The following is a 72,089-nucleotide window of genomic DNA, read 5'->3' on the forward strand; positions in this document are numbered from 1 at the left end:
TATCATTATTCATATTATTTTGCCATTTGCAGCTACCAGATTTGCTCCCTCACATATAACAGCCTTAGACGCAGAGTTCCTGTGCCTCCAGTTTTGTTGCATACTGATGGAGGGGAGGATGTCCAATTTGAGAAACCACTGGGCAAGCTGGCTGCAAAATTCCCCCCAGAATGAAGGCGATGATTGAAGTCTGCAAAAGCTCCTTTGACTCACCATATTGTCTGTGATTAAGTTTCCTTCTGTAGCCTGTCTCCGTCATTCGCAAGGCATCTCATGCTGAGAACTTGGCAGGTCCTGCTGGCCAAGGGTTAACGGAGACAAGAGCTGGTTTCAAGCTGAAATATGCTGTCTTTTTCGAGCTGGGGTTGAGTTTTCAACAGATGTCTCATTCTCCTCTCCCTCTACGCCAAGGAGGTTAATTGAAGGAAAGCGACTGTACACCAGACCCAAGAGTCCCCTATTGAGATCCTTGGCACATATAAATCAGACTTAAATTTCTCCCTTTCCCTCCAAATGAATAACAAGGCCTCAAGCTCTGCTGTTCCTTAAAGCTGGCACAATTTGCAGGTAGAAATTTCACAGCTGATGACAAGGATGCCATAATTTAATTAACTCCCTGTTTGCTGAAGGGAATGGTGTCCTGGTTTTTCAATCACAAGCGTCATTGATTTCACCCTGCTGCTGGCTGTGGGAGGTTTGGATCAGCACGAGGACCAGAGAGTGGACTGAAGAAAGCCTGTGATAGATGTCCGTTGCTCAGTCTAAGCAGAACTCCTTCTCTCATAATGCTACAAACTCTGGGCTACCCAGCAAAGCTGACGGTTGGAAGACTCAGGACAGAGAAAAGTAAGTGCTCACACTAGTGTTTTTGGATGCGGGTGGCGCTGTGGGTTAAACCACAGAGCCTAGGACTTGCTGATCAGAAGGTCGGCGGTTCGAATCCCTGTGACGGGGTGAGCTCCCGTTGCTCGGTCCCTGCTCCTGCCAACCTAGTAGTTCGAAAGCATGTCAAAGTGCAAGTAGATAAATAGGTACCGCTCCAGCGGGAAGATAAACGGCGTTTCTGTGCGCTGCTCTGGTTCGCCAGAAGCGGCTTAGTCATGCTGGCCACATGACCCGGAAGCTGTACGCCGGCTCCCTCGGCCAATAAAGCGAGATGAGCGCCGAAACCCCAGAGTCGGCCACGACTGGACCTAATGGTCAGGGATCCCTTTATCTTTACCTACACACTAGTGTTTAAAGCCCTGACCGACTTCGTCCCCAAATATCTGAAAGGCAGTTTCCATCCCTACAGACCATCCCAGGTATGATGATCAGGAGAGGGGCCCCTCTGTAGGGATGTGCATAGATGCTAAGAGAGGAGATATTTATTAGATATTATCCATCCTTCCTCACGTTTGTGAGTTCACCAGAGTACATCCCTTTGCAGCCTAAAAGGAAGTTAGATAGGCTTGTTATAGCCTTTTAGTTTAAGTATTCCAGGATGCTTTAAGGCAGACTGGGTTTTACCCCCCTTAAAACAATAATCACACAAACAGTCTTGTAAAAGGTAAAAATAACATTTACTCATGCAGAGTGTTCTGTTTTAGAGTAACAGAAACAGCAGCTTTGTTCAGGCAGGCTTAAAATGGTAATTCGGTTACAAAGAAAGGCTTAAGTCTACTTTAGGATGGAGTCTGAGCTTAGCAGATCGTTCTCACGTTTCTAGCTTGTTGAGGAGATGAAGAGGTAAGAGGCAAAAGAGGATGTGCCCAGGCAGGTAAGGAGAATATATATATGGCCAGTGCTTTTCTTTCTGGGGTTATGTAGGGGTATGCATACCCCTAAACATTTTGTGAATATAACGGAAGAAGAAACTAAAAATGTTAACATTTTTAGTTCCTTCTCTAGCGCGGTGAATCGTCAGTTCCATTGCCACCCCTAATGGTGGCCTCATTTTCTGTCATGATGTTTCCTGAGTTTCAAATGGAAGCGAGCTTTTGCTGTGTGAAGTAGGAGTTGGAATCTAGCACGGTTATTGGTCAGTTTTGTTGCTACCACCTCTGATGGCGGCTTCCTTTCCTTTCCCGGTTGTTCCTGAGTCTCAGACGAAAGCGAGTGTTCAATGTGTGAAGCAGTGTGGAATGTGGATGTGTGGAATTGGGAAGATGTTAGTGCACACAACCTCATGCCAGTGTGGAAGTTACTGTGAGCTGTCAGCTTTGTAATAGGAGGTAATGCATGTTCTTTGTACTTTTGTCCATTTACTGTATTTATTTTCCCTGATTTGAACTATAAAATGCTGTTTTTCTTAAGTCAAAATGAGAGTGCCCCTAAACATTTTTTTTTTTTGAAAAAAGCACTGTACAGTCATACCTCGGGTTGAAGTAGCTTCATGTTAAGTATTTTCAGGAGTGCGTTACTTCCGGGTTTCGCCACTCACGCATGCGCAGATGCTCAAAATGACATCACGCGCATGCGCGGAAACAGCGAAACGTGACCTACACATGCGCAGACACGCAGTCGCATGTTATGTTCTACTCAGGATGCAAACAGGGCTCCGGAATGGATCCTGTTCGCATCCAGAGGTACCACTGTATGTAGTAATGCCCTCCCCTTGTCAGGGCACAGTGGGAGTGTCTCTCAGAGTTCTCTCTAGCAAACTTACAGCAGCAGCTGCTCCTATCATATGCCTATCTAACAAACCTCCACATCCCTCAGAAGTTCAGGATGGTGGTGGCGGCAGCCCTGTGGCAGCCCCTAAGTCTTGAAATGCCTTCTGCACCTGGGTATGTCTGGCTTTCCCTCTATACTGCTTTTGGCAAATGCTGAGGATGCACCCCTTTACCCCAGCCTTTGACACCTGAGATGCATGTGTTCCCGTGACTGTAATTTCTTCTAACTACTTTTAATTCTGAATTTAATTTTTTTTTTGGTAACCCACCCCAGGGCCTGCTGGTGATGGGCAGGAAACGAAAGTTTTTGTGGTTTTCGTTGTTAATAATAGTATCGATACATGACATAGCTAAATAATGGAATTGGCTCCCACTAGAAGCAATGATGACCACTGATTTGAATGGCTTCAAGAGAGGATAAATTCCTGATGGCTAGGTTCTCCCTCTACTGTGGAAGGTGGAATCCCTCTGAATTAAAAGGTAAAGGACCCCTGTGCGGTTAAGTCCAGTCAAAGGCGACTATGGGGTGGGGCGCTGATCTTGCTTTCAGGCCAAGGGAGCCGGCGTATGTCCACAGACAGCTTTCCAGATCATGTGGCCAGCATGACTAAACCACTTCTGGTGCAACGGGACACCGTGATGGAAGCCGGAATGCAAGGTAATGCCGATTACCTTCCTGCCACAGCGGTACCTATTTATCTACTTGCACTAGTGTGCTTTCGAACTGCTAGGTTGTCAGGAGCTGGGGCAGAGCAATGGGAGCTCACCCCACGGTGGGGATTCGAACCGCCAACATTCTGATCAGCAAGCCCAAGAGGCTCAGTTGTTTAGACCACAGCGCCACCCATGTCCCAATCCTCTGAATACCAGCTGCTAGGAGTCACAAATGGTGCTCTATTCCTGCTTATGGGCTTTTCCATGGGGCATCTGGCTGGCCATTCTGAAAGCAGGATGCTGGACTAGGTTGGCCTGATCCAGCAGCGCTCCTCTTCTGTTCTTATAGTCTTATAGTTTTAGTGGTAATTCACTTAAGGCTTCAGTCCTATGTGCTCTTCTTTTTGAGTAAACATCCATAGAATTGCCCTTTAAAGTGTGGTGCCAGAAATATAGTTATCTCTATCTGTAAATTCTAATTCACTGAAGAGCAAATAATGATCACCAAGGGGGGCTGGTTAATATCAATATCCATAATGCTTAACAAACAAACAATATTCAGACCTGTGCACCCAACTCTAACTAGGGCCAGCCTGTCCTTGGATTTGACTTCTTTGTCCCCTTCACTATTTTAGTATCAAGGAGAGAAACTGAATTAAGCAAGAATGAATTGGATTTAGCATAACCTGCCAACCTGACCTAAATGCAGAGCCGTACATGTTCTCGCACTAAATTAAGGCAAATCAAATTAAGGCAAATTAAATGATAGCTAATTGGATGCAATGTTCTCAAAGGGTTGCTAATGGAAATTTGAATAAAGAATCCAATATTCAGGTTGTTAAAACTTCTGAATTGTGCCTGTTTCAGCCTTTTTACTCTAAGCTCTCCTAAGTGATGGGAATGCAAAACTCCTGCCTGTTTTATGGTTGAATGCATAGATGCTTTGTGTAGGAATTCAGTAGGACTGGGCATGGCGAAATCAAGACTGGCCCCACTACACCACGGGGGGGGGGGGGGGAGTTTATCGTGCCCACACCAGACATGTGGCACCTTCACTAAAGTGGCACCCAGTACTATTTCCGCAATCTTTAAAAAAATGGATTCCAGTTTCTGTCTTCAGCTTTAGTAGCGCCAAAGGAGAAATTCAGCTTGTTGTTCCAGAGAGTAGAGAGGCTGGCTCCCCCTCCTCCACAAATGAAAGCAGACAGATTGTAAAAACTTGCAGTGCGTATACTGCTTACCCTCTTGAGAGTTCTTCATCCAGAAGCTGGTGATGTCATCCCAGAAGAAGGAAAAGAGGGAGAGAAAACGAGCTCATGAAACCAGATCTCAAGTTACACTCGCATGTGCAAAGTGTTCTGGGAGTTTTATTTGGCATGGGTTGCATTGGTTGTTTTGGCCTTAATATTTCGGTCAGGAAAGGCATTCTGAATGGCTCTCTTTGCAGTGTGGTCCTGTCGTTACAATTCAACTTCTGTTCATCTGGACTGTTGCTCCGAAGCTGTTTCCAAGGCTGACGTGCCACTTCATCCAATACTTTATCTGGGATAGGATTTCACAACATCGCATCCTCAGCATCACAGATTATTTGAGCAAGGAAATTTAAACCAGGAGGGTGTTGTTGTTGTTTTGGTGGTGGGACATTGCAACTCCAAATGTTGTTGGAGTCCAACTTCTATCAGCCCCAGCCAGCAAAGGCAACGATTGGGGATGGCTGTTGGTTGTAGGCTAATAGCATCTGGTACGGCACAGATTTCCTCTCCCCTTTTTCGTTGTTGTTAAGATGAACATCACTTGCGCATCTTTCTTTCATGATAAGCTAATAGTCCCCTCTTCAATTAGCAGTGGCATCTCCAAAAGACATGCAAAGGTATGTAATGGCCCTTGGACCTCTGCCCCCCCCTCCATGTCAATGGACAGAAGGTCCCTCCTTATCACCACCACCACCACCACCATTTGTTGCATTTAATTCATTGCTTTTTACAAAAAAACTTTCAAAGCAACTTAAAGGTAAAGGGACCCCTGACCATTAGGTCCAGTTGTGGCCGACTCTGGGATTGCGGCACTCATCTCGCTTTACTGGCCGAGGGAGCTGGCTTACAGCTTCCGGGTCATGTGGCCAGCATGACTAAGCCGCTTCTGGCGAACCAGAGCAGCGCACAGAAACGCCGTTTACTTTCCTGCCAGAGCGGTACCTATTTATCTACTTGCACTTTGACGTGCTTTCGAACTGTTAGGTTGGCAGGAGCAGGGACGGAGCAACGGGAGCTCACCCTGTCGCGGGGATTCGAACCGCCGACCTTCTGATCGGCAAGTCCTAGGCTCTGTGGTTTAACCCACAGCGCCACCCGCGTCCCACTCAAAGCAACTTACAAAGGTTCAAAGTACAAAACAACTTCTCAATCATTTAAATCAAAATATATAATATGGATTCAACTCCACCCCACTAGAAGATGGATGTAATGAATTTGTGGTTGGGAATGAGCAGATGGAAGCAGATTTATAACCACTCCCACCATCCCCAGGCAAAAGCCTGTTTAGGGCCCCTCTCAGGTGTGAGATGGAAGAGAAGTATTGGGTGGTGCAGCACCCGGTTTGGGGTCTAGGTTCAGCTGCCTCTCGAAATATCACCTCAGCATGAGGTTCCCAATGTGGGGGTCTTAGTTGATATTTGAATGCTAGGGGTCATTTTGGCTCAAGATGGCTGACCAAAATAACTTCGGCATGACTTCACCCGACTTGCTGGTATAATGGGACCAAACTCACAAATTACACTGTCCATGTTAAAAAGCACAATATTTTTTGGTTTCTAAAAAATCCCAGGCACTCCTCACAAGTATACTATAAAACACAAAACACTATGACAATTGAATGATTGAAATGACTGGTTATTCCCATGGGTCCAAATGTGGGGTGCACCCCCCATAGGGGGGCAATTTGATTTTTAATGGGGGCAATTTGAGAATGAGTTATTAACAGTGAATGGCCTTTTAGGCTTCCTTCACATGAATAGGAATTCACTTTTTGAATAATAAAATTATATGTCACGGGGGCAGGGGGGTGGGATCAGGGTTTTAGAGATGCTTAGCATGGCTTAGCATGGCCAAAAAAGGTTGGGAACCACTGGGTTATTCAAAAATAGTTACATGAATAGCTGCATATGTCTGACTGCATAAAAATGATATTCAAGAGATGCCTGAAAGTCAAATGTGAGGATGCCTGCTGGAAGAGTGTTTCACAGCAAGGGAGCACTAAATCCCCATGGGAGCTGGGCTTGTTTAGCCTGGAAAAGAGACGACTGAGAGGAGATATGATAGCCAAATATCTTAAGGTCTGTCACATGGAAGAGGGAACAAACTTTTTAGAACAAATGTTTCAAAATGGGAGGTTTCCAAAGAATATTTGAAATATAAATATAGTAGTTTAAATTTGGTTGCAGCATTTGAGGAACATCAGTAATAGTTGCAAGGCAGATATAAGAATTAAGATATATGAAGAAAAAAATTAATAATAAAAGTGTGTGCTGGCAATAAATTATATGAAATCGAAATATGGAATAGACGGGAAGTTGGGTCTTTAGTGTTAAGACCAATTTGTGTCTTATTGTTTGTTAAGAAAATTCAGTATGTATTGTTATTCCTGTGTGTAATTTGGTATTTGTGTTTTCTGTTTTCTTGCTGTATCAATAAAAAAAAAAAATGAAGAGGGAACAAACTTGTTTTCTTCTGCTGTGGAGGGTAGGACTCAAACCAATGGCTTCAAGTTGCAAGAAAGTAGATTCTGACTGAACATACGAAAAAACTTTCTGACAGTAAGGGCTGTTTGACAGTGGAATGGTCTCCCTCTGGAGGTTGTGGACTCTCCTTCCTTGGAGGTTTTTAAGGAGAAGTTGGGTGACCATCTGTCATGGATGCTTTAGCTGAGATCCTTGCACTGCAGGGGGTTGGACTAGACGATCCTTGGTGTCCCTTCCAACTCTATGATCTGGTTGAGGCCAGTCACACTGCTGCAGCATTGGGGGCTGTTATGTACTGAGTTGAATAGGATCCAAAAGGCAGCAGTCTGATTGGTCCTAGAACAATAGGATTCAGAATGCAGCAGTCTGATTGGTCCTAGAACAATGCAGCAGTATGATTGGTTGGCAGGAACCACCCAATCCTGCTCCAGATAGAAGTGAATCCACAACCTGATTGGCTTACAGTAGAATTCCAGAATTAGCCAATCATGTGCAGCCCATTGTGTAAATAATGTATATAAAGCAGATACTGTGAGGGGACATTATTCATTCCTCCTCACCACTATGAGCTGAATAAAGAGCATGAAATCACTTTGCGACTCTGAGTATATTTCACTGGCGACGAAGGTGGGATCCCGCTGAGCTGACTGCCACACACAGCACCGCAGCACCGCCAACTGCCGCACCGCTGCCTCGCACCGTGTATCCAGGCTTCAGCTCCGGGGCACAAGGAACTCAGAATGGCAGCCAACAGCAGCTTCTCGCCATTCAACCCAGCATCTGGAGACTGGGAAGCGTACGCCTCCCGTTTCACCTTCCTCCTAGAAGCCAAAGGGGTCACCGACGAAGAAGACGCCAAGAAGAGGGCGATATTCTTCAGCGTCTGCGGAGAGGAGACGTTTGAAATCGCCCGGGCTCTCCTTGCGCCTGAAGACGTCGCTACTGTTCCATACAAAACAATAATGGAACAGCTGAAGGGGCACTTTTCGCCGCAGCCCTCAGTGGTGGCTCGTCGAAATGCCTTCTACGCAAAGCGGCAAGCCCCTGGGGAAACCATAACTGGGTTTGTGACCTCTCTCCGCCAAGCCGCCCGGTTCTGCAACTTCTCAGAGCTGGAGAACATGCTTCGTGACCGCCTCGTCGGTGGCCTGAAGGATGAGAAGCTGCAACGACGCCTCTACGCTAAGAAGGACCTAACGTTCCAGGTCGCTCTGGAGGAGGCCCTGGCAACAGAAGCTGCCGAGAGGTCGACCCAAGAGGCACGGCCGAGCCTGCCATCCCAACCGAGGGTCCACCATGAAGACCTCACCGACGACTCAGGATCCGACAGGGAGGAGGTGCACCGAGTACAGCAGCGCACTCAAGCAGCGCACAGACCACAGCTGCCTCGACGAGAAGGAGGGAACTGCGCAAGCTGCGGGGAGAGTCACGAGAGGAGGACCTGCCGTTTCCGCAACGCAGAGTGCAGGCAGTGCAGAAAATCGGGACACATCGCCCGGGTGTGTCGGGCTCGGCCCACCCGACACCAGGCATCAGATGACCAATCCAAGAGCCCCAGGTCCCGGGGCCCAACGCACCAAGGCAACTCGACGGAGCTCACGGACTTCCAGGTATACCAGTTGCCCCACCCCAACGTAGAGAAAATTTATGTAGAGGTACAGATAGAGGGGGCCCCATGCCGCATGGAGCTTGACACGGGTTCAACTCTATCCATAATCTCGGCAAGGACCTTAAGGAAACTGTGTCCCACTGGGGGTCCCAAACTCAGGCCGGCCCCATTCACCCTCCGGGACTTCCAGAAACGTAAGGTCCCCACAATGGGGGTGGGGACCTTCAGGGTGCAATACCGAGGGCGGACGCGGCAACTGGACTTGCTTGTGGTCAAGGGCCCCTACATTAGCTTACTGGGATTGGCATGGTTTGGACCACTGGGGCTAGCTGTCACCGGGGTGAACCACACTAGCTTACAAGTGGACGTGGACGCCATATGCAAGGAATTTCCAGGGGTTTTCGATGGGAAATTGGGACAGTATACGGGCCCCCCCATTGCGCTACAGCTTGACCCCGCAGTACGACCGGTCAGGCTCAAGGCCCGCCGGGTCCCGTTCGCCTTGAAACCCCGTATAGACGAGGAATTGGACCGACTCGTAGAGCAAGGAGTGCTGGAGCCGGTGCCTAATGCTCCCTGGGAAACCCCAATCGTCACACCCGTCAAGCCTAATGGTTCGGTCCGCATCTGCGCAGACTACAAATGTACCATAAACAAGGCCCTCACGGCCCACGCATACCCAGTGCCAGTGGTCAGCCATGTCCTTGCCACCCTGGCTGGGTCGAAAATTTTTGGCAAGCTGGACTTGGCCCAAGCATATCAACAGCTGCCAGTAGATGAGGCCACAGCAGAGGCACAGACGATTGTGACGCACAGAGGAGCGTTCAGGGTAAAGCGGCTGCAATTCGGTGTCAGCGTGGCACCAGGCATATTCCAGAATATAATGGACTCTCTCCTTAAAGGGATTCCTGGCGTCACCCCCTTCTTCGATGATGTGTTGATTGCCGGCCCCACACCAGAGGAGTTTGAGGACCGCCTCCGCACCGTTCTGCACCGTTTCCAGACGGCGGGTCTCAAGGTGAAGCGGGAAAAATGTCTACTAGGAGTGCCTCAGGTGGACTTTCTGGGATTTATGGTGGACGCAGAAGGGGTCCACCCGACTGGGGACAAGGTACGGGCCATTTGTGATGCCCCAGCGCCCAAGAGCAAGACTGAACTTCAGGCCTTCTTGGGGCTATTGAACTTTTACCATTCCTTCCTTCCCCACAAGGCGGCGGTAGCGGAGCCCCTACACAGACTCCTGGACAAGCGGGCCCCTTGGGTGTGGGGCCAGCGCCAGGAGGCCGCATTCCAGGCAGTCAAGGACTTGCTTGTCTCAAACTCGGTCTTGGCACACTTCGACGAGAGGCTGCCGGTGGTGCTAGCATGCGACGCCTCACCCTATGGCATTGGAGCTGTCCTGGGGCACCAACTCCCGGATGGAAGAGAGGTACCGGTGGCGTACTTTTCCCAGACACTCAACACAACCGAGCGGAACTACTCGCAAATCGACAAGGAGGGTCTGGCAATCGTAAAGGGAGTAAAAAAATTCCATGATTTCTTGTACGGGCGGCCCTTCACCGTGGTGACTGACCACAAGCCGTTGCTTGGCTTGTTTGCCCCCGAAAAGCAGACCCCCCAAGTGCTGTCTCCTCGCGTCCTCAGGTGGTCAATTTTCCTTGCCAGCTACCAGTATGCACTGATTCACCGACCTGGGAAGGCGATGGGCCATGCGGACGCCCTCAGCAGGCTACCACTACCGGAAACAGGCCCTGACCCAGCACCTGCACAAGAGGTTATGAGCCTGGAGCTGCTTCCCGACCGCCCCATTCAGGCACAAGAAGTTGCACACCATTCCAAGAAAGATAGGGTCATCTCCCGGGTCCTGGACTGGGTGTGGAGGGGATGGCCCAGCAGCAGCCCCGGGCCAGAATTCGCCGGCTACACAACCCGCAAACATGAACTGTCGGCCCACAAGGGGTGCCTGTTATGGGGAAGCAGAGTCGTTGTTCCCCAGCCCCTCCGCAAAAGGGTCCTCACAGCCCTACACGAGACACATCCAGGGGTAGTAAGAATGAAGGCCCTTGCCAGGAGTTATGTGTGGTGGCCGGGGATCGATGGAGAGATAGAGGCCTGGGTCAAACACTGCCAGGCCTGCCAAGAATCCCGCCCAGATCCCCCAAGGGCCCCAGTCCAGTCCTGGGAGTCCGCCCGAGCACCATGGTCACGCCTGCATGTGGATTTCGCTGGCCCCTTTCAGGGGAAAACATTCTTCATAGTGGTGGACTCCTACACCAAATGGCTGGAAGTCGCACTGGTACCGTCCACTTCCACGTCCGCAGCCATCCGGGTACTACGCAGGCTGTTTGCAACCCACGGGCTCCCTGACACTCTCGTCTCAGACAACGGGACTGCATTTACGTCAGGAGAATTCCAAACCTTCACAGCGCAGAACGCCATCCGCCACATCCGTTCGGCGCCGTTCCACCCTGCCACCAATGGCCAAGCAGAACGCATGGTGCGGACCACCAAGGACACCCTTCGCCGCATGACGCAAGGGGACTGGGAGTACCGCCTTGCCACATTCCTTCTAGCACAGCACAGCACCCCCAGCTCAACGACTGGCTGGAGCCCCGCTGAACTACTAATGGGTCGGCGCCTTGCAATCAGATTGGACCGCCTTCACCCCGATAGAGCTCAGGATGAGATAGTGGTGGGGGAAGGCAGGAACCCCCGGACCTTCGTGGCCCAGGACCCAGTGTACGCAAAGAATTTTGGGGCAGGCCCAGCATGGGTACCCGCCACAATCACCAGGGTCACTGGCCCCGTGTCGTACGAGGTGCTAACGGATGGGGGGCAATGCTGGCGCCGCCACTGCGACCAGATACGGCGACGATTCCCGGGAGAAAACCAGGAGGAGGACAGGTCAGAGGAGTCCCAAGGGAACAGCGGGGCAGTGAGGCCCATAGAGCAGGAGGGGCCAGCAGGAGAGGCAGAATCAGTAAATACAGAGAGGACCCGTGAGGCCGAAAGGACACCGGAACCAGAACCACGACTGAGCGAGCCGGTTGCACCAGACCAAACAGCCGCATCACAGCCAGCATCCTTGGAACACGAGCCAGAACCCGGAGCCCGGACCAGGGAACACCCCAGGCCACAACGCACACGTAGGCCGCCGGCATACCTTGAGGACTATGAATGCGACCTCCCGGGCAGGACTGGAACTTAGAGGGGAGGGGTGTTATGTACTGAGTTGAATAGGATCCAAAAGGCAGCAGTCTGATTGGTCCTAGAACAATAGGATTCAGAATGCAGCAGTCTGATTGGTCCTAGAACAATGCAGCAGTATGATTGGTTGGCAGGAACCACCCAATCCTGCTCCAGATAGAAGTGAATCCACAACCTGATTGGCTTACAGTAGAATTCCAGAATTAGCCAATCATGTGCAGCCCATTGTGTAAATAATGTATATAAAGCAGATACTGTGAGGGGACATTATTCATTCCTCCTCACCACTATGAGCTGAATAAAGAGCATGAAATCACTTTGCGACTCTGAGTATATTTCAGGGGCACAAGCGAAATTAGAATCAAGTAACTTATCATCATCCACTCCCACAAGCCCCTCATCAAACACAGATTCCAGATTCTCTTGGAGAATATTACTTCCATAGCTACCCTTGTGTTTGCAGTAGGCTGTGTGATTATAGTGAGGGGGGAATCCTTCTCAGGGTGCTTCCATAGGTCATAAAGTTGCTGAGAGATTAGCCTCCCTCTGTATATTGCCACACACCCACCCCACCCAGTTCCTCTCTGCCCCCTCTATTATAAAATTAATGGGCGTTCAGTTAAACTAAAACAAAGAATGTGTCCCTCAGGCAAATGTTTTTTAAAAAGAGAGAGGAGAGAGAGAGAGGAAGGGAAGGAGGTGGGGGAAAGAAAAGGATTTCCTTTAGTCTGCTGAATGCAAAGCCATGTTCATATCCAAAGGCAACAATGTGTATTTAGCAATGCTATAAGTGTCCTAGAAAATGAATTATATATGTTTCTCAGAATATCCTTCCAGGGCTTCCAACTACTTAGGATTTCTACTTTCTGTTTGCAGAACATACTCGCCACAGCACATGCGCAGAACACGAATGGGCATGCAAGCCTGTGTACATTTAACTAGCAGCAAGCTCCGTTGTGTTAAGTGGGGTATACTCCTAGGAAGGTCAGCGGTTCAAATCCCCTCGACGGAGTGAGCTCCCGTTGCTCTGTCCCAGCTCCTGGCAACCTAGCAGTTCGAAAGCACGCCAGTGCAAGTAGATAAATAGGTACTGCTGCAGTGGGAAGATAAATGGCGTTTCTGTGCGCTCTGCCTTCTGTCACAGTGTCCCGTTGCGCCAGAAGCGGTTTAGTCCTGCTGGCCACGTCACCCGGAAAGCTGTCTGTGGACAAATGGCCTGAAAGTGAGATGAGCGCCACACCCCATAGTCGCCTTTGACTGGACTTAACCGTCCAGGGGTCCTTTACCTTTTACCTTTTTACCTATGGAGAATGATAACTGCTACCAACCAAGACTGCCATTTCTGTTGCAGGTGCCATTGGAATTAGCCAAGATGCTTGATGTGAAGATCAGAGTTCATAGATGAAACCTCCATGTTCACAGCTGTCAGGGAGGACTGCTCCTTTTGTATTGTTTCTCAGGTCAGTAGAGATTGTGGTGTCTAGGATTTTTTGGTTTTATTTAGACATAGATACAACCTGAGCATAGGATGGGGGGCAAATAAAATGGATGGGAAGGTAAATATAGTTTTTAAAAGATGAAAGTCTGTGGGAAAGGCATGGAATATTCCCATGGGACCAGCCCCATCACATGCAAGACCCTCTCTATGGCTACTCCCCTGCAGTCCACAGAAACCATAGGCTCCCCTAGCTCCTGAATTAACCATTTGATGCAGCATGTCACAAAAAGTCTGGAGCACAGTATGTGAATAAGCCATTCCCTAAACTCCAATTGGACATCCAGACACTCCTGGGGTGATTATAATGAAGTGTAATAATTAGCTCCAAAACACAATGTTATATTGGACGAGGTCTGGGTTGAGCAGGCTAACTGGTTTAAAAGTAAGTATGTGTATGTGTGTTTTGGGAAGGAATGATAAATATCTTAAGCCAAAGCAAATGATACATCATAATCCATTCACTCTTACTGACTTGACTCCCCACCTTCATTCAAATGCTCTTTTTTATTTCTAAACTAATTTTTGACCTCATCACAAACAACTCTGTGTGTGATTTTATTTCCAGAGCTGAAGGACCAAATGGTGGTTTTTTTGAAGGATAAATAGCTCCCCATTAATTGACAGAGATGTGAAAAGCTGGAAATTTCATAATAGCTACAAAGGCAGCTCTAGGGGGAAGTAGTGGGGGGTGGGGAGGCTCAGAGGCGGTAATTATACCGTAGAGGATCAGAGGCACAGCTGCATATTATGCACTGAAAGCTCTTTCCCCCACCCACTACTGGGATACAAGTATTGGAGTCCCTGTATGTGTCTTTCCTCCTAAATAATGTGGGTGTTTTATAGCAGGGATGGGGAACCTTAGGCTCAGGAGCCAAATTCTCTTTCTGGCCATTGGGGCCACTTCCCCAGGCTGCACCCTACACCAACCTTACCCTTCTCCCTCCTTGAGTGTTTTTGCCCGATTCCACATATCCCTGAGCTCTTGGCTGCCAGGATGGATGACAGAGAAGGGTTTGCGATTGTGCTGTACAAAGGTAACATCTGCAGCTGTTTCTCTACCAACCTTTGCCTCTGGCCCCACCCACCACTGGCTTGTGGCCCCTGGAAGACTGCCCAGAAGAGAACACTGTCCTCAAGACTGGAAAAGGTTCTCCATCCTTGCTTTCGAAGAGATGAGAAACAGCCCGTTGGGAAATGTGCTGGTGCTGCCTCTCCTCCCTGGGAAGGAAGACAACTTGCGTGGGTGATGTTGGCAAAACCCTCAGCATCTCCAGCTATTTGCTTTGTGTGATAATGACTCACTTGTCACAGAGTTCCAATCTGTTCGCCCTTCCCTCCATTTCCAGTGTGCAAAATAGGAGTTTCCTCCATCCGTTATATTGCACTCACTCGCTTCTCCTCCCCACCTCTTCTTGAAAGGAGCGCTCTTGGCAGGAAGAGTTCTGGCAAGGAATGACACTGTGAAACATTCCAGGAGGGAGCAGCTCCATTGGAGCTCTGCCAGCACAGTGCAGTGTTTAGACTGAGTACTGGACAAGGACCCAGGAGACCAGGGTTCAAATCTCCATTTGGCCAAGATGCTCACTGGCTTTGGGCCAGTCACCAGCACTCAGACTAACCTATCTCAGAGGGCTGTTGTGAGATAATATAGAGAGGAGGAGAGCCATGGATGCCACCTTGAGCTCTTTGGAGGAAAGGTAGGATAGAAATCTCGCAATACAAATGGGAGGAATTTCCTAAATCTGCCCTTCCTTTAACAGCAGTTATTTTTTGCTCTCTGTATTCTCTGTGGGTAGGACAAGCAATTCTCCTTTTAACCATGATCTTCCTTTAGATATTTAAAGATCACCAGCCTATCCTTCACATTAACCTTTATCATACCATCAATGCACTTGCTGCTCTACGAAATGCAAGAGCACTTTTACAATCAGAAATTGGACACAACAAATACAGAGATGGAACATGGCTAGAGGGGTAAATCGCGGGTGTGAGTTCAGCCTCTTAAATTCAGGATTGTAGCGGGTCCTTCAAGCCCTTATGGCCGCAATGAAACTTAAACTTCAAGGCTGGAAGGAAAAACACATCCATTTCTCAATGGTCTGAAGATCTTACTGCCCTTTCTACATTGGAATGTGTATCTTACAATCATCAATCTTGTTTGGACATCAGTTTGGGCATTCAGACCTCTTTATATGTGGATCGATGGACCTCTTTATATTAGGATTGATGGAACATTCTTATTGTCTTATGGTTAACACATGAGGACATTCTTTTCTCTCTCTCCACCTTCTGTTGTATTTTTGCTGTACTGTGTGTGTGTGTGTGTGTGTGTGTGTGTGTAGCTATAGCTATAGCTATAGCTATAGCTATAGCTATAGTTCTGATTTCCTAAGATTAAATATACTGAACATATGGTTGGGGTGCAATTTGCTAGTTCATAATGGCCAGATTGATTCCAAGGAGAGCTTGCTTCCTTGACTTGGAATTTTGAAACAGAGACCGTGATGAGACTGTGTACTGATTTTGCACCTGCGTGGACTGCTTTCAGTGCATGAGACACTTAAAGCTAGCAGGTGTTGATGGTGTATGCTCAGAAGCTGATCACTCCAACTCTGGATGAAACTGTGGTTGACTGGCTTTTTAGTAGGGGAAGAATGATACATGTTACCTTATGTTTCTTGGGAGAAGAATGAAATAATTCATAATAAATATACTAGTTGATTGGTAGATTGCCAGTATTAGGGATGCTGCCCCTTGTGGTTGATTAGGAGAAAGGGGTGTGGCTCAGTGTTAGAGCAATTGGCTTTGTATGCAGCAGGTCACAGGTTCAATCCATTGGATGCCTTGAGCACCTGGTACGCGAATTCCTCAGTGTTGGCCTGGTAAGAGGAAGGGCTGTAACTCTGTGGTGGAGCACCTGTTTTGTATGTATAACACCCCAGATTCAGCTCCCAGAATCTCCAGGTATGGCTAGGAATGAAGTCTAGGGACGCATCTACACTCATGGTTTTTAACATTAAGGAAGGGTTAACAAATGGTTTTAATAACCATATGGACACATGTTGTTCTAGTTTTAACATTCATAATGTGTTATTGAAATATGACACCAGAGGGCACCAGCGACCAGGGATATAGCCGTTTTGATAAAAAAACAAAGGTAAGGAATGTTTTATTTTACAAGTATGCCCTGTGACATTTTGGAACGATGTATTTTATATTGTTCTAATAACGTTAAACAGGTCAGTGTAGATCCAGCCTAGGAATGCTAGAGGGCTGCTACTAGTCAATGCAGACAATTCCGAACTAAATGAACCAATGTTCTGCCCTATTATAAGACATCTTTCTGTGTTAAGAATACTTCGCTTTCCAAGTTGGATTTAACAAGCATAAATCTGCCGTGTTAAATCAACAGAATTTAAGCAAGGCTTTAACGCTTGTGATTTCTGCAGAAGGAATCCTGCTGTTCCATCATCCCATTCATTGACCCATTTTTCTTTCTTTTCTTTTCTTTCTCCTCCTCCCTCCATTTCTCTCTTTTTTTATGGTAAAAGAAAAATGTCTCCAACATGTTGTATTTTCTAAAAACACTTCTGCGGAGAGACAGATTATTTTGCATTTCTGAGAAAAAGCCAGACACAAAGCGACATTGACATGCAGGAAATGCAACGGCAAAGAAAGTGGTTTCCTTGGCAACTGCATCCAGACTAGAGGTCCTGTGCTAGGCACCACTATCCTGTCTACACCCAGCTTCTAAGGAGGTTTGACAGTGAATGCTGAAGCTGTATCTAACACGGGAACATCTAAGTGGGAAATGATACATTTCCATAAGAGGTATTTCTTAGGTCATTGGGGAGATGAGATCTTCTTTTTGTCCCACCACTCTCAGAAGTCTGGTTGGTAGCTAGGTGGGAAGTGGTCTTCCTGCAATGACACCCAAACTTTAGCAGTACCTTTCCTGGGAAATCCACCTGGCCCTCTCCTTTGATGCCATTTCAATACCAAGTAAAAACTATTTTATTTAAATGGGCTCAGTTGGTTGATTTCGGAGGTAGAATAATAGAATCATATGGATGGAAGAGACCTGAAGGGTCATCTAGTCCAATCCCTTGCAATGCAGAAATCACATCTAAAGAATTCCTGAGAGATGGCCATCCAACATCTCTTTAAAAGCCTCCAGTGAAGGAGAGACCACCACCTTCTGGAAATTGCTTTTTGTGTGTCAGGAGCGAGCCAGCAATAAATCATACAGAGTAAGTGAAGTTAACTCTCTCTTAGAAGAAACAAGGTCTGCTCAGGAGTGCCAGGCCTAATGAGCACAGCAACTCTTCTCAGTAGGTCTTGCTCTTATGAGAGAGTTGTGGAGACTGAGGGTCTTCCCACAGCCTCCCTTTCCTCCGTCCTTGGGCCCTCCCCATGCAATTTGAGACTATGCTAGTGCACCTGTCTTTGCTCCTCCCTCCTCATGCCTCTCCTGGTTCTGGGAGACAAGAAGAGAGGAGAACTTGTCACACCCTGGCTTCTTCACCAGCCTGACTCATCTCTTCCTCTTGGCCTCCCTCGTCTCCTGATTCTGCCTCCGCTTCTGCTTCTAGACTTCTCTCTGCCATAGACTCCCCCTGCTCACTAAACCCTGTTACTTCTTCAGCTTCTGGTACCTCCTCCCAGACTACTCCCTGTGATCCCTCATCATTGTCCCATCATCAGTCCCCAGGCCCGAGCCTTCTTCCCTTGGGGTGTTCCCCAGCTGGTGCCTCCCACCATTCCTTTGCTTTCAATCAGTCCATGACATTGTGTGTGCAGTCCATGTGGATGAAGATCACGGTCATCATGCTTCTTTAGGCCCTATGGAACTTGATGGAATCATCTGCTAAGCAAGCATAAACAATGTGGTGCCCAGGGGACCTTCTAGTATATCCTTTTGTGCCCACAGGAGGTCTCAGTGAATATCCCTTCAAAAATCTACAATACTCAAGAGGCTGCTCTTTACAGTAAAATCATGTTTGCATTGGTTCAACCTCTTCTACAGTGGTACCTCGGGTTACATACACTTCAGGTTACAGACTCCGCTAACCCAGAAATAGTACCTCGGGTTAAGAACTTTGCTTCAGGATGAGAATAGAAATCATGCGGCAGCAGCAGGAGGCCCTATTAGCTAAAGTGGTGCTTCAGGTTAAGAACAGTTTCAGGTTAAGAACGGACCTCCGGAACGAATTAAGTATGTAACCAGAGGTACCACTGTACACTGAAACTGTTATGCCATCTGTCAGGGAACTGACATCGGAGCTAGAGGCGGAGGGAAGGCTCTCAAATGATGCTGGAGAAGGGCCCAGCAGGGAGAGAGGCAGCTCAGCAGATGGGGAAGCAAATCAGCGCAACACCAGGGATAAAGGGGGGCAGATGGGGGAATTGGCGAGAGGGCTCCAGGACTCTTCACTGGACACCAGCGGGGAGAGCACGGGTCCTCCGCTACCCACGCCCTCCCTGCGCAGAAGGCTTCCGCGCAGGGAGAGTAAGAGGAGACTTGGCATCAAACAACTTTTATGTTGGAAAAGGTTTAAGAAACGCCCACTGAAGGATTCTGCTAGCGACTGAGGCAGCCACGGAGTGAAGGGCTGTCCAGACAGAAAGGTTTAACAAGGCAACATAGCCAGGAGAGGCGGCAACTTACGCACGAGCAACCCATACTCATTACACCATCCAACCAACAACACCTATATTGTTACTTCCAACCACAGCACTTTTCTCAACATTCCACAAGTGCACACTGCCCCCCTCCAATGTTGGTGGCCCCTTAACGTGATTCAGAAAATCCATTAAGCCCAAGGCCTGTAGTTGTGCAAAACTCCTTTCATGATACTCTCAAAGTACTGGAAGTTAGGGACACTCAGTTAAGGTGAATGTTGGAAAATTCAGGACACACTGATGAAGTGGATTGATGGTCACCAACCTAGAGGATAGGACAAATTCATGGGGGATAAAGTTATCAATGGCTGCTAGCCACAATGGCTATAGCTTTCCTCCATTGTTGGCGGTAGTGTGTCTCTGAATACCAGTTTCTGGGAATCGCAAGTGAGAAGACCGCTGTTGCATTCAGGTCCTGCTTGCAGGCTTTCTGTAAATATCTGTTTGGCCACTGTGAGAACAGGAATCTGGACTAGATGGGCCTTTGGCCTGATTCAGCAAAGTTCTTTTTATGTATTATGGGTTTTATGATTGAGACCTTAGGATCAGAACCTAGGAAGTCACACTTCACAAAATATTAGCAAGGGATCTAAAAAGGAGGAGCAAAAAAGTGAGGCAAAAAGGGCAGTCACTTACCAGGGACAGAAAATAGTTTTAAAAAATGACTACCCCTGTTAAATAGGACTATTGGAGTGTGTTGTGACTCTTGTCCCAAATAGAATAGCGTATTTTAACATTACTCCCTCAGCTCCTCTTGCCTTGCCCCAATGTAAATGAGACTGTGATCTCCCACTGTTTACTTGCTTTGGGATGGTAAGTAACAAGGACACCGCAGAGAACAATGAGCAGGGTTTTTTTTTGTTTTTTGTTTTTGTTTTAGCATTAACAGTTAATGAAAATAAATGCCAGCCTGTGCCGGGCTAATTTCTAAATACAAAGCAAGGGCCTGTACGATACTAATGAGCAATTATGCCTTTTCCCTTTTCTTCTTCAGTTTCCACTGCAAAGATTTATGGTCAATATCCTGATAAATGCCATCTGGTGCTGCCTGATTTGTGCAATGGCGGGGCGGCGGCAATGGCTTCTGCAGCATGGTTACTTGCACTAATAAGTCAGTACTGCAGATTTCAGCGGAAACTCAATTTTCCTATAACAAGGCATAATGAGAAGCATATTAGAGTATCAACAATGAGGAGCACAAGATCCACAGGAGAGCTGGGAGGAATCCAACGAAGGCTGATCACAGGCGCATTTCGGGATGACCACCATGCTGTTTACTAGAAATTGGGAGCATAGACTGATGGGAAAAGAGATGGGGATCTGATCACAACATCATACATGCATATATGTATATGTATATGTATATGTATATGTATATGTATATATATATATGTATATATGGCACACTTCCCTTTCCTAGTCCCTTTCAGATCTTTTGGACTACAACTGCCATCCTCCCTGTCCATTGATCATGTTGACTGGGGCTGCTGGGAACTGGATTCCAGTAAGACCTGGAGGATACCATGTTAGGGAAGACTGATGTATAACATAGGTTGGCAAACTAAGGCTCGGGGGGGTAGGATCCGGCCCAATCACCTTCTCAATCCGGCCTGCAGATGGTCTGGGAATCAGTGTTTTTTTGCGTGAGTAGAATGTGTCCTTTTATTTAAAATGCATCTCTGGGTTATTTGTGGGGCATAGGAATTCGTTCTTTCTTCTTCTTCTTCAAAATACAGTGGTACCTCTGGTTACGTACTTAATTTGTTCCGGAGGTCCATTCTTAACCTGAAACTGTTCTTAACCTGAAGCACCACTTTAGCTAATGGGGCCTCCCGCTGCTGCTGTGCCGCCGGCGCCGGATTTCTGTTCTCATCCTGAAGCAAAGTTCTTAACCTGAGGTTATTTCTGGGTTAGCAGAGTCTGTAACCTGAAGCGTATGTAACCTGAAGTGTATGTAACCCGAGGTACCACTGTACAGTGGTACCTCAGGTTAAGAACTTAATTCGTTATGGAGATACGTTCGTAACCTGAAACTGTTCTTAACCTGAGGTACCACTTTAGCTAATGGGGTCTCTCGCCGCTAATTATTTCAGATGCTTGAATTACCAAATTGAAATGTGCATTTGCACAACCAATATTGATTTGGGGGTGTGATACTTATGGAACGGGAAGCCTCTTTGCACAGATTTCAAAGAGTCTCTTTCTAAACGGGAACATTTGGCTGGAACAGATAACTAGTTGACATACATCTCAGCTCTCATTAGTAAGAGATTGGCTGTAACCTTCCACCTGCATTCTCACCTTTGGATGTATCACACTTCAGTTCCTCCTGCTTCAAACTCTGCTAATCCTTCTTGCGGATCAGATACACGGTAATCTTCTTTTGCAAGCCAAAATCACAATAGGCCTCAAGGACACTGTAATCTTGCTCTATCAGGCATGATCTTTGAGAACATCCTGTGCTCTTTGACTTGTTTGCTTCTCCCTCCTCTTTCCCCATCAACAGAGTCACAGTTTGCTGTGAAATTTGCTTGCACCTTTGTTCTTTTTTCAATACTTTGTGGTGTGCTCTGGTTCACCAACAAGCATGTTGCCTTACGCCTGTAAGAAGACCACCGCGGTTTAAGGAGGAAAATGACAAGCTGGGATGTGTGTGGAGAAGGGCTGGAAACCAAGTCTCATGAGAAATGGTGGAAGGAGTTGGGTATGTTTAGCCTGGGGAAGAGATGACCGAGAGATGTTATGATAGCCATCTTCAAAGACCTGAAGGGCTGTCACATGGAAGGTGGTGCAAGCCTGTTTTCTGCTGCTCCAGAGAGTAGAAACCAAACCAATAGATTCAGATTGACTGCTCCCTTATTGTAGAATTGCCTCCCAGGAGAGGTTAGACTGGCGCTCTCTTTGCTGTCCCTCTGCTGGCAGGCGGAGACCTTCCTATTCAGACAGGTCTTTGACAACTGAGTTGCAGACAATGCTGATCACTGGGCTACGATCAGGGCAAACTGTCTTTTAATTGCTGCTTTTAAACATGTTTGATGTAATTTAATTATTGTGTTTAACTGGTTTGTTTTCATTTGTTTGTATTTTATAATTTAGGTTTTTGAAATGTTGTAAGCCACCTTGAATACTAACTTGGAAGAAAGGTGGGTAAAAAATAAGTAAGTAAGTAGTAAGTAAGTAAATGCTACTCAAGTGCACAGCTTCTGCTGCTGTTTCAACAACCTAACTCTGAATCATACTTCTTGTCTGCTGGACAGCTCCTTTGCCTCACTACCAGGCAGTACCAGAGTTGGTAGCAACTAGACAACACCATTTGGCAATGGGGAAGCTGGGAAAACATAAAACCCAAGTCAGCATCCTACCCTAACATTCTGGCGTGTGTTAGAAAAAGCAGCTACGCATCCCTTCCTGATCAAATATTTCCTTTCTAATTCAATCTCTGGCTTCCACTGTCCACCTGTAAAGACTAATTTGCTCTACTGTGGTGTACTTGGGTGAAGGGGGGAGGGAATCTTTAACTCAGCTGCAGAGTTGCCTGCTTTCCATCACATGCTACTTAACTATTCACTTGGTGTGACCTTTGTTGTTGGCAAATGCAATACCAGTGGTGCAAGGAATTAATTGAGAGCATTCCAGAGGAGCTGTAGGCCATGCAGCAAATGAAAGTGGTAATTAACAAATGCTTTCCTGAGAGGCGCGATCAGGGGGTTGATAAAGGAACCTAGATTTGTTCCTACCTTGCATCTCTCTGATGAGTGAAAAAGGGAATCACTGCTGATGCTCTGCTTCTTCAGCAGTTGAAAAACAAACAAAGCCAAGGATTGTATTCATAAGAACCTTAGATGAGCTCTGCTGGAACAGGCCAATGGTCCATCTAGCCCAGCATCCTATTAACACAGTAGCCCAACAGATGCCTATGGTAAGCCCCCAAGCAGAAAAGGGGTGCAACTAAACTCTCCCCACCTGTGATTCTGAGAAACTGATACCCAGAAATATACTGTGGATGTAGAACAGAGCCTTCATGGGCAACAACTTAGTCTCAAACTAAGTTCTACTTGGAACACACCCACTGCTTTTAATGGACAGAATGTATTTGTGGAAGAGGGGGTTATGGGTTTGTTTTGCTCTTGTTTTTACTATGTACTATGTATTTTGTTTTTTATTTTGTGTTTTTATGCTGTGAACTGCCCTGGGATACTCAGATGAAGGGTGGCATACAAAATAATTAAAATTTAGTCATTTCCATTCATTAGTTTTCACATGCTGGGGCGGATCTACACTTGTCACTTATAGCGTTAAAAATGCGTTATTAAAATGCATTTTTTAATGCATTTTAATGCTCTGCAGAGCAGTGAACCGCTGGCAATGGAAAACTGCCATTAAGCATTATAGAATATATTTTTTTAAAAAAACAAAAACAAAAAACGTTTAGGAGGTCAATGTCGATCCAGCCTTGCTGAACACATAGGAAAGGACATTGTGAGGATGTTGGAGTTTGAGCAGGTTTTTTGGGTTTGAATTTTCACTAGGCTATAGAGACTCGCTTTAGTTACCTTGGATAACACATACCCTAGTGACATGGGAAGCTGTCTTATACTGAGTCAAGCTATTGGCCCATTTGGCTGGGTATTGTCTACACTGACTTGCAGTCAGTGAAGGGTTTCAGTCAGAGTCTCTCCCAGCCCTATCTGAAGATGCCATGGGTAGAGCCTTGGGCATTTTGCATGCAAATCAGATGTTTTGACGTGGAGCTACAATCCTTGCCCCATCTTATTTTATGCTCTCAGCTTATCTTTCCTCCCCAGGGAAGGAGAATTTCATTTGGTTCTCACCTAATTTGCACCTCCCAGACTAACACATAGATTGGAACACAGAACCTTTGGTTGCCACTGTCAATTTTGGCAATGCCATACCAAAAACAGTTAGGGAAATGCACATTTTAGGGGCTATGTGTAAAATGATGCATATAATGTGTACTTTAGGGGAAGTGTACATACTTTAAATTAGATTATTTATGTGTTTGTGTAGTTCTGATTCCCCCCTCCCCCCAAGCCCTGCACAAAATGCAACAGAACAGATATGGAAATTGACTAATCCAACCATCCCTATTCCTTACTGGGTTGTTGAGAGAATAGAATGGTGCTGTATCACTGAGCTATATGGTGCCTGATGTACTACATAATAAGCAATATTCAGAAGGAAGAACTTTGTGTCAGGAGCTGCCCTGATCTTTCTTGCCTGGATGTTGTCACCTGCTCCTCTTCTAGATCTGATCTGGAGAAGGAAGAGAGCTTCCAGGGAGGGGCTGCTCTTTATCCAAGGCAAAAAAGCCAAAGCCATCATTGGCACTGACTGTAACTTGAAGAGGTTGTGTGCTTGAGCTTGCTTTTCCCTCCTCCCTCCTCCGTCCTCCTCCTTTTTTCTTTTTGTGCCATGACCCCTTTAGACTGTGTGCCTGATGGAAATGACTGATTTTTGAAGGCTGCTCTGACATAATTTTTGTGCAAAAGGACAGGGTAGGTATACTGCTAATAAAAAAAAAAATATTGTAATAGAGATGGAAGAGGGCAAGATGTCTGTCTCAACTTGACAGTGCCTCTTGAATATCTTCAAATTACAAAAACTCATCTACCCAGTGCTTTTCTTCTTTAAAAATGTTTAATTTTTCTACTCATATTGAAATACTGCCCCTCAATGAGGCCAAACCTAAATTCACAAAATATTTAGGAGTATGTGTACCCCTGTGTCCCCCCCCCCAGAAAAAAGCACTGCCTCTACCTCTTTGAAAAGCCACTGTCTTGATCACTGAAACACCTTTAAAACCTGTCAATTGTGTAGTGCTTTTTTTTTTTTAACTGCTCTGAGGACCATAAACAGCTTCCTAAAGCAAGGGGGAGAGTGTTATTAATTACATTGCCTAATGAACTCATTTGGCTCTCTTCCCGGCTTCCAGAAGAACACTCATACCAGCGCTTGGGATACTGTTGTTTCCTTGTAATTATGTTTATATGGAAAGTTAATTTTTGTTTTCATAAATTGATTTGAGGCTTCTGGAAGCTATTTTGGAGATAATTAACTTTGCCCACACAGACCTGCAGGAGAAGGGTTGTTTGTTCAGCTTATGAGGTACGAAGGAAAGATTAGAGGAGGGTTTGTGTCAGCAGGGAAGGGGGTGTTGTGTTTGAGGGTGGGGGCAGGAGAAGAATAAAGTATGGATGCAATTGGGGCCCCCAAAACACAAGTGGGAAACATCAGGACTGTGGACCAAGGGCATCCCACCAAACATCTCTATCCCGCCCTTAGGTAGGGTTGGTAAAATCTGTCAATTTTGGGTTTCCTTTTCCCCTATGGCATTTCAGTTCTCCACATTCCCACTTTGATTTGTGATTTATTTTTTTAAGGACTCGTGGAAATTCACCAGCATTTTAGTGCAAATTTCTCCTGCTATACACATTTTTGCATGCAATTTTGCTTAACATACACTTTTTATTTTGCAAAGCTGTTGCTGGAAACCACAGGAAGGAAGAATGTTCTTGTGTTTGGGTCCTGCTTAAAAGTTTCCTTCAGCCATTTGCTTTGTCACTGAGAGAACAGGATGCCAGATTAGATAGTCCACTGTCTGTATCCAGCAGGGCTCCTCTTGTATTCTGATGGTCCCAATCACCCCTATTTTCACCATTTGTATGCAGTTTGCCACACTGTGTGCTCTTTTTTTGGGGGGGGGGGGAGTACACAATACTTGACTGGAGAACTGCAATGCAAAATTCGGAGAACTGCAAATTTCAAAGGACGGATGCATTTCAGTTAGTGCATCGTTACAAAAAGTGTGAATTAGGTTGGATCACTTTTGAATGCAAACTGAATTGAATTTCTCTTCCAACCACAAGACTCTGCTTGGGCCATATTCCCTTCCTCCCCATCACTGACCCAAGGGTTTTTGCCTGGCTGGAATGTGTCCTTGAACTTTGATCATGCCTTTCAATTGCCCGGTTGGAAAGGTAGATGGGTGTGTGTGTGTGTGTGTGTGTGTGTGTGTAGAAATTAGCATACTTCGCAAAAGTAAATTTTGCCTTCATTGGAAAGAAGAGAATGTGGCCTATGTACTGGAAAAGGTTCCCCATCTCTGCCTTCGCCGAATCCTGTCAGCTATATAGCATTGCAACAACATCCCATTCATTGAAAGCTGCCTGGCTAGGTATGATAGGGTCACCCACACAATAGTGACAAAGCAGCAGCTACTGGGGAGGGGGGACAGCATAGAAGCACCACACCCATAGGGTGAAATAATGGTGAAGCAAAGTGAATCTTGATGCAAATGAGGTGTCCAGAGTAAAAAGAAAAGTCTGCCTCATGTAAGTGGCTCATTTCTTCTCCAAAATCAGACCCAGCAAATATTCGGTGTAGCTCTAATTTCAGCACAAATACATGAATTTATAGGTGGGGGGAGGTGGAGAGATTTGCACAAAAAACGTCCAGTGCACCAGAATGGGGTCTGACCCAAGTAACCCTCCTGAAGTCCATATCTGCAGGACTGGGTCCCATTAAGTCATCAATCACAAGTCTCTTAAGGAACCTTGAAGACCTACCCTTGGCTTTAGCGGCCAACTCTTTCCTCCCAATCAATCTGTTAATGAGCAAATTCATTATGCATGGAGATCCATTAGGGAAATGCAGAATAACCTTGGGATGCTGACCACCACTGCTGCCTGGATCTAGCCGGTGAGCAGGACAGCGCTCGAGCAGCTCCTGACTCTACAGATATTTGGCCAGCAGCCCATAATCTGTTCAGGAGCTCAAGCATGACCTCTTTGAAATGCAGGGGGAAGACCTGTGGGAATTCAGGTCATGTTTAATAAAGCTAATGATGGCCCAGCTGAATAAAGCAGCTCTTACCAGTGAGCACCCAGTGTTGGCTCTTAAAGGAGCCACAGCACCAATGGTACCAGTGTTGTGTAATGCCTTCTCTGCTGAAATAAGCAAGGCCCTATCAATACTGGCATTCTGCGGGCTCTGTTTAGGCCAGCACTCCCCTGAACTTGACCTTCCTGATCTCATTTTTTTCCACTCAATCTTTCAACTCCTTTAACTCTTTAAATCAAGTTTGTGTTATTGCAAATGTTAGTTAAAGATATTTGTAGTGCTTTTGATGGAATTGCTCTAGTGCATATTTTAATTATGTATCAATTTTATAATTGGTTTTATACTTGGAAACCACTTAGAAGCCATTTATACATGTATATGGCATATAGGCCAGACAGAGAATGCATTTGGCCTCTGCGCCTGAGGTTCCACATCCCATATGGATGAAATAAACTACTCCCCCCAGGGGAGTTACTTGGTACTGCAAAACCATGCCAGTAAAACCACCTCAGGTCCGAAGTTGAATACAGTATTACCCAGTTTTGAGTGCAATGCTTTTTAATAGATTCAGTTCATACCTTCAGCTACCAGTTATAAGTGGTGTTTAATCACAGACAAAAACCTGCTAAGGGACCCAGAATCATAAAGGTAAAAGGTAAAGGACCTCTGGACAGTTAAGTTCAGTCAAAGGTGACTATGCGGTGTGGCACTCATCTCACTTTCAGGCCGATGGAGCTGACGTTTGTCTGCAGACAGCTTTACGGACCACGTGGCCAGCATGACTAAACCGCTTCTGGTGCAATAGAACATCGTGACGGAAACCAGAGCGAATGGAAATGCCGTTTACCTTCCCACCACAGCAGTACCTATTTATCTAATTACACTGGCATGCTTTCGAACTGATAGGTTGGCAGGAGGTGGGACAGTGCAATGGGAGCTCACCCCACCATGCGGATTTGAACCGCCGACCTTCCGATCGGCAAGCCCAAGAGGCTTAGTAGTTTAGACCACAGTGCCACCCGCTCCCTCCACTTATACCATACCTATACCATGACTCTCAGGGTCAGGAGACCATCTCTGTTAGATTCTCTTGTCCAGTCATTTCCAACTGAATGCAAATTATACTTCGGCAGGCCTGCCTATAAATGCTGAAAGAGGATCAGAAATTACAAGAATGGACATTCCAGGATTTGTCCCTTTTCTAGCCCTCATTTATACTTATTTGCCACAAGAGCATTAACAAAATGGAGTGGGTATCCTTTCGTTAGAATTGTGCATGGAGACCAAAACTACACATCTTGTAAGCAGTCCGCGTACATGCTCATCAATTTTAGAGTTGTCGATTTGCATTTTTACACTCCGTGTCTCCTGGGCGAATTCCCAGGTTTACCATTTCATGAGTTACATCGAGTGCTTCAGTCGAGAAGTGGGGGCAGGGGGAAAGGAATTTTGCATATCAAAGGCGAGCATGCTGGAACAACAGCCCCGGATGAGATCAGAAACAGAACTTCCAGGAGACACTTGTAGTGTTTCATCTGCAATTCATGTCGCTAGAAAGAGGCAGCGTGTGTTATTCAGAGTGAGACTGCTTATTTCAAAGGCTGATCTTTCTTTACCCCCTCTTTAAAAGAGAAAAAAGTCTGGCCTTCATTCAAACATGAATGCAGAGTGACTTGCTCCATACAAATGTGTTCACTTTGGGGTGGGGGGTGGCTAGATTAATTCAGTGACTGAAGGATCCAGCTGCCACTGTTGGGCTCAGGTGCAAACCCTCTTGGCCCATGAGATAGGGAGAGGGAGTGGGAGTAGGTGAGCAGGCAAAGTTCTTATGCTTAGATGACTTTGTGGCATGAAGGGCCCTTGATAAGGGTCATAATCATTGGGAGGGATGGGGGAGAAATTTGCTTTGGTTTGTATTTTAATGCAAATATACCCAATCTTCAATTCCTGAACCAATATAAGAACCAAATTTTCAATTTTTCAAAATTTTCACTTCTTCAGATTTGGCTATGCAGAATTCTCCAACTAAATAAAGTCTATAAAAATGTGCCCATTTGCTGAAAATGTGAATACAGGACCAGCAGAAGTATGAAGCTGGAGGAGCAAAAACAGGTGTGTTGGCGTAGTCTCAGATTGCTTGAGAAGGCCCTAGGGGAGGAGGGGACTTAGGAAGCTGTGGGGAGGCAGGGATTTTTAGTCTCATCAACTGATCCATGGGGTAAGACCTACTGGGGATGAGTTCCTGCGCTCATTAAGCCTGATATTCTGCCAAGTCTGTGCAGATCCTGTTCTTAATAATAAAGGGTTAACTCCAGCATGCACAGTGTGATTTACTGCTGGTTCACTCTTGTCACATGCTCATGGTTGACGGGAACTCTAGTTCAGCAACATGTGGAGGATCACAGGTTCCCCAGCACTGCCTTAGTTAGAACTCATTGAGAATGCTTCTCCACAGTGCTCTTCGACAGGTGCATCAGCAGAGAAAGCAACTTCCCTGAAGATAGGAAGTATAACAATTCAATACAGTGATATGGAATCTGTGGCCCTCTAGAATTTGTTGGTCTATGACTTCCATCATCCCTGAGCATTGGCCAAGCTAGATGGAATGATTGGGAATAGGATCCCAACAGCATCCTGAGGGCCACAGATTCCCCATCTCTATTCTTGGCCATGCTAGACACTGAACAACTACAATTTGGGATTAAACTACAACAGGAAAGAATGTCTGAAAAAGTTGACAGTAGAGATGGAGAGCCTGTGGTCCCTCCAAAGGTTCTTGGGACTCCAACTCCCATCAGTCCCAGACAGCATGGGCAATGGTTGTGGGTGGTGGGAGCTGAAATGCAGCAACATCTGGAGATCTACAGGTTTCCCATCCCTGGTCTAAGAGATGGGGATCAGATAATGGTGAACATTGCCATAGGATATTTTTTTAAGGGCCACGTTCTTCCTACAGTGTTTCCCCTGCACAAGTGCTTCTATTTCCCCCACCAAAACAAAAGGCATTGCTCTCCCTGAAAAACACTGACACGCTGCACCAACCTTATTGACAGATCTGATACAACTCAAGCCATCTCTTCCAGTGGGTAGGTATGAGAATGATCCATCCCTTTTGAGCATTGATTTTTCTGTCCTTGTATTTCTGGAATTTATGGAACCCGATGCATGAAAGGGCAAATTCGATTTCAGGCCCTTGAAAGACTAAAGTGGGTAGTATTTTACATCCCTTCCACCCACCTTCCACCATAAAGAATAAGAATAATAATAATAAAGAAGATGCTGGGACTTGAAAAAACAATAGGAATAGCAAAGGAACAGCCCGCATTCGCTTTGCAAGACATTTGATAGCTAGACAGACTTTGGGGTTTCTCTCCCATATTGCTATAAAATAGTTGCATTGGTGCCTTAGGGAACATCCCCAAATATCTGAGCACAGATCAAGAGATGGTACGAGTCCTCCTAATCCAGAGAACATAGGAAGAGCCCTGCTGAATCAGGGCAATGGTCTATCTAGTTCATGATCCTGCTCTCACAGTGGCTGATCTGATGCTTATGGGAAGCCAGAAGGCAAGACCTGACTGCAGTTGCAGTCTCCTCCAACACTGGAGGCAGAAAATCACCATTATGACCAGTAGCAATTGATAGCTTTGGGGATTTGTGCCATCCTCTTTTAAAGCCATCAAAATGTGTGATAGGTAAAGGACCCCTGACTCTGGGGTTGCGGCACTCATCTTGCTTTATTGGCCGAGGGAGCCAGCGTACAGCTTCCGGGTCATGTGGCCAGCATGACTAAGCCGCTTCTGGCGAACCAGAGCAGCGCACGGAAACGCCGTTTACCTTCCCGCCTGAGAGGTACCTATTTATCTACTTGCACTTTGACGTGCTTTCGAACTGCTAGGTTGGCAGGAGCAGGGACTGAGCAACGGGAGCTCACCCCATCATGGGGATTCGAACCACCAACCAGCAAGTCCTAGGCTCTGTGGTTTAACCCACAGCGCCACCCGCCTCCCTTTAAAATGTGTGATACTATAATTTGACTATGCTTCATTGGATGCCCCTAAATTCTAGTGTTATAAGAGGGGGGTTCAGGCACAGTGCTATGGGTGCACAAGGGGCTTGTTCTCCAAGCCTTAACCTATTGTCAGTGGCCTGACATTCCATTCCAGGTCTTGGCCCTGCCCCGCATGCATAACTAAAATGAATTTATTATTTCAGGATTGTAGGAAATGGCCTAGCTCTGCAATATTTATTCTGACTGCTATGAACTCTCCAGGGTTTCAGACATAGGTCTTTCACATCACCGGCTACCTGATTCTTTTAACTGGCGATACAGGTAAAACTCTACCCCTGACACTTTCCCTGTTGAGAACGTTTATAACTCCCCTCCACTTTGCCGTACGTCTGGAATTTCCTAGACACAGCCGGTATTCAGATCAAGTAAACAGCGTCACGGCGGAAAATGCGGAAATGTCTGGGAAAATCCGGACTCCATCCAGATTTCATTAAAAGTAGTTCAAAAACTCATTTCTCTCCCCCCCCCCAAAAGCTCAGAAATCTTTGTGTCCGGGTTTTCCCTTTTTTTTAAAGAATATGGCAACCCTACCCAAGTCTCCACAGATGACAAAACCACCCCAGAAACACTTATGGATAAAGACACCCTACAAAAGCCCAGCCCCAAACAAAAACCCACTCAACCATACAATAAAATATAAATATAATCAGATAATAAGGGTAAGCTTCATGGCTTGGTGGGGGTTTGAAGATAGGTCTCCCTGGTCAAAGTTCATAGTCTAGGCCAGCTTTCTCCAGCAAGATATTTTGGACTGCAACTCCCCTCCAAGTCTCTTTATCTGGCCCTTGGAAGTGACCTCAGGCCACGCTTCTTCCCCAGGCCACACCCTTCACTGGCCATATCCCCCCCCCCGGAATGTGCCTGGAATGTGTCCTTGGACTAAATTATTTCCTCTTACTTGCTTGCATGGAAAGATGTAAATGTGGAAACCTCTGGCTTTTGTGTGGCTGGACTGTAGCCTACTGTACAAAGATAAAAGTCACATCTGTTGCCGCACCCACTGTGGCCCCTGGAAGGTTATGCATGACATTCCCCACCTCTGAAACAGAGCCTTGGATTTGGCTAAAGTGGGGTGTGAGTGTGGGCCTGCCCTACTAGGCATACTTGTGAAATGATAGAGTGAATTTCCTCCTTACATTTCTCCTACCCTGTGGTTCCTGTTATCCTGTAGGTGACAAATGGTGGCATTTCATTTCAGCAACATGCTATGTCTTGGGTTCCTGAACCTCACCTTGTTTTATTGTCTTCAGGATGGCTTCCGGTGCATGCACAACAAATTTATCCTGTGCGCCATTTCGAATCACGCCCAGGAGGAGAAACATGTCACAAATACTGATTGCACACAAATGACTCCAGACTGCAGTTTGAAACCCTGGTGTTTCAAGCAGCTCTGCAACTTGTTCTGATCAATTAGTCACCATGCCAGGCAACAACAAGCAATCCCCAGGCACCTTCCCTGTCTATCTTTGGGCCAAGAGGGACTGCACAGCCAACCCGCTATTCTTTTTTTTTTTATATAATAATTTTTATTAAGTTTTCCATTTTAACAATCCAATCATATCACATTAATTATTCCAAATTATACCAATACATATCATTGTTGGTTTCTGCTTTCCTTCACTGTGCAGCGAAAGGGCTTGTCACGAGACAGGTGTTTACATTCCACAGTCTGTACTGTTGGAGTTTCTCACGGGAAAGGGAGGCTGGATGTGACGTACACTGGTTTCCTGTTTTTCACTGAGTGATTCTCTCCGAGCTGTCGAGGAGAGAGGATGCATTTTCTGCTCCGGCAGAGGCAAGATGTCTTTCTGTAATATACCAGCTTTGAACTGTAAATAAAGCAATATAGAGTATGCAGCACGTACTCCTCATCCTTCCGCTGGGCACGAGACTCTGCTTTAAATCAACACGTGGTTATGGGCTCCAGAAGTCGAATCGGAGTGCCGGCAAAGGATCGGAATGCAGAGGGACAGATCGGAACGGAATCTGCTCTGCGCGTAAAAGTGATTGATGAGGTATGTGCTACTGCTCCGGGCAGCCTGCCAGCTTCTAGTTAATGGCTTTATGGCTGGACTTTGAACTTTCAAAGCCGTTTTGCCGGGAATAGGCAAAAGGCTCCCAGGCACAAGTTACTATGCTGGGGAAATCGAAAGTAACTTTTAAGTGCGCTTTTGGAATAAAGCAGCTGCAGCAGTGACGCAGCAAGATTTAAAGCAGCATATATGACGCTGAAGGCTAATGCCAGAGTCATGATGGCCCTTCAGGATGCTTGTGGGATTCCTAAGCTCAACAAGAAAAATTACGCGGACTGGGTTCTGTATGCAGAGGCAATTCTGCGGAAAGAGGGTTTGTTTGAGGTGATTACAGAAACCCCCCCAGTTCCAGTTACAGATGTATGGGAAGCTAAGGATTCCAAAGCAAGGGGAACTCTTACATTGATAGTATCCCCAGAAGAGCTCTGTCTATTGCGTGATAAGACCTCAGCCAGAGAAATTTGGGACGCTTTGAGAGAAGCTCACTTAAGGACAGAAGCTGGATCCACTATGTTTTACTTTAACAAGCTGCATAATATGGCTCTTGCTGAAGGTGGAGATGTGCGTTTACATCTGATGGAGATGCAAAATCTGAGACATGAGCTGCAACAGAGAGGACTCAACTTTCCAGAGGCTGTGTATTCTTTCATGATACTACAATCTTTGGGTTCAGGTTGGGAGTCTGTTGCAACCCAGATTGCTGTGCAGCCAACCGCTCAGCTAACAGTGGACTATGTAACTGCCGTGATTTTAAATGAAGCAGATCGCCGGGGTGCTAGCTGCATGGGCAAGGGGGAGTCTTCACAGACGTCATCCCATAGTGCAGTGGAACCACCAGATGGCGCCAAAGCTTTGAAGGCAGTGAAATGCTACTCGTGTGGACGTCTAGGCCATATGAAGAGGGAATGCAGATATCCCAGGGCCAAGACAGAACAGCGCAGCGATAGCTCATCGCGCGGAAAAGGCCGAGGCAAAGGCAAAGGTCCGGTGTCTAGGACAACGCAGCACAAGGCTATGGTTTCACGCTTCACTCCAAAGGTTGCAGAGGTCCAGAAGACGTCTAGATCTTTCTTCGTTGTTGATTCAGCGGCGACCCACCACATGTGCAATGATAAGAGACTGTTTGTGTCTTTTACACCGCAGGAAGGTGCGATTCACCAGGCGGATGACCACACTATTCCCAGTAAAGGCTACGGAACTGTTGTTCTTCACAGTTTGGACTTATCGATACAGAATGTGCTTTACGTGCCAGACGCCAAACATAATCTGCTCAGCGTTGGACAGCTGAATGAGCGGAACATTGACGTTTCCTTCAAGAACAAGAAGTGCATCATCACAAAGAAAAATGATTATGTATTGCATGCTGAATATGTTGATCGTTTGTTTGTTTTGTATTATGATGATGTTGTGCAGGATGACACTTGTTGCATTGCAGGTTCTAACAAAAGTTTGCATGCAGAATGTATTCACGATTTTCATAGAAAATTTGGTCATTTGCATTTTGAGGCAGTATCTAAAATGCCTGCCTTGGTTGAAGGTATGACTATTAAACCCTGCAGGTACCACATGAAGTGCAAAGCATGCGCAGCAAACAAGGTGAAAATGGCTGCGAAAGGTAAGGTGTCTAGTAGGCAAGCTACGGAACCATACCAGGTTGTTCATGCTGATTTAGTTGGACCACTAGCGCCCTCTTTGGGTGGCAATAGGTACTTCATGGTTCTCATTGATGCATTTTCCAGGTATATTTATGTGTATAATCTCAAGCAGAAATCAGAGGCTTTTCCTAGGTTCAAGGAATTCTGTGCTTGGTTGGAAAATGTGCATGGTAAGAAGATAAAGACTCTTTTCAGTGATCGCGGGGGAGAATTCACTTCTCAGCAGTTTGAAGCTTTTCTGACTGAGAAAGGAATTCAACACGATTTGTCTAGTCCTCGCTCGCCATGGCAGAATGGACTTGCGGAAAGGGCAAATCAGACATTGCTTCAAGGGTTAAAAACCTTGCTGCATGATGCCAATCTTCCAGAGAGTTATTGGGCCGAATCTCTCTCGTGTTTTGTTTACAGTTACAATCGCAGATTATCTTCAGCGATTGGTTGTACCCCCTATGAGAAGATGTTTGGCAAGAAGCCATACATCAAACACATGAAGATTTTTGGTTCTGACATGTGGGTTCGCTCACCACAAAACTCCAAGTTAGACAAGCGTGGATTGCATGGTATCTTTCTAGGTTATCAGAAAGGGTCTTACAGAATAATGATGACTGACTCTAAGACAATTAAGCTCACGAGAAGTGTTGAGTACAATGCAAAGTGGGGGGAGAATGTGGGAATTTTCCAATGTTATCCTGATGACGGTGATGAGACTGAGGATAGTCAAAAGCAACCACAACAACCCACACCCACTGATGAAGGTTCTGAGTCTGAATCTGAAACTGAATCGGGTGATTCAGAGGATTTCAAGAGTGCGAAAGCCTCTATGCGACCCTCTGAAAGCTCTGATCAAGAATTGGAGGAACCATTGTTCACAATAGGTCGTTTTTCTCCTAAGAAGGAAGAGGAGAGTGTTGAAGACTTAAGGCTAATTCGCAGGTCACAAAGAGCCACAAAAGGCAGACCTCCAAAGAGATTTGCTGATGAGTTTGCTACGATAGCAGTAACAGCTGTTAAAAGCTCCAAGAAGGTATTTGAACCTTCAAGTTTCCAAGAAATCCAGGATTTGGATTCAAAGGAAGCTGAGCCATGGTTAAATGCCATGAAGGCTGAGCTTGATTCCTTAGAAAGGAACAAAACATGGGAGCTAGTTCCAGTAGTTCCAGGAATGAAACTGCTTGGAAGCAAATGGGTCTTCAAAGCGAAGACAGATCAAAATGGCAAGATAGTCAGACACAAAGCCAGATTGGTAGCCAGAGGTTTTGCACAGGTACCAGGTGAAGACTATCACGAGACCTACTCACCGACAGTGAGATATGAAAGCATTAGGCTTATGCTCAAGCTAGCTGCAGAGGGAAATCTGCACATTAGTCACCATGATATTAACACAGCTTTTCTGTACGGATCTCTGGATGAATCACTTTATATGCTTCCACCTGATGGCGTACAGGTAAAACAGGGATTTGTTTGTGCTCTGAAGAAATCCCTTTATGGTCTCAAACAAAGTGCACGGTGTTGGCACACAAAACTCACTGAAGTATTGTTTTCTCTAGGTTTTCAGCAAGGGAAAGCTGATCCATGTGTATTTGTCAAAGAGGAGGGGCAAAAGAAACTGTACTGTTTGTTTTATGTTGATGATTTATTATTCTTTTGGAAAGATGTCGCAATGTACAATAACGCCCTAGCTCAACTGAAAGAGCACTTTGACATGAAAGATCTTGGTGAGGTAAACAACTACCTATCTCTGGAAATAGAGAGAGATCAAGATGGTAACATTCTAGTACACCAGTCACGGAAAATTGCTGATGTGTTAAGCAAACTAAATCTGATGGATGCTAACCCTGTAGACACACCGATGACAACAGGTTATCAGGTAGATGACACTGAAGAAGCATTTTCTGACACTACACTGTACAGAAGTGTGCTAGGCAAGCTAAACTTCATTGCCAGATGTTCAAGACCAGACATTGCTGTTAGCTGTAATTTGCTAAGCAGACAAGTCAACAATCCTAGTGTCAAGGATTGGAAAGCTCTGAAACGCATAGCGCGGTATTTGAAAGGCACTATGCATTACAGACTGAGATTTAACAATCAGAAGTCTGGTGGTCTTGAGATATTTGCAGATGCAAGTTTTGGAAGTGACACTACAGACAGGAAAAGTACGTCTGGAGTTTGCTACATGTACAATCAGAGTCTGTTTGATTGGTCATGCAAGAAGCAAACAACAGTTAGTTTAAGTACTTGTGAAGCCGAACTGAATGCACTATCGTATTCACTTAAGGATTGTGAATGGTTAGTACAATTGTGCAAAGATATGAAAATTCCTGTCAAATGTCCAATCCAGGTTTACCAGGACAACAAAGCATGTTTGGCTTTGCTGAAGTCTGAAGGTTGTAAGCAAAGCACGAAGCACTTGCAATTAAAGTTGCAGCATGCTAGGGAATGTATTCAGAAGGGACTCGTAACGGTGTCCTATATGCCAGGTAATGAAATTCCTGCTGATGTATTGTCCAAGATTGTATCAAGGGATCAACACTGTACCTATGTGCAGAAGTTGGGTTTGTACTGATATTGTACGAACACGCTGCCCAGTGATGTTCACAGAAAGGGGGAGGATGTTGGTTTCTGCTTTCCTTCACTGTGCAGCGAAAGGGCTTGTCACGAGACAGGTGTTTACATTCCACAGTCTGTACTGTTGGAGTTTCTCACGGGAAAGGGAGGCTGGATGTGACGTACACTGGTTTCCTGTTTTTCACTGAGTGATTCTCTCCGAGCTGTCGAGGAGAGAGGATGCATTTTCTGCTCCGGCAGAGGCAAGATGTCTTTCTGTAATATACCAGCTTTGAACTGTAAATAAAGCAATATAGAGTATGCAGCACGTACTCCTCATCCTTCCGCTGGGCACGAGACTCTGCTTTAAATCAACAATCATAAAGTCCAACTATTTTGCCAAATTATAAATTTTTGTTGGGGGTTCCCATGCTTCGAGTTCACTAGGGTCCGATCATCTCATATTTCTGCTGCTTTTAGTATTCACCAGTCCCATCTTTCAATCTTCTTGTTGTTATCCTTTTTCTTCTTAATAGGCTCTGAGTTGTTTCCACAGGTGAGTTGAAGTAAGCAGTATTATGCTTCTGTGTGAACTTTGTATGGCTCTCCCTTTTTTTAAAAAGCTGGTAAGTCTTTTGTTTGCAATAAATCCTCACACACTGTTATTTATGCTGAATCCATCCAAAAGTCCTCCTCGGGTAGCAGACACCATCTTTCTCAGTTCCGATGAAATAGAATCTAGGCGTTTGCAGGTAACCCGCTATTCTAACCTGACAGTCAGTTCGAAGACTTCCTCAAATTCAGATCTGTTCTTGTGCCAATTTTCATGGGTGCTCCCAGTACCCCGCTGGGGTACGCACCTCCCTGCCCCATGTTAAAAGTGTGGCACATACTGTAACAGCTTCATGGTGAGTAAGGTAAAGGTAAAGGGACCCCTGACCATTAGGTCCAGTCGTGACCGACTCTGGGGTTGCGGTGCTCATCTCACTTTATTGGCTGAGGGAGCTGGCGTACAGCTTCCGGGTCATGTGGCCAACATGACTAAGCTGCTTCTGGCGAACCAGAGCAGTGCACGTAAATGCCGTTTACCTTCCCACCAGAGCGGTACCTATTTACCTACTTGCACTTTGACGTGCTTTCGAACTGCTAGGTTGGCAGGAACAGGAACCGAGCAATGGGAGCTCACCCCGTTGTGGGGATTCGAATCTCTGACCTTCTGATCGGCAAGTCCTAGGCTCTGTGGTTTAACCCACAGCACCACCCATGTCATGGTGAGTACTGGCATCTTAAAAAAAAAATCACTGGGTGCATCACATATGATCATTGTGTGAAAGTGCAGGACCAAGGCCCTTGGCAGCCATGCCCCAGGCTCTGCACATTACATGAGGTGTGAAAGAAGCATTGAGGTCAGGGTTCTTTCTGTTTTGTTTGTGGGGAGGTTAGATGGTGGTGTGTCAAATAAAATGTCACCCCACACTTTCCAATGCATTTCCCTATCAGTTTCCTTCTTGCAAGGGGAAGGGAGTTCGTTGTGCAAGGCCTCCCAGAGAACTGCTGTTGAAGTTGAATTTGCTGGATTTTGTGAATCCCTCCCACAAAGAAGTCAACAATATGGAAGTGCCCATTTTCTCTGAAGTTGGAGGTGGCTGTCTTATGTCCTAGAAAGCCTTTTCCCTGTATACCTGAAGGAGCACCTCTGCTCTTTGAGGGTCTTCTGGAGGTTCCCTCACTGTGAGAAGTGAATTTGCAGGGAACCAGGCAAAGGGCCTTCTCAGTAATGGTGCCCACCCCATGGAAAGCCCTCCCATCCGTGGTCAAGGAGATACGTAACTATACAGCCTTTAGAAGACATCTGAAGGCAGCCCTGTATAATAGGGAAGTTCTTAAGGTTTAATGTTTTATTATGTTTTCATATATGTTGAAAGTTGCCCAGAGTGGCTGGGGCAACCCAGTCAGATGGGCGGGGTACAAATAAAACAATAACAATAATAATAGTAATAATTTCAGAGAGTGAGATCTGATGTATCCTCTGCCCCTGAGATGCCTGTCTAGGGGGCCATAGGATGGGAAATTAGGCCAGGGAAGCATCTTCTCTCGCTTTATACCTAGCAGGGATGAGGAACCTCAGGTCTGAGGGCAAAATGTGGTGCCCCAGGTCTCACAATCTGGTCCTCAAAACTTTCTCTAGCCCACCCTCTTGTACCCTCAGTGCTTTTGCCTGGCCTCTTGCTTGCCTGGAGGGAGGATAGAGAGGGGTGGCTTGAGTGTGTAGAAACTAGCCGACTGTACAAAGGTATGATTGATAGTCGCTGCCCACGTTTGCCCATGGCCATGCCCTCCACAGGCACATGGCTCTCAGAAGCTTACCCTGAAAGGAATGTGGGCCTCAGGGTGAAAAGGGTTGCCTGAAACTGATACATAGTCCCACGCAGCCCTTCCCTGGGTTGACTCATTCTTTGGTGGCAGAAAACATTGCTGTTAAGAGAACTGGCTTTCTGCAAACTCTTTTGCTTGAAACCAGTTTGGAGAGAAGCCATTCCCACTTAGAGTAAAAGCCTGATTAGATGTTTCTGTTGTCTCTGAAATTTAATTTTTTAAAAAATATTTTGGGAACAAACACATGAAGGGGGGAAAACACACACACACACACACACACACACACACACACACACACACACCCTAGTATATTCCTGCAATTAGTCTAGAAATGGAAGCAGAATTCTCTCTGTGTTTGCTAATGCATGCTTGGCCCCCCCTCCCCCCTGCTGAGAGTGAAGTGATAATGTGAGTATTATGATTAAATTACGTTAATGTGCAAATATGTACTGATTTCATCTAAAGAGCACTTTACGAGTTTCCTCCGTAAAGCTGTATAAACACCAGTAATCTGTACCGCAGCGGGCCTCGTTAGTCATCGGCCACGTTTAAATCTATCAAGCTGGGAGGCTGAACTCACTCTGACATCTTTGCTTTCAAAGTAAAGCGCCTACCCCTGGGAATAGAAAACTCAGTTATTACCACTTAAACGTGAAGCAAACGCTCCGTTTTCGGAAAGGAATCAGATTCATGGTTCCCCCACTCCCACCCCACACAATTCAACATTTTTTGGGTTAATGGAACAAGCTCACGGCAGCACAAATGACTCATTTGTCTTTTGTTGTTCTCTTTGATGTGCACAGATGATGACCTTGGGGCTATCTGCTGGGTGTGCGTCTCTGCTCCAAAGGCTGGTTCTGCATCAGGGGCGGATAAACTTTTGAAAGCTCAAGGGCCACATTGCCTCACAGGCAACCTTCCCGGGGCCGCATGCTGGTGGTGGGTGGGGCCAGAGGCAAAAGTTTACCTGTGTAAACTGGCTTACATTCCATACCTGCCAACTTTTCTCTGATGAAAATAGTGATGCCCTATTCCATAGTAGTAGTAGTAGTAGTAGTAGTAGTAGTAATTATAGTAATTTTATTATTTATACCCTGCCCATCTGAATGGCTTGCCCCAGCCACTCTGGGAGGCTTACAAAATAAAAACATAATAAACATCAAACATTTTAGCAAAACTTCCTTATACAGGGCTACCTTCAGGTGTCTTCTGAAGGTTGTATAGTTACTTATCTCCTTGGCTCAGAAGTCGCATAACTCCATACCCTTCAGCATTTCTCCAAGGAAAATAGGGCTGTCCTACCATACCCTCCAACATTTCTCTGATGAAAATAGGGACATCCTAAGGGAAAGCGGGACATTCCAGGATCAAATCAGAAACCGTGACTGTCCTTGGAAAATAGGGACACTTGGAAGATCTGACATTCCAGCAAAAGACAGAGGTCCCTCACATACCCCTTTCTCTATCTGGGCAAGTGAGAGGCACTATGGTACGCCAAACCGGGCAAAGGCACCTGAGGGTGTGAGGTAGGGCTGGGGCCTGGTGAGGGTGTGTGGGATCCCTCAGGACTGAGCTTCTCCACTTCAGCCCTTTATAGTACAGTAGCACTTGTTCTCCAAGGTTTGCTGAAGGTTCCGTTGTTTGTTGACATGGTCCCAATTCTTGCATTGTCAATAACACGTCCCCTTCCCAGGCCACACCGATTGTACCACATCAGAACACTGGACCATCCAAAGATAGCTCAGTTGGTAGAACATGAGACTCTTAGTCTCAGGGTCATGCGTTCAAGCTCTATGTTGGGCAAAGGATTCCTGTATTGCAGGGGTTGGACTAGATGACCCTCATGGTCCCTTCCAGCTCTATAATTCCATGATTTAATAGATAGCACAGTGTCGTCTACATCAATGGTGGGGAACCTTTGGCCCAATGAGATTCGGAAAAGGTCCAGATTTGGCTCAACACGCCATGCTTTCCAGACCCCACAGCTGAAGGCATACATGAGGCAGGCATGGGCATGGCTGCAAAGGAACAATTGGGAGCTTAAAGGGAATCCTGATAGTTCATTTGCAAGCAAGGCTCTCTGTCAGCACTTATCAGAGTGGATCTGCATTAGGGAGCACCTTCAAAGGAGGTTGCTGAAACAGCTGATTCCGGGTGCCAATCACTTGACATCATTACCTCCAATAACCTCTGATGTTATTTTTGCAGCTAACCAAAGCAGTTCAGAAAAAGCTATTTAACTGATGCTCTGAATTTTTTTTTTTAAAGCAGTTTCTCTCTCCTCTTTCCATTCCCCCAGGCTTTGGCACTTCCATTATCTCTAAGCTGGAGAAAAACCTAAGAGGAAGAACTTCATGAAAGAAAGCAAGATTGCATGTGGAGGGGAAAGAAGCTCATGGATCCCTCTCCAAAATAAACTGGCTGTCAGAGACTGGCTTGGCAAGATCTCCTTGGGGGCTCTGTTGACTGTTGTTACTGATAGGCTAGTGGCAACTGAAAGAGCTGTGATCGGGTAATGAGGAGGGGGTGAGGATTGATGGTTTTCCTCCATATGCAGGGGAGCAAACAACAACAGCAGAAGAAGCAAAAACAAAGTTTGTGTGACACATATGTGCTGTTTCTCAGTCTGTTTAGAGACTACAATGGAACACAATACCTTTGCAATCTACTAGCTCTGTGCAAACACCACGGTGTTGATATACAAAGCATGCTGTCTGTGAGATTGTGGCAGCAATGTAGGGCAGAATCCAGCAAGGAAGGACACAATGTGGCTGCATCGAAGGAAGAGTTAGACTTAGTTTGCTAAGGACCAGCTCTATCTGGCTCCTCCTTCCGTGAGCTGTCACTAGGAAGCAGACATTCCATCAGGCAACAGCAGAGTGAGAGCAAGGAAGCAGGACCACTACATCTGCTCTGCTGAGGGACCACGTCCACCAGATTCCCCTCCATCCATCAGCTGTCATCTGGATGTAGAGGTGCTTGAGCAAGTTGGTTGGGGGTTTTGTGTGTGTGTGTGTGTGAAATTAAGTATGAATTGAACTGATACTCAACTCATTGACTAGCACGAAGATCATGCTTGTGGACTTTCCACAGGCATCTGATTGGTCACTGTGGGAGCAGACTGCTGGACTAGACAAGCCTTTGGTGTGAGTCACTGCAATAACAAGGAGTCCTAGCTGGACTGTGCTCAAGTTACTGAAGTAGAACGAACACTTTCTTCTTTGGCGATCACTCATAGTCAAGTAAGATTGTCTTCCATAAACATGGTTTTAACTATGAGTCTGTAAGTGACTGTGGAGGCCAATTCTGGATCCACACGTCCTTCCACAGTGGGGACATTGGTTTCTGGGTGGGAGTTGATCACGGTGTGGATTTGCCAGGCGTGCCTTCCTCTTAGCAGGTTTCTCCCTTGCGTCCTGAGTTCAAGTGTCTTCAAAGCCCATGACACCTTTGGTAAAGGCTGTTCTCCAACTGGAGCGCTCACAGGCAATTGTTGATGTTTATACTACATTTTTTTAGATTTGCCTTGAGACAGTCTTTAAACCTCTTTTGTTGACCACCAGCATTACACTTTCCATTTTAAAGTTCGGAATAGAGTAGTTGCTTTGAAGATGATAATCAGGCATCCGCACAACATGACCTGTCCAACGATTGTTGATGTTTTCAGAGACACCGTTGATGGAATCTTTCGAGGAGTTGGAGATGGTGTTTATAAGTGGTCCATGTTTCACAAGCATACAGTAAGGTTGGTAATACAATAGCACACACACATACAAACACCACAGGTTTTTAACAGTTATCTTGCTCTAAGCATACTCAAAGGTTTTGTTCCTGGGCTGTCTAAATTCCTGAAACTGGACTTCCGGGGGCGGCGCGAACGGCAATGGCGGTCCTCTTCCATCTGTGAGGAGGAGGCTCCGCAGAAAAGGGTCGTCCGCTACGGCGAAGCGGAGACCCACGCTGGAAACCCACAGGCAGCAAGAGCCTGTGGTCTTGAGGCTCGGTGGGCTCCAGAAGCGACCTCCCAAACGTAAAAGGAACCCCGTAAGGGGCTCCGGAACGTGGAGGGGGGTAGCGGCGCTGTGAGCCGTTTCGCGATCTGCGGAGCGAAGCCGCGCGGCTGTTGCCGGTGAGCGCTGATCCCTTTTCCTGTAAATTTGTGATTTGGAAGAAGACAACAATTTGTGAGTAAAGACTGAATATTCTGAATTTGAGATCAAAAACTGAGACTAAATATTTGAAATTTGGCTGAAAGCGGAGAGACGTGGAAACAGGAAGTCCGTCTTCCGCTGTCATTGAACTTTAAAGCAAGGAGCTGGAGGAGTGGAGGCGTTAAAAGAACTGTTAACTTTACTGATCTGAGCACCCACTGAACTTTCTTTCAAGTAAAGTAAGGACTTTAAGTCTATGATTTTGCATCTTTTATCTGCATCGTTTTACCTGTCTTCTATTGGAATTACAATTGGAAAGAGACACCCAGGGTCTGGAGCTGCCTGAGCTGCATGAGAGACTGAGCTGTCAGTTCTGTAGTATTGGCTATTGTATATTTGAACTTGCTACAATCTGAGGGCATTTGGACTTGTTATTTTGAAACACAGTTTGAAACACCAGTAAGCACTGGTTGAAACAAAGTGACTGTTGACTTCAACTCTGCCAAATATTTGTACCTGAAGGTTCTTGGACACTAAATTAGACTTTAATTACATTAGAGCTCTTCCCTAAAGACATTTTAAGCTCCCTCTAGAGGATTTGAGACTTACAACAGTGACTTTACATTTACTTTCTATTTCCCGGCCGCCTGTGTTTTCTGGGCCTCTGTTTTCCCATGGGAATAACTCAGCGTGACCTTGACTGTTAGATAACGTAGGAATGAGTGGCACAAGAAGAAGAGGAAGAACTAGACAAACAACTTTGACAACTCTAACCTCAGCCTCGCAGATACGTAGATCATCTGTACCTACTCTGCCTTCAGAAGTAGAAGAAGCTGTTCTGCCACAGGCAAGGGAGGAAGAAACAGAGCAGTTACAACTGGAAGATATGGCCTCAGGATCATCTGCTTCTATTCTAGAGAAAATCTATGAAAAATTGGAATCTTTGGATAAGAAAGTGGAAGCTTTGGATAAGAAAGCAGATGAGCAAACAGCTAAGATTGATCAAAATACAGAATGTTTAAATAAATTAACTGGACAAGTTGCACAGAACACACAGGCAATTGGTCAGTTGACGGAGGCCACAGCAGAAAATTGGAAATTGGCTGAGGACACTAGCCAAAAACTTGAAAATTTAGAACAAGAGGTAAGACCACTCTGCAAACAAGTAGGGGAACATCAGATTTATCTTTCTATGATAGAACTGCGAAACCGTGAGAATAATCTAAGGATTAGGTCGATACAAGAAGCAGAAGGAGGCAACCTAGCTGAGTTCTTAACTAAAGAATTCTCCAAGTTTTGGAATTTAGAGGAAAAGGACTTTAAAATTGTGTCAGCTTTCAGGCTTGGAAGATTCATAAAGAAGGAGAGGCCCAGAGATTGCTTGATAACATTGAGATCAAAGGAGGAAAGGGATAAGATTTTGGGCCTACACTACGGAAAGTCACTGGACATTCTGGACAGAAGAATTGAAATTTACAAAGATATTCCTAGACAACTGCTGGACCTCAGATCCGCCTACTCTGAACTTGTCAAACTTCTAAGGAGCAACTCAATTGCTTTTAGGTGGGAATTTCCCCAAGGAATATCCTTCACCTTCAGAGGGAAGAAGGTTAAAATTAGAACATTGGAAGATAGAGACAAATTTTTGTCTACATACGGAGAAGACCTTCATAAAGGAATTGAACTACCCCCTGGGCCTGGAGCACCGGCAGCACCGGCACCAGTGGAACCTGAAGATCCTGTGAATAAGATACCACCCCTAGAAAAATAACCAGATTTATTCAGGATGTCTCTGCAACTTTTAAGCTGGAATATAAATGGCTGTAACATTCCGGAAAAAAGGAAGAAAATATTTCATATACTAAAAAAAGAACAATTGGACATTATTTGCCTACAGGAAACACATGTGACAAGGCTCCACAGAAAAGTGTTAATAAATAAAAGACTTGGCCAGGAATTTATATCTTCGGACAGAGTAAAAAAGAGAGGTGTGGTGATATATGCGAAAGAGAGCCTGTCACCCAAATTTTTATTCAAAGATGAACATGGAAGAATTTTGGCAATTGAGATACAACACCAAGGAGAGAAGCTTTTGATACTAGGAATCTATGCACCAAACGAAGGGAAATCGGAATTTTACAGGAAGTTACATGAGACTATGCTGGATTATCTGGACTATAACAACATCATTATGATGGGAGATATGAATGGGGTCGTATCAACCAACATGGACAAGTCACAAAGTCAACATGTTACAAAAGACGGCAGACTACCTAAAACTTTTTTTGAAATGACAGACAATATGGATTTGATTGACATCTGGAGGACAAAGAACCCCTTGGGAAGAGAGGGAACATTCTTTTCTGAAGCCCAACTGACTTGGACAAGAATCGACCAAATATGGATATCTAGAGGTCTGGCACCTAAGGCTAGAAAAGTGGAAATCTGCCCAAAGACCTGTTCCGACCATAATGCAGTAAAGATGGACATGACACTGTTACCAACCGGCTCTTTTAGATGGAAGATGAATGACAACTTGTTTAGAGATCAGGAGATTACCAAGAAGGCCCAAAAAGTTCTGAAGGACTATTTTGAGATAAATATGAACACCACGGTGGAAAAAAGAATCGTCTGGGACTCAAGCAAAGCCGTTATGAGGGGATTTTTGATACAACAGAATGCAGTAAAGAAAAGAACACAAAATGAGAGAAAAGACAAGATTCTGGATAAAATAAAAGAATTAGAGAAGAAGTTAAGATTAAATCCGAAGTCACAGCCAACTTTGAGAGAAATTAAACTCTATCAAGCACAATATTCTAAATTGATAAACCAGGAAATAGAGTGGAAGGTTAAATTAATGAAACAAAAAACGTTTGAGTCGGCGAATAAATGTGGAAAACTGCTAGCCTGGCAGTTGAAGAGAAGACAAAGATTAAATACAGTTACAAATTTAGAGATCGAAGGAAGAAATATCCAGAATCCTGTGGACATTAGAAAGTGTTTCCAGAGATACTTTAAAAAATTATACACTCAAGGGCCGCAAGACGAGGCTGAGATTAAACAATTTTTGGCAAAAAATGGATTACCAAAATTGTCACAAGAAAATAGGACAATCCTGAACTGTAAAATAACACGACAAGAGATTGAACAAGCCATTCAGAACATGCAATTGGGCAAATCTCCAGGGCCAGACGGGCTGACCTCCAAGTACTATAAGACACTAAAAGATTACTTGATACAACCTTTGATGGAGGTCAGCAATGAAATTATGGAGGGGAAGAGGGCGCCGGAGTCGTGGAAGGAAGCGTTTATCACATTGATACCAAAGTTGGAAGCTGAAAAGACACAACTTAAGAACTATCGTCCCATCTCTCTTTTAAATGTGGATTACAAAATATTTGCAGACATTTTGGCAAGTAGACTTAAAAAAGTTTTAAATGAAGTAATTCACAAGGACCAGGCAGGCTTTCTCCCAGGCAGACATTTGTTTGCTAACACAAGGAACATTATTGACATTCTGGAACTTTTGCAAACAGATATAAACACAAAAGCAGTCTTAATTTTTATAGACGCGGAGAAGGCCTTTGACAACATTTCCTGGAAATTTATGAAGGGAAACCTAAAAGAAATGGGAGTGGGACGGGGTTTTGAGAATGGGATTGAGGCGATATATTCAGAGCAGAAAGCTAAACTGATAGTTAATAATGTGGTTACAGAAGAGTTTAAAATTGAAAAAGGAACACGACAAGGCTGCCCTATTTCCCCTCTGTTATTTATTTCGGTCCTGGAAGTGCTATTGAATATGATTAGAGGGGACCGGTTGGTAGAAGGAATTCAGGTCGGACAGAAACAATATAAACTAAAAGCTTTTGCAGATGACCTGGTTTTGACCCTGCAGGAGCCAGAGTCTAGTACGAAAAGAGCATTACAACTGATTCATGACTTTGGTCGGATGGCGGGATTTAAATTAAATAAACAGAAAACTAAGGTTTTGGGGGAAAATTTGACAGATACAGAGTCAGAACGGTTTCAGAAAGAGACAGAACTAAATGTGGTTAAAAAAGTAAAGTACCTAGGGGTAAACATAACAGCAAAAAATCTAAGCCTATTTAAGGATAACTATGAAAAGTGTTGGGCAGAAATTAAGAGAGATTTAGACAGTTGGACAAAATTGAAACTTTCTTTGTTAGGCCGAATTGCTGCTATTAAGATGAATGTATTGCCAAAGATGTTGTTTTTGTTTCAAACACTTCAGGTTTTGGATAAGACGGAGTGCTTTCAGAAGTGGCAGAGAGATATTTCTAAGTTTGTCTGGCAGGGCAAAAAGCCCAGAATTAAGTTTAAGATATTAACTGATGCGAAAGAAAGAGGGGGCTTTGCCCTGCCAGATCTAAAGTTGTATTATGAGGCCGCAGCGTTCTGCTGGCTAAAAGACTGGCTACTTCTTGAAGACACTGACGTGTTGGACTTGGAAGGGTTTAACAATACTTTTGGATGGCATGCATACTTATGGTACGACAAGGTTAAAGCAAATAAGGCCTTTAAGAACCATATTGTCAGAAAATCACTGTTTAATGTCTGGACAAAATATAAAGACTTGTTGGAAAACAAAACTCCAAGGTGGCTTTCACCTTTGGAAGCTAAGGCCCGAAAAAGACCCAATATGGAGGCTAAATGGCCAAAATATTGGGAAATACTAGAAAAAGATGGAGATAACTGGAAATTGCAGAGTTTGGAGAAAATGAAGGATAAAGTGCGAGACTGGTTACATTACGCTCAGATTAAAGAAGTCTTTAAAAACGACAAGAAACTAGGGTTCCAGGTGGAGAAATCGAAACTAGAAACAGAACTGTTAGAACCAAAGTCTAAGGTACTTTCAAGGATGTATAACTTGCTGTTAAAATGGAATACACAAGATGAAATGGTTAAATCGGCTATGATAAGGTGGGCACAGGACATTGGGTATAATATCATGTTTGAGGACTGGGAAAGGTTGTGGAGTACTGGGTTGAACTTTACTGCATGCAATGCTTTGAAAGAAAATGTAATGAAAATGATATATAGATGGTATATGACCCCAGTCAAACTTGCAAAAATATACCACCTGTCTGATAATAAGTGTTGGAAATGTAAAGAGAGTGAAGGAACATTCTTCCACCTCTGGTGGACCTGCCCTAAAGTGAAGGCGTTCTGGGAAATGATTTATAATGAACTGAAAAAGGTATTTAAGTATACCTTCACAAAGAAACCAGAGGCCTTTCTTTTGGGTATTGTCGGCCAAGGGGTGGTAAAGAAGGATTGGACATTTTTTATGTACGCAACAACAGCAGCAAGGATACTTCTAGCAAAGCACTGGAAAGCTCAAGATCTACCCACACTGGAAGAATGGCAGATGCAACTGATAGACTATATGGAACTGGCCGAGATGACCGGCAGAATCCGTGACCTGGGAGAGGAGAAGATGGAGGAGGACTGGAAGAAACTCAAGATTTATTTACAAAAATACTGTAATTTGAGTGAATGTTAAGCAGGATGCTAGATCATAAACAATTGAGCACCACTAAATTAGATGACTTAAGATAATGAGTGAGATTGAGAAAATATAAACTTTTTTTTTGAGAATTATAAGATTATAAATATATAGATGGGACATAAGAATGCAAATAAGATGATAAATTGCTGGCAAAAAGTTATAACGATGAAAGTGGGAGCGGGAGATGTGAGGAAGTCCAAAGAAAAATGTGAAATTATGTTAAGAACTATGTTATACTGTTTATTATATCTATTTTTATTTTAAACCCTAATAAATATTAAAAAAAATAAATAAATTCCTGAAACTGAATAATTCCAGCCCTATACCCACAAGCCAAATATATAACAATTCCTCATGTTCCCTAATTTCAGCAGAAATTCAAATAATGTTTTCAGGATCCTGCTGTATTTTAAATTTATTTCTTACCCTTCCTTCTAGTGAGACCCATATCTGTTTTGCTCCTCTCTAGAGACAGAAAACAAACACATTTTGCACAAGTGAGTCAAACAGCTAACTCAGGATGCTTGAAAAGCTTGTGTCCATAAAACACGCTTGTATATTTTAGAAACAGTGGGGGAACTTTGACAGTGTTTGAGTGTTCCTTTGTGGCTGATCACAAGTTAAGTTCACCAGGAGTGTTATCTTTAGCAGCTGCTGCTGCCTGACAAATTAAGTTTACAGCGTATCTTAAAGGTACTCAAAATATCTCTGGTCTTATGGTCTTATGGGTCAAATATCATAGTAATTCACTTTATTACTGAAGGATATTCTAGATGGCCTTTCTGCGATAACCTCTTGGACAAAAATAGAGCCCTTCACATGGTAGGTTCAGAAAGCACCAACCAAGCCGAACGGATGCCACAGAGATGCTGAAATATCACACATGCCCAAACCATGTTTTGAGAAATCAACTATTCATTTTCAGTACAGTCTCATGTCTGCTCAGAAATAATGCCAAATGAATTCAATGGGGCTTGCTCTCAGGTAAGTGGGGTTAGGATTGTAGTCTTAGTTATTTTTCACCCATCACCCTGAGATCATTTCTATGAGTTTTGATCAGATCCATGGGCAATACCAGGGGTTTTTTTGGGGGGGTGCCTTTCATTTCCTTTAACCCCCCTGCCCCCATGGTTGGTTCCAGTATCTTCAGAGAGCTGCTATGTTGGCAGCCCAGTCCTTGTTTGTATTCCCACCTGTTTGTGATAGTGTCCCAACCTGCCCCTAAAAGAAATGGGAGAATGTTGTCCTCCCTCAGAAGAATTATTTAGTGAGATCCCTCCCTCCAGTTTTGCTGCTCGTGAATGGGGGACATAATTGGGAGGGGGCATTTGTGTTTCAAATCATGGACACTCATTTAGGAGTAAATGCTTGGCAACAACTCCTTGTTGAGAGTAAGGATGGGCAGAGCAGTCTGTTTTCATTCCAGGTCAATTTTGCACATGCTCATTCCATCCCACTTTTTCTGGTGGATTTTTTTTTTAAGGCACAAAAATTTAAATTGTATGCACGTTTCCCTTAAGGTAAGCACATTATATGAATTTTGTATGCATTCTCCTCCTAAAATATGAATCGCTTATACTTCTTCAATGCATTTTCCCCTTAAACACACGTTTATGCATGCATTTCCCCACGAAATATGCATTTTCCACACATTTGGGTTGGGGCTGAACTGCTCAGCAAAAAATTGGAGAAGCATGTGATCTGATGAATAGCTGCTTTCCAATCTGTAAATTAGTTCAGAAACAAATGAACTAGGCTGGTTCACACTGAAATGCGAACCAAACCAATTCCTCCTCTATCGCTAGTTGACAACACACTTAATGGCAAACATTGGTTTGTTGCAATGCAATGTGTGAAATGGTCCAAAGGATTGGCCAGTGGCGACTGATGTCCATTGAGACTGGTAGGGTGGAAGGCAGGGAGGCTGACAGTAAGTGGAGCCAGAGCCAATGACAGCCAAAGGTGGAAGGCAAGGAGGCCAATGGTAGGTGGAGCCGTGATGCAGGGCCACGGCCAATGACAGACAGAGCCAATGCATTCGAGTTTTGACTCCATCCTCCTGCTTGCCGAGTTCTGCAAGGGCAACCTTGAGACCAAGGAGGAGGAAGCCTACAGACATTGCCACCCTCTGGATGGCTGAGGGCAGGCTGAGGTTGAAGGGGCAGTGCCCTGTTTGCCATTATGGACTAGAGTCCACTGGGATTGGCTGCCCCTCCCTGCCAAGCATCCTTGTGGCTGCAGGAAACAGGTCTGCAGCCGCATAATGTGTGGAGTCACCTTCCATCTTTGCCTGGATTACCGCGTTCTGCTTATACTGCAGTTCATTTCTTGGAAGATCAATAGAACAGTAGGGATGGTGACAGGAGTCACCGAGGGGGGTGGAGATAAATCCCACACCCATCTGCTTTAATGGAACTATTTAGAGCGTTATCTCTGGGAAAACAGAATGTTGAAAGACTGATGATGTAATTGGAAAGGAGACAAATTAAGATATGTTTCCCTGGTGAGTTTTCTCTTCCTCCCTCCCCAAATAGCTCTGAGGTGCACATTTAATAATACCACGGAGTCCCCAGCCTGCACAGACACTCTTGTCACTTTGAGTTAGGCTAGAATCTTTAACGTTGCTACTCGGGAATATAAAACACTCTTGCTGGGGAAAAGGGATGGAAACCCAAAGAGGCTAAATGCAGGCGGTGGAGAAGGAGGATATGAGCAGTGGAGACTAGTCCTTTAGGGCAAGTGAGGCAAGTAAGTCTCCGTCTGCCCACAGCCAACCTCCCCATCAGCCTCCCTCCTTACTTAGAACCAGTCCAGGAGCTACCACCCGGTGTCAGCTTCCTCCTCAGTCTTAATGTTGCTTTTGTAGAACTTGGCAGGGAGGAGGATGGGGACAAAACCAGAATCTGCTGGCTCCGACTATCATTGGCTGTTTCCTTGCCTGCTGTTTGGGCTCCCTAGAATGTGCACCACCAGTTGCAATGGGTACCAGTCTCAACTGAATATGAGCAATGGGCAGAGAAGGCAGGGCCTGCCCAAGGTACTTTGGCACCTGAGGTGAACCACAAAATAATGCCCCTTCCTTGCCAGGGAAGAAGGAGTGAGTGAAGTTCTGTGGGAGATTTGCCACCAAATCTAACAATGCATATTTTTGCAGGTTAGCATGATGTGAAGGGGTTAAGATCACAGAGCCACATTGCTGATAGGCAGACTCAGACTCAGCCAGATGCACTTCCTGTCATGTGCTCTCCTCTCCCCGCACTCCATGTTTAGTCTGCTGTGTATGACAACATGGTGGTTCTGGGGAGATAGGGGAAACCAAATATGTCAAGCTCAGAGGGAGCAAGTGAATAACTACTGTATATTGTGTGTGTGCATGCATAATGTTTTAGGACACAATTTTGCAGGTATATGCATATTTGCAGGCAATTTCTCCTTGAAATAATACACTTCTGTATGTTATTTTCACTAATCTATCCATTTTTTGGGGTACACATTTTTGGGTTGGAGATCTGCAACCACAGGATCTGGAGAAGTGCAGATTTCAAAGGAGAGCTGGGTTTCAGTCTGTGCCTCGCTTAAGTGTGAATTTGGGAATTTCACCTTAAATGGTGAACTAAATGAATTTCTGCCTCTTCCTTACTCACATGCCTGTTGATTCTCACCACTGTTGCTTGCTCTCTAGCCTACCATTTTCCTCTGAGCCAGGGAAAGTGAGCAAGCAAGCAATGACAGTGAAGAGGAGGAACACCTACTTCCTTGCTTGCATGCCTGGCACTGTTCCCAGCAAGTGAGCAAGAAGTGGGTGGCAAGAATTGTTTGGTGAGAAGGAACAAGAGCAGCAACTGCCAGGCATCACAGCCAATGTCTGGTAATTAATTTACACAGAGGCATACAGTATATAGGTCCTTCTGGTCAGTGGAATCCCTGCCCCACATGTCCTGGAGAATGGAAGAATCACAGAACTGAAAGAGACCTCACTGACTCCCACCAGCACTGAATGGAGGAAATCTTGTCAATGTCAATGATAGCATGTCCCTTAATGAACATAAAAAGAGCCTGCTGGACCAGGTCAATAGCCCATCTAGTCCAGCATCCTGTTCTTACAGTGGCCTACAAGATGCTCTAATGGGAAGCTCACAAGCACAGCATGAGCACAACACTGTTCTGCCCACCCATGAGACATCGTTCCTCTGGCAGTGGAGACATGGTTACTAGGTGAGGCAACTGCCTCGGGTGGCAGGATGCACAGGAGCAGCAGATCAGTCCCTCAAGGAATGCATCGCCTGCAGACTACAGTGTGGGTTGGAAATTGGTTGCCCACCAGCTTTCACTCTTCCCAAATGTTCTGCCACAATTTTCAGCTCAAATAAAATATAATGAAATATTTGAAGGAATTAATATTTTGGAAGAAAAATATGTAATACCTCTGCTAATAGAAGCTCACACTTAATTTTTTTTAAAGGACATTTGCATGTATTTAGTTTCAATTACATTTTTTTAAAAATGCAATTTTTAAACAGTGTAATTGTATCAAATTGCATTTATTTATTTAAAATGAGCAGAATAATGCAGAAACAGGATGGAAATATTATTACAGGGAACAAAAAATTGACATGACATGGAAGTAGACTAATTTGTCTGTCCCTAGGGACTAATGCATAATTGAAGCATGCAGCTTCTCAATTCACCCCCCCCCCCGCATCCCTAGGCAGTCGGTATGGTGCCCTCCTGATGTTGCTGGACTCTTACTCCCATCTGCCACAACCAGCATGGCCAATGGTCAAGGGTGATGAGGGAGCTATGGTCTGCAACATCTGGAATGCAACACCTAAGACCATGGCCAACTAAGTCCTACTCAGAGTGGACCCATCAAAATTAATGAACCTGCTAGCCTGGTGCATTGATTCCATTGGATCTATTCCAGGTAGTTAGGTGGATGCATGAAACCCCCCCCCCACCCCAGTATATCTGTAACAAAAGGAGCCATCACAAAATGAGGGCAGTGAACCTCAGTGAGGGGTTTTGGGTGCTACAAGTTTGTCTTGGTGTTCACCTCCTGAAAAGTGGGGAAGCCATGAAATCATTAGCAAATTGATGGCATTGCCTGTGTCATTTTCCCCAGCCTCAAAAAATCCTTGTTTTAACAGGGGGTATCTCCCCTAAGTGTTCAACAAACACGGGGGTTAATCAAATCTTATATCTTGCCCTTTGCGTAATTAAAGCCACAACAAATGGCGCAGTTGACGTTTTGCATCTAATTGTGTTTAATGAAACATTAAAGACAATTAAAGGCATTACGGTGGCAGGCTCCTCTTATACCCTCCAGAGTTATTATGGGCTGACGAAGTGCTCTTATTGACTCACTTGGAAAGGGTTTGTTAATTGTGTTAGAAGCTGATCGCTGTCTGGTGCTTGTCCTAAGCACACCCAACCCAATGAGGACAAACGGCAGCTAGTTTAATTCTTTATTGACAAAGCACACACATATAGTAGCTCCTAAGGTGCCCAGAACACACACACACACACACACACACACACACACACGCTTCTGGTGGTTAAGTAGCTGGCATCCCCTGTCCAGGCCTTTGCTCTGTGTTGGACTGTTGGAACCACAGTGTGACAATGGCTCCACCCGAACTTAAGTACCCTCACCTGGTGGGGTGTGTGCAAGCCACCTGTGACTTCTCCTGCAAGGAAGTTGCCACTGTGCCTACCTCTACAAGACTCTCCCGGGGAAGGGGATGGAAGGGATTCTAGCAGCCCTCCCCTCTCAGAAACAGTCTCTTCCTCCACTTCTGACACATCCTGCAGCTTCTTCCCTCATCTCTGACTGCTCTGACTCTTCCCCTTCCTCCAGCTCTGGCTCCTGCCTCCCACGTAGTACATGCAAGAATGTATATGGAAGGCAGGAGAGGATATATTAGTTAGATATTATTCTTCCTTACTCACATTAGTGGGCGTAGAGCAGAGCGCATTCCTTTGCAGCAAGTAGGAAGCTGTTGATAGTTGGTTTCAGCCTTTTGGGGTGGATCTACACACAGGAAAAATGCTATAAATAAGTCAGAAATTAAGTCATTATAACAAAGGAAAAATACTATTGAAAATAGCATAGATTTTATTTTTTTACTCTGCAGTGCCATCTGGTGTTGCATGTTTATAACGCATTCAAAACACTGCTTTTTGACTAATGTAGCTGAGCCCCTGATGAAGCAATCCAGGATGCCTTAGTGTAGCCTGGATTCTTCCTTATTTCCCTCTTCAAACAATAACAACACAAAAGTCCTCTTAAAATAAGAATAAAGTTTACTCACAGTTAGTTCACATTCAGTAGCAATCGGAAGGCAGGCTTAAGATGCAGTAACAGGCACATTCTGTAGATTAGATTGAAGAGAACAGAAGCCTGAGCTAAGCCTCCGGCTTACAACATGGGCCTACATCTTTTGTTATGGATGTTATGGATGAACCATGTGCAGGAAGCATATGAACAGCAGAAGAGAGAAGATCAAGAGAGCCAAGAGGAGAATGGCTACATGCCCAGCCTTCTATTTAAGTCATGTCCATCTACCTGGTTGCACCCAGGGGTGTATGTGGCTCCCATAGGTTTGACAGGAAGTACTCCCTTGTTGGAGCCACATTCCTCTGTGTGCCCAGTCTGGCAAACAGGAAGTGTTGGACTTGACCGCTCTATCTGGATATCCCAACAGTACAAAACCCTATAAATTGCCGAGCCTTTCTCCTGGATCATCATCTGCCTCCCCTGCCTCTGCCACACAACCCTCAGAGCCCTGCCAGTCCCCTGCATACTTACATTGTCATTTTGTTGTCTTTTTTTGAACAGGCACATGATCAGCCTTTGAGATGTTGAGCGAGGTTACAGGTTATCTTTCCATAAGGTCAAGGCTGTGCCATGGCAGAGTTCTAAGGTACATGGTTAGGTGTAGTCTAAGACATTGACATGGCTAACTCACTATCCAATCCGGTGTTTCCTTGGAGGTTGAGTGCACTCCACTGATGGAAAGTTGTGTTAGAGTCACATCAAGTGGCTCTGCCACCAAGTCTTCCTGCTTCCCTGTTGAGAAGTCCCCTTGAGGACCACGACATCTCCAAAGATAACATTCACATTGATTGCTCTGGCCACTGTTGGCTCTGGCCCTGTGCAACACTGGCATCTGGAGCTCACAAGGTTTCTGAGAAGGGAAGAATTCTGAGGGGATGATAGAGAAGACTGGAGTGTCAAATTCAGCCCCCAGGGCCTGAGGTTCCCATCCTTGCACGTGGTGGCTACTACATTAACCAATTCTACCACCAAAGGATGGGCAAACTTTTTAAAGTTGGTTTCTCATCTTTCCTATCTTAGGAAAGATGGAAGTTGTCGTCCCAAAATATGTGGAAGTTCTTGAAGTTCACCTTAAGGAAAAAATATTGCCTCCCCCTTTTCAAAACATGTCCATTGGTGACTGAAAGCCAGACTCCTAAATGTGTGTGTGTGTGTGTGTGTGTGTGTGTGTGTGTGTGTCTCCCCTACTTTTTAAGGAAGCTAGTCAGGTCTCTCAATCTCTGATGGAATGACTGTTGTTTAAATCTTAGTCAAGGATGTCGCTATTAGATGACTTCTCTCAAGATGAAGGGGAGAAAAGAGGATGATCGATGACCAAATTGTGTCTCCGGAGCTTTTCTGTCTAATTTTTCAACTCTTAGGAAAATGCTGCCAGTTGAACTGTCTCCATTTATCACAAAGAAAATATGGAGAGAAAGTTTAATTTATTTTATAAAAGAAAATATTCTTCCTCCTTGACTTTTTTTCTGACAGAGGTTATATTGTCACTGGTCTGACTATTTTGAGGCAAAAGAAATTATCTGGATTCTCCTGCTGGGTAATACCGGTAATTAATAAGCCCCTTTTTCTGACAGCTGTAAGCAGAGATCCTAGGCTTATACACATGTACCCTGAACATAATTGCAAGAAGTCTCTGCACATGTCTAAGTCTTTGTGTGAAAGAGTGTGCACTTGTTGACTTGGTACAGTTCCACTATTGTGTACACAGATACACACACTACATCTGTTAAATGTTACAAGTATGAGCGTACAGCCTTACTATTTGTGTACAGAGCTACACAGACTGCACACATGTTACATGTGAATAACTACATGCGTGTAGCGCTTTACTATTTGTGTACACCAATTGTACACTCATTCAACATATTGTGTGTACACACCTTCTGAACCCTCTGTGACTGCATCTCCCACATCTTTTTAAAGGTGATCTCCATCTACTTGGAGGAGGCAGGAACAGATGGAGAACCATTGACTTGCCCTTGGCAGTGGTTGCTGGAATATAAAGGATGAACTATGAGCAGGAGCCCCCCCCCGGTTTACATCTTTGTTGAATAACTGCTAATGGAGATTCTCATGATGTCCAAGTCCCTGTGATTTGGCCCATGGTGACCCCTCCCCAAACTTATCAGTGTTTCCAGCAGGAATTAAAACTGAGGATGGTGGGTAGATTTATAGAAGTGTAATTGCCTCCAACTATCCTGGTCCCATGTTTGCTAAGGTTGCAGGTGTAACAGACAGATATTTACTTTTAAAAGGAACAGGGAGCAGGTGAAGGTTATTTTAGCCCTGGAGATGTACTCAGTCATACTCGTGCCTCCCATTTACAGACTGGTACAGCTTATTCCCCGAATCAAAATTAGTCCTCTGAGTCCGGCAATCTGCTCTTCCTTCTCTCACATATGGGCTGAACCCAATTAGTACAGTATTTAGTGGTTTCTTAAAGCTGGTTCCTTATTCCTGTGCTGTGATCACGACCTGGGGCCCTATTGCCATGCATCCTGGAGAAGGAGAAGGCGCCCACAGAGCCAAGTGTATTTCTTTGGTGAAGCATAACTATTCAGTAGGTTTGATTTAATTCCGACAAAATGAGGGTCATTAAAGAAGTTATGTTGATTGCCTTGCTAGGTCCACCAGAGCTTACTCCAATGAGTTTTTTTTTTAATGGCTTTGTTTATGAAGCCTCTGGAAACAATAGACAAAGCACTCATCTGCTGAGAGGGCAGCATCCGTCACTGTTTCTGCCACCATTGCAAAGCACCACCAATTATTTCTTTTCCAACCAGGCTGGGGAGCCTGTGGAAGGCTGGGGGGAGAGAAATGACAGAGGCAAGGAAGCCAGGCGAAGGGAGAGAATCTGCAGCACCTGATCCATTTATCACACAGTTAGGCATAGCTAGGGATTTGGGGGTGGGGAGATTAGATTCCGTTCTCTTTTTAAGGGGAACCTACCTAATCCACCCTTTCTGAAACAATGCAGGAACAAAAATACAGCCATCCTTCCAAATTTGCATTTCCCTGAATTTTGCGATGCAGTACTCCAGCCAAGTAATGTGTACAAAAACACATATACTAGGGTAAAGTGTGCATACAAATAGTATACAAAAACACGTTATGCAGGGGGAAATCAATTTGCAAAGTGGACCAAACGGGTTTTGGAAGAAATTTGCATTAATATACTGCTGAATTTTCATGAGGACTTAAAAAAAAAAAAATCACAAACTGACATAAAAAGAGGAGAACTGATTGGGGGAAATGAGAAATTGAACAAAATCAAAATCGGCAGATTCTCCCATCCCTAGGCATAACAGAGGCAATGGAGGAGTGAAAAAAATTCAGCACCTTTGACTTAGCTAAAACTTCAACAATACATAATTAAAATGGTGTTGTGGGAAGACATTTGGGTGTGTGTGTTTTCAGCAGGAAAAGCATGCCTCCTCCTTGCTGTTTCTTTGAACAAAATCTCTCCCCCTTGCCAAGCTATTAAAAAAAGAAGAACTGCACTAGGCCTCCGTGATCTGCATTTGCACATGAACAGCAGCGACCTTTTACAGAGCACCGTGTGCAGGTACACACTCTCTTTGATGGCATTTCTTTGATCACTTGAGACTGAACTCTGTTCCCACCTCTTTTACAAATACAGGTGTTGGAACCATGTCTTTGGTGTAGCGACACCTACCTTTGGAACTGTGCCATTACATATCAGATGAGTGGTACCTCGGGTTACATACGCTTCAGGTCACAGACTCCGCTAACCCAGAAATAGTACCTTGGGTTAAGAACTTTGCTTCAGGATGAGAACAGAAATCATGCTCCAGCGGTGCGGCAGCAGCGGGAGGCCCATTAGCTAAACTGGTGCTTCAGGATAAGAACAGTTTCAGGTTAAGAACGGACCTCCGGAACGAATTAAGTACTTAACCCGAGGTACCACTGTACCTGCTGTCCTCAGAATGTATGTTAAAGACTTTCCTATTTCAGGAAGATTTCTAAGTGTAGATTCTTATCCCAGACAGTGTCTATGTTGGATTTGAAATAATTTTTATATGTGCAGTAATTTTAAGTGTTTCTAGACATGGAATGGGTTTTTAATGTTTCTGTATATGCTATTGTGTAAACTGTTTCTATAGCTTCAGTTGTGTTATATGTGTTTTCATTGCATTGTGAAATTGCTTTGAGATCATCCCTAGGCAGTGATTAATAAGTGAAATTAATAATAACAGGGCATTCAGTTGGTGGTTGCTTTCAAAAGGCACTGTTTTCTGGATAACTATTTGGGCAGGTTATTTACAGTGAAGTATAGGTGTTTAGGATTATTGTTTTAAAAAATAGATCTTTTGTTTACTCTTTGTTTATTAAATGACATTTAATAAATGCAATGTCATTTTCTGATTTCGTTTGGTCTATTTGAGTTCTCTAAATCCATTTAAGTTCCTTAGACTGTGAGCCCCTAGGGGATAGAATTAATATATTTTTTGAAAACTGATGCAAGACGCTATAAGCAAGGGATACAAAATAAACAAACAACTAAATGAATTGAACTCCAAAGTGTGAAAATGTTGAGCTCAAGAAAAATGCTCCTTTCTTCCTCAATGAGTCAACAATCTCTCACCATTTTCCCAGCAGATGTGTGTGTGTATGCCCACTTGGCAAGCCAGTAATATATAAATTTAAATAAAATGAAATGAAAACAGGAGACTGGATCCAGCAGACAAAACTATCTCCCCTGACCCCACAGGCTAAGATGAGGCAGGGCTCGTAGGTTGGGTCTTCCCCACTTCTGGTGTACATTTGTTATTTTATTTGGCCCTTCCTGCTGTATTTGAGCCACCATAGGCCCCCTAGATATTAATCTGTTTTCATTTAGATTTTCTAGTCCTGTGGAACTAAAGCATTTTGAAAACAAACCTGTTGCGCGGGTTGCAGCACTCCTCAGCCAGAGCAAATGGAAATTTTACCTCTGAAAACAGAAGGACTAGGAATTGATTTACTGGACGTACTCTGATCTGCTATGGAGAATAGAATAGTTTGCCATTCAAGAGGGGACTTCTATAGGAAGGGGGTGGGACTTAGACCTAAGTGTCTCAGTAAGACACTGCCCTGATGTTGTGTCTAATGTTGGAGAAGCATTTACAAATCAGCAGGTTTGGGAATATAAACTCCCCCAGTTTAGACGATGATGATGATGAGGATGATGATGATGATGATAGTAATAATTTATTATTTATACCCTGCCCCTCTGGCTGGGTTTCCCCAGCCATTCTGGGCGGCTTCCAACAGGATATTAAGAACATGATAAAACATCAAACATTAGAAACTTCCCTAAACAGGGCTGCCTTCAGATGTCCTTTAAAAGTAAGATCGTTGCTTATTTCCTTGACATCTGATGGGAGGGTGTCCCACAGGACAGGTGCCACTACCAAGAAGGCTCTCTGTCTGGTTCCCTGTAACCTCACTTCTCACAGTGAGGGAACTGCTAGAAGGCCTTCGGAGCTGGACCTCAGTGTCCAGGTAGAATGATGGGGGTGGAGATGCTCCTTCAGGTATATCGGGCCGAGGCCGTTTAAAGCTTTAAAGGTCAGCACCAACACTTTGTCGCGAATTCCTCGCGGCGCTTTTAGCAGAAACGCTCAGAGTCCCAGGGTTTTCCAGTGCAGTCTTTTTAATGTGAGCTATATACAGGTATTTACAAAAACAGTCCATACAGAGTACCTGCTCCTTAAGGCAAACGAATACTCTCCACCACAGCACCGCCACACCACAGCACAACCACCACACTTAACTGTTAAACAGGCTTTCCTTTTAAAACAGGTGATAGCCAATCACATTAATCACATTCCTGCTGAGTCACTCTGACCCAGCACTTCACAGAGTATTGCATCAGCCTGTTGAAGCCTGCAGACTTACTCAGTATCCTGCGAATCCCAACACACTTATGCTATGCCCAAAAAATCCTTCAGATTGGTGTGTATGTGTATAGCTCTAACAGTTGCACTTTTGGGGGGAGGGGAAGGGAGGGTATTTCACCTCCCACGAAGCCCCAAATTTTCTGCAAGTCAACACTTCAGCTCAGCTGTAATCAAAATGTAGTCTATCCATGCAAAATTTCTATTAGCCATTAAAACCACATTCTTGTGTGAATCTGTATCCTTAAACAAACATAGGAAAGAAGAGACACATACCTTACCTCTCTGATTGTCACTGCCGTACCATGAGTACATCAGTCATCCATTACCGAGACGTGGGCACTGAGCCTACGCACACAGCCCTTTCTAACAGAGAGATCCATCTTGGCTCTCTCCATGCTGCCTGCTCCATTTAGAAATTTCCAAACCACTTTTGGCAAATATCACTCTTCCCGCCATCCTGCTCCTGTGCCTGATGAATGGCTTCTCGAATTAACACAGAGCCCTCCAACAAAAGTCAGGGCCACTGAAGACGAGCTATCTGCACAATCAGAGCTATTTATGAGCTTTGATTAATCAAGAGTGTGATTTGCGTGTAAGTAAAGGACGCGGGTGGCGCTGTGGGTAAAACCTCAGCGCCTAGGACTTGCCGATCGCATGGTCGGCGGTTCGAATCCCCGCGGCGGGGTGCGCTCCCGTCGTTCGGTCCCAGCGCCTGCCAACCTAGCAGTTCGAAAGCACCCCCGGGTGCAAGTAGATAAATAGGGACCGCTTACCAGCGGGAAGGTAAACGGCGTTCCGTGTGTTGTGCTGGCTTGCCAGATGCAGCTTGTCACGCTGGCCACGTGACCCGGAAGTGTCTGCGGACAGCGCTGGCTCCCGGCCTATAGAGTGAGATGAGCGCACAACCCTAGAGTCTGTCAAGACTGGCCCGTATGGGCAGGGGTACCTTTACCTTTAAAGGTAAAGGGACCCCTGACTGTTAGGTCCAGTCGTGGCTGACTCTGGGGTTGCGGTGCTCATCTCGCTTTTCCTGGCCGAGGGAGCCGGCGTACAGCTTCCGGGTCATGTGGCCAGCATGACTAAGCCGCTTCTGGCGAACCAGAGCAGTGCACGGAAACACCGTTTACCTTCCCGCCAGAGCGGTACCTATTTATCTACTTGCACTATGACATGCTTTCGAACTGCTAGGTGGGCAGGAGCGGGGACTGAGCAACGGAAGCTCACCCTGTTGTGGGGTTTCGAACCGCTGACCTTCTGATTGGCAAGTCCTAGGCTCTGTGGTTTAACCCACAGCGCCACCCGCGTCCCAATGTGATTTGCGTGTAGCTCACTGTAAATCCTGTTTGGAGGTCCAGAAATGCCAATGGTAGTTTAGAGCAAGTTTTTCCTCAACCTGGTACCCTCCCAATGTCATGGACTCCAATTCCCACCATCCATGGCCATTAGCCCTGTATAGGGAAACTTTTTAAGGTTTCGTGTTTTACTGTGTTTTTATATATGCTGGAAGCTGCCCAGAGTGGCTGGGGCAACCCAGTCAGATGGGTGGGGTAGAAATAATAAATTATAATTAGCCACAATAATTGGGACTGACGGAGGTAGAAGTCCAAAAGACCAGATTGGGGAAGGTTGGCTTAGGACAATCAAGTTGTGATGGGGGCAGAGTAATGTGCACCTTTTGGTCTGCCACTCTTTATGAGAGCAGTCTGTGTGCTCGTCTAGGAGAATGTCATGATCCCCTGTCTTGTTTCAATGTAATTCTGCACACAGATAAATGCTAGGCAGAATAAGGGACTGCCACTATACCTCAGTGGTAGAGCATCTGCCTTGCATGCAGAACGTCCAGGTCTGACTCGGTATATGGCAGTTTCCTATACAGTCGTACCTTGGAAACCGAATGGAATCCATTCTGGGAGTCCGTTCAACTTCCAAAATGTTCAGCAGCTATGGCGCAGCTTCTTATTGGCATCAGGAGCTTCCTGCATGCAATCGGAAGCTGTGGAAGCCACGCGGGACGTTCAGCTTCCAATGAACGTTTGCAAGCCGGAACACTCCCAGGTTTGCGGCATTCAGGAGCCAAAGCATTTGACTCACAAGGTGTTCGGCTTCCAAGGTATGACTGTATTCCTGTGGCAACTGAGACTGGCATGCCTACAGCCACTGACCTGATCTAATCACATGCAGCAGAATGTGTGGTGTATCTCATGTTTAAATCATACTGAATTTATTTAAATTTTAATATATTCCATTAAAATGCTCCAAAGTAGAAAACTAGCAGAACAGGGTGGGCCAAGACATTCTTTCCCAATGCATGTTGAAGCGTTCCATTTTGAGCGGATTGCATCCGTAAGCTGCCTATTAATTTAAATTTACAGTACTTGTTCCATTTCCTTCTTATCTGTATCTAGCTTCCCAGTGAAGGCTGGTTTGTCTGCATAGCTGGGGTCCTGCCCCACCAGCCTCTGTCTACCCTTCACCAGCCTTCACTTGCTTTCCTTTTCACTTTAAACCAGTCCAGGGAGTGGCCCTGGGCTGCCAGCTTCCTCCTCCTTAGTCTTCCTGTTGCTTCGCTTCTTTTAGAACTCAGCAGGGAGCAGGAGGATAAAACCTGAAATTAGTTGGCTCCCTCTGTTGTTGGCTCTGGCTCCACCTACTGGTGGCCTCCCTCTTTTCTGCCCTACCAGTTCCATTGGATGCCAATCACCACTGCTAGTTCCTTTGGGGCAGTGGGAATATAAAGTAAAAAACAAACAAACCCATACCAGAGAGATATGTGTTTGATTTTCACTTCCATTTGCCTCTGATCTATACGCTACCTGACAGCGAAGCATTTCAACACCACACATAGCAGAGGATACATTAGCCCAAGTATCACCTTAATTTCCATGCCATTCCCAGAGAATCTTTGAAGGTTATTCTCTGCCTGACTCGTGCAAAGTCAGTCCATCAATAACGATGTTAAGGGGAAAATGCTGAAATGGCATTATCTGCCTAAAAATTGTATTACTGGATATTAGCATACATGATCTCATTATACACCCGCATATCTCTCTCTCTCTCTCTCTCTCTCTCTCTCTCTCTCTCTCTCTCTCTCGTGTTACAATGCTAGCGCATGTGTCTTGTTCAAACATGTAAAAATCCATGAAACTTGGTCATTTTGGCTGTTATCCGGTATCCACTTGCCATTCAACTTACAGGGACTTACTTCTGAATAATTATGCATAGGTAAGCAGTGTTTTTAAAAAAGAAAAAAGAGAAAAAGCTGCTGGTACTTACCTTGAAGTTGTTATAGTGAGTGTCACACTTTGAACGTGGGGTGGAGGGGATGGTGCTGGTTTTGGGTACCCTTGAGTACTCCCAGAAAAAAAAAGTACAGAAGGTAAGTGTTGTAAACAAAATCTGCCCTTATTCCCTTATGGGGGACACAAGAGCCCTCATAGAGTCCTTTGTAGGTTCTCCATCGGTAGGAGAAAATATCAGAGGCCAATCAGAGAATATTGAGAAGCAAAGCAGCTCGTAAGCCTGATCTTTATTAACTGTTGCAACAGGGTGCTCCCCCCCCCCACACAGGAGAATGGAGGAGGACTCAGAACCAAAGTGTGTCTGCCCTTATATAGACATTTTAAATTGCCTTCCCTGGAGCTCAAGACCACGCCTCCATACATCATACATACACCACAGAAAAGGTGGTCTACAATAGAAATTTGAATGTTGTTGTTTTTCCCGTCTGTCAGGTTATCTGATAATGCCTTATCTGATTGCCTTTCCTGGTAGTCTGGCCGTTCCTTTGAGATGATGGTTACTCAATTCCTGAGACAATGGGAAGGTTCCCTCACCCCCCCTCCCTCCTTGCAGAGAAAACATTTGGTCAGCTTGGGAGTCGAAATGGTTTCAGGATGACCTTCTTGTGCTGCTCCAGACATGTGGTCCACATATCTATGTACATGCTTGGTTGGTACATTTATGAACATTTATTATATACATAAGACCTTTCTTTTTTTTACATAAAGATGGACAAATTCATCATTTTTGTGTTTTTTTTTTCATTTTTCCAATCTGAAATTCAGTTCCTCACATTTCTGTAGCAAATTTCTGAAGATTCGCCAGCATTTTTTGCATGCAGCTGAGATTTTTTGTAGGTGGTTTCACCTAACATAATGCATTCTTGTATGTTATTTTCACTAATACATGCATTTGTATGAACATTCTCTTAAATGCATTTTGGGGGGGGGTGGTACACATTAGAGAATAGTATTGCATAGGAGTGAACTTGTAGGAATACACTTGTGAGATCTCGTGGGACAAACCCTCTCTCCATGCACACACACACACACGACTTGAAGAGTGCTCAATCTGATCATTTAATGCTTTTTTGACAGGTTCTTTCAAAGACAGTTGGCCTGACAGGTTAAGAGAAAATAATCTTGTGTGATAACGATCCCCTCTTTTCTAGTAATCGCCCCCCCCCTCCCCGCTTGTTTGTTTCTTCTGGCTTAGCAAATACTTTTGTTATCTCTGCTTTCTGTCCAACCCCCCCATCTCCCTTCTGTATGCCTTTGATTCCCCCGCCTTTCTCTTTCATCAGTTGCTTGTAAATCTTTCCCATGGTAGAGATTAGAGCAGGAATGAGTGATAGATGCTGTCAGTAACAGGAGCTAATTTTACCCCTGATAACAGCGCTGTGATTTATACAGGCTTCACGCTGCTGATACAGATGTACATCTACAGGCTTTTCTTCCTGCCTCCAATACAGACCGGAGATGCATCTCTTTAGAGTAAATGGGATTTTTGTTATTGATGGAGGAGGAAGCTAACAAGCACTAAACTCCTGATTGGGAGACAATATACTGTTTCGTGGCTTCCCACATTTCCAGTTCCTGGGGCAGAGCTGTCCGGAGTCAGTTGCTTTCTGAGGAGACAATGCAGAAGACCTATCAGACTGTTGTAATTGCTCCTTATTTCCAGATATGCAGCCTCAGGTCCCCTGAAAACAACAGCATACTGCAGCATCTCCTGCCCCAAGGCTCCTTCTCACTAGCCAGCTTTGAAACCAGCTCCTCTCTTCCATACAGCTGCCAGACTGCTTTTCGCCAGCCCCCAAGCAAACAGAAGCATGTGCGTCTGGCAGCTAAGTAGCCACCAGCCACCAGACACCATCAACGCTCATGCAATTAAGCTTCTTAAGGAAGCATCTTTTCCATTCTCCCTGCTCAAGGCCCATGACCTCTGGCAATAGCCAACTGCTCCACTGAGCTAAGCATAGAGGAACAGGCAAGCCCTAGAGCAGTGGTGAGGGACATTTTTTGGCCTGAGGGACACTTCTAGGTAATCATCCAGAGGTCATGTGCCAGAAGTTTGTGGGGGCAGAGACAAAAGTGGGCAGAGCAATGGTGTCAGGATGCTGTCAGCAGCCGCAGGCTGATTGCCCAGGAAAATATGAAGACAAGGGAAAGTTTCTTACCATCCTTTTTTATTTCAAACTTTACAGAGAGAGGCTATAGAACCCAGACTCTTGGATAAAGGCGTTGTCTCAAGTGATTCTCTACCCCCCCTCTTTCATCTCATCTATGGGTGCTGCTACGTGTCCTCTGTCTTAAGCTCTTTGCTCTCCTACTTTTAAGGTTCGCAAGGTACTGGGAGATGGAGGGTCTGGAATGCTTTCTAGTGACAACATGTCAGCCAGCTACTGCTCTGTCTCTGCCTGCTCCTCCTCTCCCATTATTTCCCAACTTTCCCTCTTATCTGCCTCTGAGCTGTGACCTCCTGCAAACCCCTGTTGTAAATCTATACTGACTTCCTCTTCCTCTCCCCTGGAAGGGTCAGGATGGAGAGGCGGTCTTCGCCACTCCTCTGCCCAGTCCTTGACAAAAGGATGCGACGTTTACCTTTGCACAGTGGGCTCATTTCTGCACACACTCACTCGCCCATCTTTGGCCTCCATCCACTTTTGCCTCTCACCCCATGCACCACTGCATGTGGCCCCTGGAAAGTTTCCCAGAAGGGAATGTGGCCCTTGCTCTGAAAAAATATTCTTCACCTATGCACAACCCATCATTACAATGGTGCTTGTTGTGCAAACCTTCCTGAATTGGAGTGTGCTTTTTGGGGTGCAGGGCAAAAGAGATTGCCTGGCAAAGGCCCACTGGCTAGCCCTTGCGATAAAGGAATGGAACAGAGAGAAAGGCAGCGGTGCGAAATCTGATATTTTTCTGCTTTTGGGGGGGGGGGGGAATGGCCATTTTCCTCTTCCACCCTACGCCTACGTTGCTGCCTCGACTGGCCTCCACGCCTTTCAGAAAGTCTTTCCCTCCTGCTATTTGCCACATGAGTGCCCTTGGCTCATGAGCTGGTCCTCTTCCCCCTCACCCCCCACCCCCAATATTTTGACACCTGTTATCGATGATGGAAGGAAGAAAGAAAAGCCTCTTGCTTCAGTGCTATCCACTTTCCGCAGCAGGCCTGGCGGGGAACCGGACCCCCTTTCCGGAGGCATTTCAGGCATAGCGAGGCTTATTCTTCTTGGGGACTGTTATTAGTTAGTGAGGCGGAGGGAGGATAATTGTGCAGAGATGTAGCACAGCTGCTCCAGCCCTCTTTCATTATGGTCTCAGCGCAGCTGACTTCCTCTGATTGCTGGTGATTTTCTCAATTACGGCTGGGGCGGGAGGAGAAAATTGAGGGTGGAAAACTTGCAGGCGTCAGTCATGGGGCCAAAGTCTTCTTCTGCTCCCAGGAAATCCATGTGTGCTGTAGCCAGGAAGGTGGAAAGGTGTAAAATGCAAGCTGTTCTCCCTCGGAAGAAGCCAGAGGCTCATTCAGAACAGATATCAAAGGCATCCTTGCACTTCTCAATAAAGGTCTCAGTCATGGAGCTTCTCTCTGTGAGGGCAGTGGTGGCTGATGAAGGTGCCATTATTTTGCATGCAAAGCAGATGCTCTACCACCAACATTCAGCCCTTCCTCTGACTGGGGGCAGATAACAACCTTACTGGTCTAGAATAGCCTTCCCTAAACTGGTATACTGCAGATGTTGTTGAACACAAGCTCCCATCATTAACAGCCAACAATACCAATGGTCAGGGTTGATGGAAGGTGGACTCCAAAACAGGTGGAGGAATGTTGAGGAAGGCTGTTTAAGGAGTATATATGAATTCTGGGCAGTGCTATTTACATATAAGAAGAAGAAGAAGAAGAGTTTGGATTTGATATCCCGCCTTTCACTCCCCTTCAGGAATCTCAAAGTGGCTAACAATCTCCTTTCCCTTCCTCCCCCACAACAAACACTCTGTGAGGTGAGTGGGGCTGAGAGACTTCAAAGAAGTGTGACTGGCCCAAGGTCACCCAGCAGCTGCATGTGGAGGAGCGGAGACACGAACCCGGTTCCCCAGATTACGAGTCCACCGCTCTTAACCACTACACAAATTAAGGGATCTAAGTTAGTCACGTCAGTTAATTTTAATGGGTCTAGCCTGAGTAGGACCAAATATGAATTCAGAGGTAGGAAATACTGAGTTAGTTTCCCTGATTATAACGTTGGGACTTCTGTTCTGTTACTTTATTCGTGCATTGTGGGACTGTGGCTTTTTGACCAATATACCATCAGGTCATGCTTAATTTCATCCACACCATTGGGCATGGTGTGGAACACTGAATGGTACTGGACAATGTTACGACTCCCCTGCCCTTTCCACACATGAATTCTTTGGTTCCCCCAAGATTCCCCCATGAAAACATCAGAAAACAACTGCATGCCATCCCAAATTTTGTCACTTTACTCCCACCAGTTTGGGGGATTAAAGGGGTTGTGAAATGATTATTTTCTGGAAGCAATTAACGCAGAAATGAATGCTGAACTTTCATTAGATTCTGCTAGGTTTCCGGAAGTGTCTTCTGCATCGCGTGAAAGCTCAACTGTACTATGGAAATGGAATAAACTGTTGTACGAATGCAGCCAACCTTGGATGCAACTCTGAGTGTGTCATTACACAATAGTTTGAAAGAATGCAGAGGCATTAAAAGGCTGTGCTCAGAACGATAAGTATCTGAACAAGTGGTGGAATTTACACAAACTCCACCCCGTACATTTACATTCCCATCTGAAATGCAACTTCATTTTGATCTGAATGCTGGCAGAATCCCCAGCTAATTAGAACAACAAGCCTCTTTCTCTTTCTTCTTTCTCTAATGTAGACAACGTGTGTTACTAGGATGCCAAATCCCCAGCTACTCCTTCCCTTCCATTAGGTTCAATTTGTCAGGCAATCTCACCTTGGAAAGTAATTAAATAGACCCCAGTTCTTTTAATTACCATTTGCCCCTTGGTAGATGTACATGTGCAAAGGTGATACGAAGGGCACAGGGATATTCCTTGGTGGGGCGTGCAGATCCCCCAGCAAAACCACCAGGAGAGAGAGGTCAGAGCATGCAAGTCTAGTGGCTCAGTGCTGCAATTAGCTCTGAAATATGTCCGAAGAGACTGAATCATGGGAGCAGGAAATGGACTGAAGGAAAAGGACTGCTGAGCTTGAGATGGACATATAAAGCACATTATCCAGGTCTCAGATCATCTCATCATGATTCTGTGAATCCTGGAAGGCCTTTTCCCACCTGGCCTGGGAGAGTGGAGCCCTGACTGACTCCAGCTACAAAAACTAAGGCTGCTACACAGACTCCTGGGATGGGGTGATGTTTGAGGGTGGGTGTGTGCTGTTGGGTTTTTGTATCTTTATTTCAGATCTTGTTGTGATTTATGTGGAAATTGTTCAGTTTGGTTGTGTATTTTTTTTTAATTATGATTTACAATTTTATACAATTCAATAATTTTACAATCATTTTAAAATTTTGAAACTCGACTTCCTTCCCCCTCTTTCTGCAGTTCCTTAAATTTATTTTTTGTATTTTCTGCATATTCCAAATTCACTTATTCATTTATTCATCTACTTTAAATATATACTCTTATAAAACTGCAGGTTATTGCAATAATTTTGCCAATATTCTTATCTGTTTAAATTCAATATCATGTAAATATTCAATAAACCATTTCCATTCTTCTATATATATATATAAAGTTTGTTATCTTGATTTCTTATTTTTCTGGTAAGTTTCACCATTTCTGCATATTCCAAAAGTTTTTGTATCCATTCTTCTTTCGTTGGGACTGCTTTTTATTTTTGGGCTGGTTGTATATATTTTTAAAATGTTTTGTTTGTTGCTTAAGATTGCCATATTTCAAAAAGTAACAACCAGGACACCCTGAAAGTTGCTTTTGACAGCCCTAGCTTATGTTACGATTATGTATTTTTTTCAGGTTGCAAGCTGCCCTGAGCATGGGTTGAACTGTGGAAATTATGGATATATCTTATTGGCCCGAATATAAGCCACACCTTTAAAATTCAAGGGGAAGGGTGAAGAAAAAAAAATACAATACCCGAATATAAACCGCTCCCTTAAAATTCTGCAGGGACTCACACCTGTTCCATTTTACTGTGTGTCTGTTTCAGTAGTGATATCGTACAAGCCAATTTTTGTAAGGTCACAAATTTAAACTGCACTTTAACTTTTCATGGTTGGAATTTAGAAAAAAAGTGAGGCTTATATTCAGGCCAATATGGTATGTATGTGTGTGTATATATAGAAAGCATCCCACAATGAACCTGTGAACAGGATAACAGGGTGAGCTACCCATTGAAACCCTTCTGAGGCATATTAATCAGGTTTAACACTTACAGCAGAGTTGGGAAACTCAGACGCCCTAGGGCCAAATGTAGCCTTCTAATTAGCCCTCTGAAATCTTCCTAGAGATCACATCCTCCTTGCCTGCTTCTGGCTGTCTGTCCTTGACCTGTGATAATGCCCCTTGCTGGCCTGGCAGGAGAAAGGAGAGATGTGTAGAAACCTGACCTTTGCATGGTTGGAAGGTAAGCTATGATACAAAGGTCTAAGGTAAAGGGACCCCTGACCACTAGGTCTGGGGTTGTGGCGCTCATCTTGCTTTATTGGCTGAGGGAGCCGGCGTACAGCTTCCGGGTCATGTGGCCAGCATAACTAAACTGCTTCTGGCGAACCAGAGCAGTGCACGGAAACGCCGTTTACCTTCCCACTGGAGCGGTACCTATTTATCTACTTGAACTTTGACAATTCTCTCTAGGCTCTGCACCCTGGTCAATATCTCACATGAGACTCCCAGGAACGACAGCTTCTCCTTCCCTAGTGAAAACTTGGAGTGACATTGCCCAAGCCAGATTCTTTATTGGCGGGTACAGCAAATTCATCCTCCTAAAAGCATAGCTGGAAATGCGGGGCTGGGGAGGGGGCAGTGAGAGAAGCAAACCACACTACAGATGGTGTGTTACATTTTTGCTTGTTTACTAAACCTGCTTGGGTTTCAGAAAGGGATGAATCAGCCATAGAATGGAATGCTAGATTCATGGAAAATTCCAGACAAATACTCCAATGCCCTCCCTCTCCCTCTCCCTCTCTCCCTCTCCCTACCCCCCTTCTCTCTGTGTGTGGTTGGTGAGAGAGTGAGAGGAAGAGGCAGGAAATGGATTTATTGCCACCATTGCCTAAGAGTGACAACTTTTGAGTC

Source organism: Podarcis pityusensis (assembly GCF_964106645.2).
Source record: "Podarcis pityusensis genome assembly, chromosome: 16".
NCBI lineage: Eukaryota > Metazoa > Chordata > Lepidosauria > Squamata > Lacertidae > Podarcis > Podarcis pityusensis.